This window comes from Pseudorasbora parva, chromosome 4 (assembly GCF_024679245.1).
Source record: "Pseudorasbora parva isolate DD20220531a chromosome 4, ASM2467924v1, whole genome shotgun sequence".
In the NCBI taxonomy this organism is placed as follows: domain Eukaryota; kingdom Metazoa; phylum Chordata; class Actinopteri; order Cypriniformes; family Gobionidae; genus Pseudorasbora; species Pseudorasbora parva.
In genome coordinates this window covers 8,941,705-9,013,208 of record NC_090175.1, presented here as the reverse complement: position 1 = coordinate 9,013,208, position 71,504 = coordinate 8,941,705, and the positions used below count along the sequence as shown (strand labels likewise).

At 38.6% G+C, this 71,504-nt stretch overlaps 2 protein-coding genes across 3 annotated transcripts in view; one reads left to right on the top strand and one right to left on the bottom strand.

Moving 5' to 3' along the window:
- Positions 1-28,680, bottom strand: part of pkd1a (polycystic kidney disease 1a) — a 139,218-nt gene extending 110,538 nt beyond the window's left edge. Inside the window, exons 1-2 of the mRNA XM_067440787.1 lie at positions 27,958-28,680; positions 801-872 (exon numbers count right to left, since the gene is read on the bottom strand). Of these exons, the coding sequence (XP_067296888.1) occupies positions 801-872; positions 27,958-28,226 (341 nt within the window). The 5' untranslated portion in view covers positions 28,227-28,680. The remainder of the gene's footprint in view (positions 1-800; positions 873-27,957) is intronic.
- Positions 28,681-44,605: 15,925 nt separating this feature from the next.
- LOC137073881 (somatostatin receptor type 5) lies at positions 44,606-60,124 on the top strand. Of its 2 annotated transcripts, none has more exons than XM_067442589.1 (3): positions 44,606-44,789; positions 48,583-49,711; positions 59,781-60,124. In XM_067442589.1, the coding sequence occupies exons 2-3, from the start codon at positions 48,590-48,592 to the stop codon at positions 59,901-59,903; spliced, it is 1,245 nt and encodes a 414-aa protein (XP_067298690.1). In that variant the 5' UTR covers positions 44,606-44,789; positions 48,583-48,589; the 3' UTR covers positions 59,904-60,124. The 2 variants fall into 2 exon arrangements, with proteins under 2 accessions (XP_067298690.1, XP_067298691.1); XM_067442590.1 differs by having other exon boundaries at positions 59,575-59,919.
- The last annotated feature ends 11,380 nt before the right edge of the window (positions 60,125-71,504 follow it).

Genomic DNA, 71,504 nt, shown 5'->3' with positions numbered 1-71,504 from the left:
GACTAAGAAAACGATTAAAAACTAAATATTAGGAGATCATTTCAGGTGCGAAACCTTTCATATAAACTAACTTTATAAATATCCGTCATTTTAAAGCTGTTGAGATCATTGGAACACTTTTGTCCAGCAATTTTCTCAAATGTCAGGGTGGCACAACTGCAGACATGGCAGGCTCGTTTATTATGAATGAACAAAATAATAACAGTAAATATGATCTCTCTCAAATACTGGTAAAAAGTGCTGATGTCAAGTGTGGGTAGGTTCGGACACTTTCAATGTCAGGTGGTACAACTATTTGGTTGTACCACCTGACATAAAAACATGAAAAAATGTTATTTAACAACTGAAACTTGTTTGAACACATTGATTGACTCATTGAAAAATTTAAAATTTGAGCTTTATTTATTAATGACCCAAATATACATGAAGGTAGCATTTGAATGCATTACAGTAATGACAATCTGGAGAGAAAATGGCCTGAAAATGATTTCAAGAAATCATAACGGCCCATTTTTATTGTTGAAAATATAATTAATCTAAACCTGATACCTGAGGGGTAAAAGAAAACAGGAAGTTGCTGCAGGATAGCTCAGGTTTACACCAGACCACCTTTTATACACACGGTCGCTCCAGACCACCCGCTACAGACGTTTGTGAATGACTGCGTCTCAAACACACACACACACACACACACACACACACACACACACACACACACACACACACACACACACACACACACACACACACACACACACACACACACACACACACACACACACAAAAGACGTGGCACTTACAGCTCCTTGAGGGCGGTGAGGTGATCAAAGAGGCTCCAATCCACAGAGGGAATGTGGTTTCTGGACAGATCTCTGCAACAGAAGCCAGAAAGAGACGCTTAGAGACTTACACACACACACTCAAAACTCCAGCTGAATGCGGCAGAAACCTGCTCATGAGGGAAGACTGAGCCAATTCAAACACTCACAAAGCGTGTGTGTGTGTTCTTCCGTGGGACACAAAAGGAGACGTTCAGACGAATGTTCATGCTGCTCTTTTAAAGTGTCACAAACTCCACAATGGACCACAAAAGCGTGTAATGTGACATTACAAGTCTCTTGAAGTCATGCAGATGGATTTGTGAGAGGAACAGACTGAAATTGAATATTTTTCCAATTGCCATAGCTCTGAAATCTCTCATTTGTGGTACTTTAATGGCCCTGTGGGACCATGCCAATGCAAATCACTGCTCTTTTGTGCAGAACATGAAGAACAGAAGAACATGACGACAGTAAATGACGACAGAAACTACTTTTTTGGGTAAACCAAGAACACTATAAAAAAAAAAAATGTTGGTTTAACTTAAAAAAGTAAGTAACCTGATTGACTTAAAATTTTGAGTTTATTGAAATTATAAATTTGAGTTGATACAATGAAGGAAATTGGTTTAATAAATAGAAACTCAAGTTATTATTGTATCTGAATAACATAAAAAAAATGTGATAAATCATAAAAATAGCACAACTTGGCATGTTTCACTGCGTCATCATAAATAAAACACACACAATTACCCAATATGCTTATACATTTTTTCATAATATTTCAATAAAGGTTGTCGATTCTCAATTTTTTCGATTTCTTTTTATTTCAATAACCTCAAAATGCTAAGGCAACTAACTTTTTTATTTTATTTGTATTTTTTATTAACAGTGCAAGTCTCTTCTGCTCATCAAGAAGGCCTTTACTCCAAAATGCAGTAAAACCGTAATATTGTGAAATAATATTACAGTTCAAAAGAACTGTTTACCATCTGAATATATTTAAAAATGCAGTTTATTCCTCACATTCACATTTCATCACCCATGATGCAAAGAGCAAACAATCAGTGCAATGGACCTATTATAATCAGTCTGCCTGATTACCACACTAATCAACAAAACCAATAATGTAACCTGTGTCAGTAGACACGAGTGTGTGTGTGTGTGTGTGTGTGTGTGTGTGTGTGTGTGTGTGTGTGTGTGTGTGTGTATGAACTCTGTTCCCAGGAGGAAACATCTGTCCATTCCAGACAGACTGTGTAAGAGAGGAGGAGTTTTCCTCAACTGTTGAGAAGCCTCTGCTAAAGTCATTATTGTGTCAGATCCTCACTAACAGGAGGAGCTCTTACTCATCCTCACGTTACATAACACGACGTGTGAGCGAGCGCAACTATGGCAACAAATCTGAACGTTACCAGCGCATAAAGTTTGAAAAGTGTTGCATTGTGCTCTCCTGTCACTGAGTGTTGTGTAAGGGTCTCAGAAAGTTTATTTAAGCAACTGGAACGATAACTTCAGTCGCGAGACGACGGCCAGGTAACAGTTGAGACATCAGAGGAAAACTTCTGCCTTAAAGGGATAGTTCACCCAAAAATGAAAATGAAACCATCATGTATTCACCCTCAAGCCATCCTATAGGTGTATATGACTTTCTTCATTCAGACAAACGCAATCAGAGTTATATTTTTAAAAAAATAAAAATCCTGGCTCTTCCAAGATTTATAATGGCAGTGAATGGGGGTTGAGATTTTCAAGCCCAAAAAAGCGCATCCCATCATCACAGAAGTACTCATAAAAGACTATAAATATAGAAATACGTTGCACTCCTATTACTTATGGATGGGCGAAACTGCAACGCACAATATGGGGGAATATACATCCTGCTTTTAAGAAAAACGACCGAAACGCTGGATGGTAAAGTAATTGGTCCATTGCAGCTGCCGTTAGAAGCTCCGGTTCCCATGGAAACATGAGACTCGCGCTTAGGATTGTATATACGCCTTGGCTGGTTGATCCTTAAAAAAATAAGCTTTTTAAATGCTATTTGAGCATAAGAAACAACATTTATGGGAGAGGTCATGTCATATTTTGATGCAGATTTACAATTTAATTGTGAGTTCGGCAAGCAGTTGAGATTTTACAGGATTCCCCTATTTTAAATAGATAGGTCTTGGTGTTGGATCCCCGAAATAGCTGCCCTGAATTGCAAATAAGGCCGCCGAGTGAACAGACTGTGCTTGAAAGGGACTTTGGCTCGACTCTCTGGTGAATGCGTGTATGGCCTTTCGAGGAACAGTGATTCTAGTTTATAAAGTTTTAGATGTGGATACTTCAGAAGGCATTTATTAACCCACTGGAGTCGTTAGTTTAATTTTGTGCTGTTGTGATACTGTTTTCAACAGGAAAAAGACAGAGCAAGACATTGATGAATAGTTTTACATTATCGCACTTTAGGCCCCGCCCACTGGGGCTCAGTCGCTTAAAGGGTTAGTTCACCCAAAAATGAAACTGATGTCATTAACTCCTCACCCTAATGTCGCTCCACACCCGTAAGACCGCCGTTCATCTTCAGACACAGTTTAAGATATTTTATATTTAGTCCGACAGCATATCTAAGTGTATGCACACTATACTGTCCATGTCCAGAAAGGGAATAAAAACATCACAGTGATTCGATCCGATCTTCGAGATTTAGATAAGTGTTTTTGAAGATGTTTTTCCAGCTGTTACCTGAATTACAGGACTGTAGTTATGCAACATATTGATCCTATTATAGACATTCAACTGCAAATGAATGGAGTATTGATGGTTGTAAAGAACAATCCCCCTTCCAGAGTGCTCTAGTCAGCGAACGCGCTGTGGAGAGGGCGTGTGCTGTCATGACAAGGCAGCCATTACAACTTCCTTGGCAGTAAGCGCGCGCTGCAGTGAGAACGGCTGTGACGTAAGCCGCGTTCTCGACATATTCAGTCCCATCTACGCTAGTATTCTCTCCCTGCGTCCCAATTCGCATACTATCCATCCTAAATAGTATTCGAAAATAGAATTAGTATGTCCCAAATCGTAGTATGTTGAAAAGAGTATTCCAAAGATTCCCGGATGGTTTACTATTTCCGGTCCGAATTCACAGTATGGATCGATGGGCACTCTAACGGCTGATATTGCCCACAACCCACTGCGAGTTGGACGAGGATTCGATTAGAACTACAAACGCGGATAAAAAGCGTTAAAAAACTACAAACATGGCTGATGTGCGAGTTCGACGGTTAAGTAGAGAAGTTTAGATAAAGGGGTTTGAGTGACCAACTATCAATATTTAACCTGACAAAAATATATTTATTCAGTGTTGTCACATTATATTTCACCCGCAGCAGCATTGAGAACTTTTGAAATGACACGTTTGGCCATTAACTTTTAAATGCATCATTATATTTAAACTGTAAATACATGAGGAGAGTCTCTGCATTAAAGACCCACACGTGGCAGATCAACGAGCGGCTACATTTCTCTCCGATACGGTAGGAGATTAATCTGAATGTGAAGGATTTGAACTGTGACGAATCTGACGATGATTGACAGGGCAGATAAACGGTGACGGGATGCACGTAACTAAGCGACAGAGTCCGTTAAAGATGGCGAAGTAGTATGTCCCGAAGCTTGCATACTTTTCTGCTACACACTCAAAAGTATATACTTTTTCTTCACAAAAAGAGTACATACTTTTAGGACGTAGTATAAGTAGGCGAATTGGGACGCAGCATCTGTCTGCCGCGTTTCTGGAGTTTTCAAAGCTGCCATGTTCTTTGTTTTAATGTCCTTCCACCTCGCGCGCATGCGTGAATTCAATGACGCGGCAAAGTAAAATTCACGGGGAAAATGTAGGCCTATTAATAAATCGATCCTCTGAGTTACGGATCGATCTTTAGAAATTAATATGAAAATCGATTCAGAATTGGTGATTTTTTCAACACAGCCCCATATGTGACATCAGTTAGTTCATCAGAATCTCTTGAAGCATCAAAAATACATTTTGGTCCAAAAATAACAAAAACTACGACTTTATTCAGCATTGGCTTCTCTTCCGCGTTTGTGTTCAAACCTCAAATAAAGATTAGAACGGTTATGAATTAGCGGATTGCGGTTGTCACGTGATTTCAGCAGTTTGGCACACAATCTGAATCATGAATCAATCCGCTGATTCATAACCGTTCTAATCTTTATTTGAGGATTGAAAACAAACCCAGAAGAGAAGCCAATGCTGAATAAAGTCGTAGTTTTTGTTATTTTTGGACCCAAATGTATTTCTGTTGCTTCAAGAGACTCTGATTAACCCACTGATGTCTCATATGGACTACTCTGATGATGTTTTTATTCCCTTTCTGGGCATGGACAGTATAGTGTGCATACACTTGCATACGCTCTCGGACAGGCCTGTCGCGATAGTCAATAAATCAATTAATCAATTAATCGCACGTTAAAAAAAAAAGAGCTCAATAATGTTTCCGGCCGCGATAATTTCCATTTGCATGCTTGTTTGTTTTTCTCATCTCTCTCGCTGACTGTGCGCGCGCCTCGTCCGTTTGGGGAGGTTTAACCAATGGTTTATGGTTTCGCATGAACTCACGCTTCTTTGGTTGCGGAGCCACACGCAAAGTGTTACAAAATTTGACGTGTAAACCGCCAAGCCAAATGGGGTCTCGCGCACTCCGTAATTTTTGCCTCGCGCTCGTGCGGAGAGCTGCACTGAAGTTGGCAGTTTGATAAATGCAAGGTAATTCTTCAGTTACATCTTTATGTGTGAAAAAGGCACATCATTTCTGTAGAGATAGCAATACACAATATCCTTTTTTGCTATCAATGTCTTTTCTCTTTCTGTATCAAAATCTCATCTAGCTTTCCTCAGAGATGGTCAAGTTCAGTTTGTGCATGATTACATGATATATATATATATATTTTTTTTTTTTTATATATATATAATTTAATATATAAACATATATATATATTATATATAATATATTTTTACTCCCTTTTTTTTTTTCAAATGTTTTTTTTTTTTTTACTGTATCCTAAAGTGTGGATAATTAAGCTATATATCATATGCAGAAGTAATTTTTTTTGGAGTGTTAACCATTAAAAAAAAACACAACAACAACAAGAACCTTCCAGAACTGAAAACCATGACCCTAAAACCGTGATACGAACCGAACCGTGGCTTTTGTGAACCATGCCGCCCCTAATATGCTCCTGAAACACAATCATCCGTTGCAGTTTTCATCCATTTTATTTATTGGATATGGTATTATTGTGGATTTTAAAAATGTCTTTTGTTATCAGTGTAAAATAGTCTTTAGAAATAAGTTAATTGATCTTTGAAAAGGTATAACTGCATTATTATGCCAGGATCAGTATTTTAGATGAAAATGGTCTGAAGAACGACAATATTATCGTTGCTCGCAATAATTTCATGGCCGATTTATCATACAACAAAATTTGTTATCGTGACAGGCCTACTCTCAGACTAAATATAAAACATCTTAAACTGTGTGTGAAGATGAACGGAGGTCTTACGGGTGAGGAACGACATCATTAATGACATACATTTCATTTTTGGGTGAACTAACCCTTTAACGGCTGACATATGGCTACACTGGAAGCGAGCGCCGCGTCAAAAGCAAATCAAAGCCATTATAACGGCTGCTGGATTGAAAGGTCACGTATTAAACTATGGAAATGAGAACGCTAAACAGTTACAGTTGAGCAGGACGCCACTTTGGAGATTTCTCTCTTGAGTTGTATGTTGTTCCTTCACTTATTTATACGGGTTATTGACTGCAGTTGTGAAGCGGATGATTTGCACACAAGCTTCAGTGTTTCTGATTGAACGGTGGGACGGCTGCGCTCCAATATGAAGTAGCTCTCACGCGTGCGTCACATTTTCCATGCAGCATTTGAAAGACTTGATTTAACGTCCAGATTCACTTCAACAGACAAGAACGGATTGTGGTTGTGCTGTTTTTCTGCTGGACGGAGAGGCGGGAACGCTGACTGCACACTTACTTCATAACTACAGCTGGAAGAAACGCCAGAAAGCAAAAGACAAACCCAAACGTATCATGCTACTCCCATGTTTGTTAGGAAATATACCCGGGTATCCTTTCACTATATGAATGCTCTGGTAATCCCTCCATCACGGATCAAAGCGCATGTACAGGGCAAGCAATGAAGGAAATAACACTGACATATAACGTATAACAATGATTTATTCATTAGGGTTCAAATTAATACTAAAACAAGAAAATTATAATAAATAAATAGTTAAACTATTAAATTGAATTTATATTCTTGTTTATATATGCATATGTATATATATACATATATACATACATACATACATACATACATATATATATATATATATATAGTACAGGCCAAAAGTTTGGACACATTACTATTTGTAATGTTTTTGAAAGAAGTTTCTTCGGCTCATCAAACCTGCATTTATTTGATCAAAAATACAGAAACATTTTTTAATATTGTGATATATTATTACAATTTTAAATATTTGGTTTTCAATGTATTATACTTTAAATGATCATTTATTTCTGTTATTAAAGCTGAATTTTCCAGATCATTCCTCCAGTCTTCAGTGATCACGATCCTTCAGAAATCATTCTCAGATGAGGAGTCATTATGAGTGTTGGAAACTGTTCTGCTGACGTATATATATGAAGAATAAAAGGTTCAAAGGAACTGCACTTATTCAAAATAAAAACATTTTAAAATAATATAAACCTCCTTTACTATCAATTTAACACATCCTTGCTGAATAAAAATAATTGATTTATTTCAAAAAAAGAAAAAAAAAATGACTGACCCCAAATGACTGACCAGTAGTGTATATTGCTGTTACAAAAGATTTCTATTTTTAAAACATTTTTTTACTTTTTATTCATCAAAGTATTATAAAAATAGTATCTCAGGTTATGAATATATACGGCAGCAGAACTGCTTCCAACACTCATAATGACTCCTCATATGAGAATGATTTCTGAAGGATCGTGATCACTGAAGACTGGAGGAATGATCCGGAAAATTCAGCTTTAATCACAGAAATAAATGATCATTTAAAGTATAATACATTGAAAACCAAATATTTTAAATTGTAATAATATATCACAATATTACAATATTTTTTCTGTATTTTTGATCAAATAAATGCAGGCTTGATGAAACTTCTTTCAAAAACATTACAAATAGTAATGTGTCCAAACTTTTGGCCTGTACTATATATATATATAATAAAACAATAATAATTTATTGTTGTTTATTGCTAATGTTTGTTTTACTTGTAAAATTGTAATATACTTGGTAAATACCAACAACAACAAAAACATTAAAGGTGCACTATGCAACTTTCCGTCCAGTGGAGGGCGCCTATTCTAAACAAAGGCGTAGTTTGATGACCCCAGGTGTGAGCGCAGCATCTTGGGACATGTGGTCTTCACCTCAGAGCCGGTGGACAATAGGACTCGGGCAGAAATCATGTTGATGGATGCGGTTATTAACGTTACTGCAGTGAAGCAGAGCAGGACCGAGTGTTGAGGAGCTGAGCACGGCCGCTGGAGCGATTGTTACACACACACACGGCTCGCGAGTACCGGGACTTTTATTATGACGGGACCGGACATATTCGCCGGCGGGCGCACTATTTTCGCGTTTCTGGTTATGAGGTAAACCAGCTCTGTTTATCATATTAGATACATTTAAGTGTGTTTAAAATGATGTTTGACGTTACTCCGTGCGTTCACTTGTTCACACTGCTAAGAGTAAAGCGCTCCTGCAGAATAAAACCGAGGGTAACGCAGATATGACTCGATTGACAGGCGACTCCCTCAAACGCTGTGCTGAAACGTCCCGGTCCTTAGATAAAATATCAATTTTCTAACAATTTACAAATAGTTGGAAACATTTGGGATATTGTAAGAACTCAACTGAACAAAATATATAACACTGGCCTAGTGGTGTTTGGATATTTTACTGCAAAAATACTACATAGTCCACCTTTAATTAAAAATAGTTATGTAAAATGTGGAAAATTATTTGTCTTGCCAATAAATGTCAAAGACCAAAAAATCTTAATAGAATTGATTTGTCCAAGATTTACAAAATAAATCATAAACTCAAACCCTGAATGTAATCTTCAGTTCAAACATTCCGTCTCATTCCGAAGAGTTCCTGTGACTGATCACATCAGCCACTGGAAGATCCAACTATGACATCACGCTTCTAAAAATAGAATTCTAATGATGTCACAGAGAAGACACTCATGCATTATGACTCAGGGCCAGCATGAGGGTGGAAATGGGGTATTATGACCAATCCATATTCACAATAACATGAGCTATTCATTACAGAGCCAAAATAAAGTTAGCAGAACTGCAGCGTGCGAACAGATGCAAGGACTCGCGCAGCTCCAGTTACCTCCTCCTCCGTAACATAAAGCGCCAGTGTGCGGCCTGAACATATCCATATAAATCTGACCTCTTTGGTTTATATTAGCAGAATTATATTATATTGGGCTCCTGTGTGCAGCTCCGCGCCAGAGCTCGGGCCCCTCGGCGGAGCTGCGCGAGGGAGTCTGTGTGCCACATATGGTTCTGTTTTACTCTACCAGGCACACTGACTTCACCTTATAAGGGCAGAAGGGCCGTCTGGTGCCACTTCTACTAGTAGAGAGAGAGAGAGGGAGTGAAACAGACAGAAAGAAAGATGGCAAAACAGCCCAGAGAGTCTGTTTCACTCCACAGCTGGCCAGATTCATGTCAGACTGGAATATGACACTAAAGTTCTTCCTGTAACACAGTTTGTTGACTAGACATATACACAAGTTAGGTTCAAGAGAGAAGACATGTAGAGCGCAGTATATACATACGGTACACAAATTAGACAAAATGATCAAGTTTTCAAATGCATTGGGTTCACATTACCTACCAAGTGACAAGTTTATGTGCAAAACAAAGAAATCTGTCAATTCATGGCAAACTTCTGGTTTGCGTGCCAAAACTGCACATTGTGCACAGTATACAGAAATATGAGCAATATGGTAATATTTAATATTGAGCGGTAATATTTAATATTAATATTGAGCAGTATGGTAATATTTAATATATATTAAGCGGTTTTGAAAATATATATACATATACACAGTATATACATGCAAATATTTCTTACATTTTGCATGTGTGTGTATTCAAATACACACACATTATGTAAAACACAAACTTTTATTTTGGTTGTGATTAATCGTTTGACAGCCCTAAGTATCTAAAAATAGTGAAAAGGATATGCAACAATAAACATTTAAAACCAAAGTATGCTTCAATGAATCCATTTTTGTTTACAATGTCTTAACCTTTGCAAATCCAACCGAATAGCGAGTGTTGTCAAATCGATTAATCGCATCCTAAATAAAAGTTTGTGTTTATATACATGTGTTCAATATATATAATATATATATATATTTAAATATATACATGCATGTGTGTATTTATCAAGCGTCACCTCCCGCGATCTCTTGAAGCCAATACGGAAGTGATTTTAACTGTAATTCCTCAACTGGCCACTAGAGCGGCTCCAGAAGGAGCAGAATCTCGTTGAGCCCCATGTTAAAATTCTCAACTTTACAGCTGAAAAAAACATGTTTACAGCCTGAGGCAAATTGTGTTTTTGGTCTATATGACTAATATTGATGAACTGTGAAGGGGGTGCATTTTTTTATAGCTCATTCGTTTACGTTATATAAAGCCTTAAAGTTCTGTATAATTAAGGGCGTGGTTACAGGTGGATAGCCATTTATCCGCTGTCTATAGTCATTGCGTCACCTAAGCTCCGCCCATGTCCCGCCTTTTTGCCCATTTTCTGTTATCCGGGAGTGACATGTGATGACTCGCTCACAAGATGGCGACGGCCATCTCGACTCTATTTTACGCTTCAGAACGGCTTATCCGAATCCTATGGGTGACGTCACGGACACTACATCCATATTTTTTTTACAGTCTATGGTATTTATGGATGTGAATAATCATGATTCATTTATTGGCAAAACTATAATAATTAAAAACTATGCTAACATACTACATCATTAAAGGGATAGTTCACCCTAAAATGAAAATGTGATGTTTATCTGCTGACCCCCAGGGCATCCAACATGTAGGCGTGTTTGTTTCTTCAGTAGAACACAAATGAAGATTTTTAACTCAACCGTTGCTGTGTGTCGGTCATATAATGCATGTGAATGGGTAACAACTTTATGAGAGCAAAACAAACAAACAAAAAAACATGCTTAGGCAACGCGCACAAAAACCCTGCTGCTCCTGACGACACACTGATGTCTTAAGACACCAACCGATCGGTTTCTGTGAGAAACACAACTTTTTTACCTCATATCCCGACAAGTCTCATCTAGTGTTCCCGTCCGTTCCGTCTGATGAGGTCAAACTGGCGCAATCATAGACATATATTATGTAGATGCCTCATTCGGCCGATCCGCGCAGGCATTAAGGAGGAATCTATATATATATATTTCTATGATAGCGCCAGCTTGACCTCACCAGACGGAAGTAATGACAGACTTCATTTGTGTTCTGCTGAAGAAACAAACACACCTACATGTTGGATGCCCTGGGGTGAGCAGATAAACATCACATTTTCACTTTTGAGTGAATTATCCCTTTAAAAAACGTTCTGATTCATGCATCACACTGGAAATAATAGAAGATCAAGTTTTGCACAATGCATTTGTGGGATATATTGCACATCGTTGGCGATGAAACTGTGCATATAAATGACATAATCATACACTGTGTGTTCGTCGGCCAGAGGAGAACTGAGCCTGGTTTCTCCAAAGCTTTTTTTTCTCCATTCTGGCCTGAATGAGTTTTGTTTCCTTGCCACCGTTGCCTCTGGCTTTTGGCTTGCTCAGTTGGGGACACCTAAACTTCAACTATATTACCCGATCTGCCCGCATTGACACCTTATGATAATTAAAATGAGCTGATAACATCACCGTTTTCACAGCCGAATCAAATTCTGTTGCATTATCCTCCTGTTCGACACCGTGAAGCTGCTTTGAAAATATCGGCATTGTAAAAGCGCTGTATAAACTTGGCTTGTGCACACTATAACTTAGATAAAAGGACTGGAACCGTCGACTGAGGCGATGAGGATGACAACACTGACCATCATCACCATCAACATTGAGCAGAGGAGAGCCGTAATCGCCACACTAACACAGCCAAGCCACAATTGGCTGTAACCACAGTTACACACTAACCCGCTAAACAGCAGGCTGTCTGTTGTGGCTGTGTCGGGGAAAAAGGGAAGGGTGGGAGGAGGGGGAAGAAAAAGGAAAGAATTTTATGGCGCGCTCCGTTTTGTTTATGTTCGAAATTTCAGGAGGAGGGGCTGAACAATTCTCGCCAGCACTCGTGTGTGTGTCTTATTTATTTGAGGGAGTGTGTGTATAAATAAGAGCCAAAATGTACATGTGTTTGTGTAAATATTGAGTCTAAGTGAGTGTGCTTATGCGCACACGTGTGTGTTTGGTCCTGATAAGTACCAGATTGGTACGGTAACATCTCCAGGGCTTTTGGTGAACAATCGCCTACTGTGAGCAGCTCGGATCTGGCTGTGTTCCTCGGCTGGGCTCTCTGGATCCGTCTGACCCGCGCAGAGCTGCCTCATTCTGGGCTCACATGTGGCAGAGCGGGCCCCTATCCTCCTGGAAGCCCGTCCCAGGAGGCTGATTAACGGGGTACTTTCCAATTGCCGGGAAAAGAGGAGGGGAGGAGGAGAGAGAAGCTCCGGTCCAACACTAAGTGAACTGCAGTGCTCTCTAGTACCATAGGCAGCTGCCTTCTGAGGGGGCGTTCACACAGCACACATTTCAAATAATGGATCAGAATGCCGTTGAGACATTTTTTTCACTGTTTTAGTGTGTTACATATGGGGCCCTATCTTGCACCCAGCCCAATTGACTTTGTACACCGACGCATGTGTCATTCCTATTTTGCACCCGCGCAAAGCACGCTTTTCCCTCCACAGAAGCACGCCGCTAAACTAGTGAATGAACTTGCGCTCCCTGGGCGGTTCAGCGCAAAAAAGGAGGCGTGTTCCCGCGCAAACAATCCCTGGTGCTGTTTTGCTGTTCCATTAAACACTTGCGCCACTGACCAGAAAAAACCCAGTCTAAAGTCAGAGGTGCGCTGCGCGTTGTTCATTCTGCTATTTTAAGGGCGCATGCTTGACCATAATGTATAGAGTGCACAACGCGCATACACTTTGCTCATGTAATCTACACAGATGCAACAGTTATTTTTGCAAATCATAAATTGTTACACTAAAAAAATATTAACACGAGATGACGGAAATCATTGTGGTGTGCCACGAAGATGTGAAAAAATAGGCATAAATCTAGCTTACAAATTATTCAGGGTAATTGTAGTAATTAAGGATCAGACCTGTTTGCCCAATAGTGGCAAGACATATATGAATATAAGGACATCTGACAAATGGGTTTGTCCGTCAAGAACCAGGAGAAAAAATCTGTTTGAGCCTGTTTAACCGACGCCTGTTTAACCGACGCTATTTTGGGTGGGTTTCCCCCATCCCCATACAACACAACTTCTCTGTCTTTCTGCTCTTACAAGAACATCAGTCTCCTCGGCTGTGAACCGCTCCTGGCGTGCGCCTGGTAAATCCGCCATAATAATAGCGACCCATAATGGACCTTGCGCACCTGCTTTTAAAGGGAATGTTGGATGACGCTCTGATTGGTTTATTCACGTTACGCCCAAACCACACCTATGAATAATGAAGCTACTTCAGACTAGTGTTGTCAAAAATATCGATATTTCGATATATATCGATACTGGAATATCTGAAACGATACGATTCTCAGTTTTTACAGTATCGATATTAGCTGCGCTCTCCTCTCCGACCGTCAGCGAGCTGACACACACACCGGCATATTCTCACTCAGCCCGGTTAACCTCTGAGCACGGCGAACGCGCGTTCTGCTGAACTTTTTCCTCATGACAGTGTGTTAGTGTTAGTGTGTGATCGGTCTGAATTTCGCGCGGGATTGCACATAAATTAATTCTAGCCTACTAATGCCCGCAGATTTCGTGCTCCACATCTGAAGCGCACACACACATAGCCTACCCTAATAAAGCCGCCTCTGACATGATACAAGTGCAAACATTTGCTTCCTTTTCCAGCATATTATTGGTCAAATACACTCAAAGAATTATCAGTGCACATCTGGAAGAGTATTAACGTAAACACAGTCGCAAACAGTTCAGGAAGAACGAGTAACAGGAACAGTGTGGATCCATGCGTCTGTTAGTCTTAAAGGGACCGCAGTCATTTGTTATTCAACCTACAAAAAGACAAACGATCAACTGCTCTTGACTGATCAACTTGTGGAACTTTAATAGTTTCATCTGTATGCTATTGAATTTTTTACAAAGAACATTATCCAATGTTGTTTTAAATGTAATTACTATGCATTTTTTAAATTCAGTTTCTTATCTGAATGTTAGACCTACCTGAAAAAATAAAGCAGTCTTTTTAATTTTTATCTTCTATTCTATTGCATTTATTTGTGCTATTGTTTGTAATCTGTTTATTTGTTCTTATTTTATTACTGTTTACTCATCTTTTTAAATTCAATTTACCATTCGAAATCAAGCTTTCTTGTGCTGTGTGTAAGCTACTGCAACACAATTACCCTATTGTAAAAAATACATTGAGATGGCAAAATTTTTTGAGATAATTTTAATAGTAATTGATCAATTGATCAATAATTGTTCAAATCAAAATGATGCCCAACCCTAAGGAACATGCTGGCCACATGAATTTTTAGTAAAAAATAACAATGAATAATAAGTTCTGTTGTCATATTAAGCATCTTATCTTATTTATTTATTAATTTTTTTACTGTGGTATCGATTTAGTATCGATATATCGATATTTTAGTCTGATATCGTATCGAAGTCATAATTTTGGTATCGTGACAACACTACTTCAGACCAACCCATTTTAGATTTGCGCCGGGCGCAAGAGCCATTTATCCCGCCGGGAAGATAGCAACAGCGCCGAGACCCGCCCACAAAGTTACTTGTGTTTCGTGCTTTGACACTTGTGTTTCAGATCGTTAAAATAGGGCCCATGGTGTCATTCACGAGTTCACACTTACATAGAGTGAAGATTATGCGTATTAATTTGGCGTGCTGCCTGGGGAGGGCTCCGGGCTCGGAAATTTTGCTCGGACGTATATGCGAGTGAAACAGCTTCTCGAACAAGAAATAACATTTCAGAGCTCAGTTACATTAAAAAAAAATCTCATTGTTTTTACGGTAATGTGCAGTGTTGGGGGAACGCATTACTAAAGTAAAGTAACGCATTACTTTTAAAATTTACAACAAAATTTACTTTTTCAAAAAAGTAATTCAAGTTACTTTCCCCCATTTATTTGACTGACAGCATACTACATACATGAATTGGCATTTTTACTTCGGCCTGAGGTTTATTATTTCAATTTTGGTGTGAAAAGGTCTTTACACTTACACAAAAATATAATTTTTTTGTTGTAAAAAACAAAGGTGAGAAAAAGTGACGCAAAAGAAATGTAACGCATTACTTTTCTTAAAAAGTAACTAAGTAACTCAATTAGTTACTTTTAAAGGGAGTAACGCAATATTGTAATGCATTACTTTTCAAAGTCACTTTCCCACGTGAGATTAGGCATATATTATTTAAAAATGGTAAAACATATTTACGCAGAACAATAATAATGCTGCACAGTTTTTAATTTAAACAAAATTCAGCATAAACGGATATTACGATTGCCTTTTCTGAGGCGGGACTGGATTTTGTTCATAGGGAATCGATTTGATTGGCACAATTAAAACTAAATTAAAACTGGTGCAGACAAAACACAAGACAGAGTGACAGAAATATTGACATTGTGACATTTTCATGACAACTAAGCACATTTAATACAATTATATTTTTACTTTTAAAAAAATCTCATTACTGTAATACGTGAAAAATATATTACTTAAATGGTCAAATATTTATACAAAATGTCCATGTGACATTAGCATGTTGCACACATTAGCAAAAAATACATAGAAATATTGGGTCAAATAGTGAATGTTAAATAGACAAGTATCTCACGTTGATATTTTATGGTGATGAATAAATTAGAAGTATATTAATGTGGCATTTCTCTCATCTCACCATCTCAGATAGTTTTTCCTCTCTCACTCAGCTCATTGCAGTCAGATTGCATTACTCTCAGAGGAGCACATGTATGAAGCTGTCTTATATTTTTTGTCTTATATGACAAAAATAAAGGTATCTTGGGAGACGGAGTAAGTTATTACATTTTGATGGATGATTATAAAGACATTTTTGGGAATATCTGCCCGGCCTTCACAGCAAAAAATGTCTTCTGTCCTTCCTGGGACATTCTGTCCATTTGTACGTGATATTCTGCTGCTAAATAAGCCGTCTGGATCGCAGCTGACTCTCGCGCAAACACACACACACACACACTAAACTACATCAGACGTGATCTGAGCTCAAGATGTTAAAAGAGACTAAACATGTCTGATTGATTTCACACACATGAACACACACGTACATAGGGTGACGAATGCTATCATCTAACTACAGCTTCATCTATATTCTGTCTTTGCTAACATAGTTTACAAAACTAGTCCTTTAAGAAAAGAGTAACACAAGCGAGCACTAAGGAGTGTGTGAGAGATCGTATCGAGAATATCACACCTATCAAAACAACACACACACACACACACCGACCACAGACCAGCTGCACACTGACTCACTGAATCATTTGTGGAGTGATATATTGACTCACTGAGCCAGAGAATCATTTGCTGCTGACTCACTGTTTGTACAGTCAAATGACTCCGAATCAATGAAGCCCAACCACCACAAAAAGTCTGTTTATGTCCAAAAGTGACAGCATACATCAGCTAACCTCCCTCCACACCGGACGAACCTCACTAAGCCTGTCAGGAGCACGTCCAGGTCATTTTTAAGCCCAAACATCAAAGGAAAAAAATAAGAAATTTTATTTTGAATTTACAAATTAAAAATGATAATTTACCATGAAAGAAAAAAACACAACTGTAATGTGTGAAAAATATATTATTTAAATGGTAAAATATTTATACAAAATAAATTGTGCTGTACCATATTTAATTGAAATAGCAAATAACAGTAATTTTAGTAATATAATACAGTAAATTCCATAAATAATATCAAACTATATAAATATATTATACTAATAGCCTATCAAACTATATAAATATATTATACTAATATAAAAACTATATAAAGATATTATACTAATATAAAAACTATATAAAGATATTATACTAATATAAAAACTATATAAATATATTATACTAATATAAAAACTATATAAATATATTATACTAATATAAAAACTATATAAAGATATTATACTAATATAAAAACTATATAAATATATTATACTAATATAAAAACTATATAAATATATTATACTAATATAAAAACTATATAAACATATTATGATATCATTAAAATATAAGTACAAACATCACTTGAATATAAATATATTTAATTATATAAATATTTACTAATAATTAAGTGGAATCTATATAAGATATATTAAATAAATATAAATATATTATGTAAATATAATAATCATGTCAAATTGTAAAAAATATTCTTGAAGTAACATTTTTCATATTCTTATTTTATTGTTAGTTTTAAATAACTTTATTCATAGTAATATAATATAGTAAATTACATAAATATAATATCAAACTATATAAATATAGTATACTAATACAGATATAATATTATGATATCATTAACATATAAGCATAACTTTAAACAAATATAAATATATTTAATAATATAAATATTTGGTTGTTTTGTTCATTTATTGTGTTTTTTTTTTCCGTTTTCAGTGTTAAATAGTCTTTAAAAATTAAAGTTTATTGATCTTTGAAAAAAAATGTACCTGCATTATTATGCCAGTCTCATTATTTTAGATGAAAATGGTCTCAGAACGACAATATTATCGTTTATCGCAATAATTTATTGGCCAAATTCTCGTCCAGCAAAATTTATCGTGACAGGCCTATCAGCCATCCCACTATTCAGGTTAGCCAATCAACAGGCAGAGGTCATTTACATACAGAAGTCTTAAAGACACGGTAACAAACAAAAAAAACACCCTGTTTGGTCGAAGATAAAGAGAGGTCATGAACTTACGGGACAAATGTGAAACGTTACCAAACTGTCCTCACAGCAGACCATCTCGACACAGTAGGAAAAAATATTTCAGCTCCGACTTTATTTACATGGTTCTATTACATAACGTGTTATCTGCTCTTATACTACGACCCCTTTAAATACTCACAGTAGGAGAAGCCCAGCTGTCTGGAGGAGAGAGAGAGAAAAACATCCACAGAGAAGAGAGAGAAGAGCTCCAGACACAGGAAATAGAGGCTCAAGGATCTGGAGCAGAGAGGAAGTCATCGATTGGAGACAGAGCGAGATGCGTTTGTGTTTATACGTGTGAAGCGTTCATATAAGGATGTTTATATCTGCTGTGAGCTGTCAGTGAATGCTCTTAAGCTCAATGAAGTCCACAATCATTGTTCTTCGACAGTATGTTATTGTTACAGGGTTAGTTCACTCAAAATGAAATGTATGTCATTACTGAATCACCCTAATGTCGTTCCACACCCGTAAGACCTCCGTTCATCTTCACACACAGTTAAAGATATTTTATATTTAGTCCGAGAGCGTATGCAAGTGTATGCACACTATACTGTCCATGTCCAGAAAGGGAATAAAAACATCATCAGAGTAGTCCATATGAGACATCAGTGGGTTAATCAGAGTCTCTTGAAGCATCGAAAATACATTTGGTCCAAAAATAATGGTTGTGAATCAGTGAATTGATTCATGATTCGGATCGCGTATCAAACTGCCAAACTGTTGAAATCACGTGACACAACTGAATAGATCGATTCACTGATTTATAACCGTTTTAAGCTTTTTTTGAGGTTTGAACACAAACGCAAAAGAGAAGCCAATGCTGAATAAAGTCGTAGTTTTTGTTATTTTTGGACCAAAATGTATTTTCGATGCTTCAAGAGACTCTGATTAACCCACTGATGTCTCATATGGACTACTCTGATGATGTTTTTATTCCCTTTCTGGACATGGACAGTATAGTGTGCATACACTTGCATACGCTCTCGGACTAAATCTAAAATATCTTAAACTGTGTGTGAAGATGAACGGAGGTCTTACGGGTGTGGAACGACATTAGGGTGAGGAGTTAATGACATACATTTCATTATTGGGTGAACTAACCCTTTAATTAACCAATAAATGACATGAATCCACATTATTAAAGGGGAATAATTTAGCACTTACTACTTTGTGTCTAAGAAAGAAAAAAATCATTACAAAACCTCAACAAAACAGCTGAGATGGGATTAACAGACATAGACTACCAGCCACAAAAGTCTAGTTTACATTTATTTTCAGCAAAGACACTAAAAGCCAGTCCGAACCAGTGGAAAAAGACAGACATGCGATGCAAGTCAGGGACAAATTCATCAAGGACATAAATAATACATGTGCAGAAAACACACACGCTCAGGGTTATCGAAGCCTTCACAGTGTGTGTTGTTATTCTTCCATTTGGCCATTGTCTCAAGCAAAATGGCTTGCTGTGTTTTGCCCCAGGGTTTGACACTTTACCGCCTCTGGCTCTCATGCACTGCCGGCGGAAAAAGAGATGTGAGAGTAAAGGGAAATACATGAGCGCGGTTATTTTTACTTGCATAGGAATGAAGCGATTGATAAATACAGGAGTGAAGGAGGAAGAGAAGAAAAGAGCACACTAAGATGATCAAAAACATTCCCAAATATAGCGACTACACTAGCGAGTTAATGATGAATCTGTGTTCTACTAAAAAAACCACAGCCACGCTACAAATGACTTCCATAGCTAACTGAGTCTGGCACAAACCAAACCTCGCTGGAAACTAGAGCGCTTGAACCTGCTGAATCTGTGTGTGCAGTCGAACTCTAGATCAGGTCTAGATGTAGAAAGCTGCCACCAGACCTGATTGTAGTATGACGAATGTGGAATAAAAGGTCTACTTCATGATTATGTGTTTGTTGACCATCACTATTGCTCATACTTCACTCAGTTTAAAGGAACAGTTCACCCATGAAAATTACCCCATGATTTACTCACCCTCAAGTCATCCTAGGTGTAATGACATTCTTCTTTCAGACGGATAAAATCAGCGTTATATTATAAAAGTCTTGGCTAATCCAAGCTTTATAATGGCAGGGATTGTTGCTCTGTTTTTGAAGTCCATAAAAATGCATCTGTCCGTCATATAACTGCTCCACACGGCTCTGGGAGGTTAATAAACGCCTTCTGAAGTGAACTGAAATATTTGTATAAGAAAATTATCCATATTTAACTTTATAAAGTAACGTTTTGGCCAATCGCCTTTCGTATTCAGTTTATGTGAAAAGTGTTGAAAGTGCCAGAAAGAGCCTGAACTCAGAGAAGCACTTTCAACACTTTTCCACGGAAGGCGATCGACCATAACTTTAATTAAAAAGTTTTATATATGGATATTTTTCTTACACAAACGCAATGGTTTGCTTCAGAAGGTGTTTATAAACCTCCCAGAGCTGTGTGGAGCAGTTATATGACGGACAGATGCATTTTATGGACTTCAAAAACAGAGCAACAATCTCTGCCATTATAAAGCTTGGATTAACCAGGACTTTAATATAACTTCACTTCTATTCGTCTGAAAGAAGAATGTCATATACACCTAGGATGACTTGAGGGTAAGTAAATCATGGGCTAATTTGTTTTATTTTTGGCTGAACTTTCCCTTTAACACTTGGGTGAATGTGGATCTTTAACTTTCTGAGCATTTTTTCAGATTTAGACCATTTTCAAATGCTGTTTGGGTAAAACATTGCCTTCCTGCCTGTCTTTATTACTGTGGGTGTCTGTGCTTCTGTGTACGGGTGATGTCATGATGTGAGACTGTCATGGCAACAAAATAAACCTCCACCACATACGGTCAGAGAGTTTTACCCCAGCCTGTAAAACACGTACACAGATGTGCTCAGAAAGAAACTCATGATTTCTTGGCTTGATTGAACCGTTTCTGAGAGCAGGAATCCAGTCCATTTTCTCAGTTCTCATCTCAGTAATATCTCCAGTTCAGACAGAAGACCAAACGTCAAACCTGGGTAAAAAGAAGACACTTTTTGATCAGTGACGAACCACTACAGACCACCACAGATCACCACAGACCAAAGCAAAGCACCACCGATCACTAGAGACCACCACAGACCACCACAGACAACCCAGACCACCCCAGACCACCACAGATCACTACAGACCAAAGCAAAGCACCACCGATCACCACCACAAATAACTAGACCACCCCAGACCACCACAGATCACTACAGACCTAAGCAAAGCACCCCAGACCACCACAGATCACTATAGACCAAAACAAAGCAACACAGACCACCACAGACCACTACAGACCAAAGCAAAGCACCACCGATCACCACCACAGACCACCACAAACAACTAGACCACCCCAGACCATCACAGATCACTACAGACCCAAGCAAAGCACCACAGACCACCACAGATCACTACAGACCAAAGCAAAGCACCACAGACCACCACAGAACACTACAGACCAAAGCAAAGCACCACAGACCACCACCACAGACCACCACAAACAACTAGACCACCCCAGACCACCACAGAACCCTACAGACCAAAGCAAAGCACCACAGACCACCACAGATCACTACAGACCTAAGCAAAGCACCCCAGACCACCACAGATCACTACAGACCAAAGCAAAGCACCACAGAACACTACAGACCAAAGCAAAGAACCATAGACACCACAGAACACTATAGACCAAGGCAAGCACCACAGAACACTATAGACCAAGGCAAGCACCACAGAACACTATAGACCAAGGCAAGCACCACAGAACACTATAGACCAAGGCAAGCACCACAGAACACTATAGACCAAGGCAAGCACCACAGAACACTATAGACCAAGGCAAGCACCACAGAACACTATAGACCAAGGCAAGCACCACAGAACACTATAGACCAAGGAAAAGCACCACAGTCCACCACAGATCACTATAGACCAAAGCAAACCACCACAGACCACCAAAGACAACCGCAAACCACCATAAACCACAGACCAAAGCAAACAACCACAGACCACCACAGATCACTGCAGAACACAAAAGACCACCACAGAATATAACAGACATCCACAGACCACCACAAACCAAAGTCAACCACCACAGACTACAAGACAACTGCAGACCACCACAGAACACTACAGACTAAAGCAAAGCACCACAGACCACCACATTAACAAAAAACAGTAAATACCACTACAAACCAGTGAAGATCTCTGTAGACCAGACTAGTAAAACCAAAGTCAACCAACACAAATCAGTGAAGACAAAATGCACCTCCTTGTTTATTTCTTTATACTACTATTATGAAAAATTTCTCCAATTTAATTATTTGACTATTAAACAGTAATTATTTAGGGGGAGGGGGGGGGGGGGTTCAACTTAGATCAACCAAATTCTTTTAACTTTAAATAACTCTAATTGTGCAACATCTTTCAATATGTAAAAGATTATAAAATATAAAAGAAAACTTTGAAAGACAAACCACTGCAGACCAGCAAAACCCAGTAAAGACCACTGCAAAGTGCAAACTATAGAAAGGCCACAGACCAGTACAAACCAGCAAAGACCAGCATAGCCTAATGCAGCAGAGGAGGACACATTACCTCACTGCGGATCATCTGTGATCACGATTCTGTTAAACACGAGCAAATCAGTGGAGAATGAAAGTTTAGCAACCCCAAAGCCTCTGCCTGGCAGTGTGTGTGTGTGTGTGTGTGTGTGTGTGTGTGTGTGTGTGTGTGTGTGTGTGTGTGTGTGTGTGTGTGTGTGTGTGTGTGTGTGTGTGTGTGTGTGTGTGTGTGTGTGTGTGTGTGTGTGTGTGTGCTCGCTGCACCTCCAACGGATTGAAATGGATTTCCAATATGCAATCACAGGACTTCTTATGGAAAGTAAAGAAGATGACAGAGGCGGGTTCGATTCGCACACACTCCCGTCCTGTGAACTTGAGAGACGAGGCTCGCGGCCAGATAGGGGTCCGTCTAAACATTCTGCGCTAAAGCACCTCATGACGAGTGTGTGTGAGCGGCCGCGTTTTCACAACAAACTTTGAAGCAGAAAAGTATTCAAAAATCAGACAAAAATACAAAGCTGGTGTGTGCTTAATGGCTTAAGTGAGGAAAAAACGACAGCCCCATGAGGCATTGTGAACAGCATAATCGAATTAAAAGATTTCGGTCTGATTTAAAGACTCAAGAGTGTCTTTATCCATCTTTCTGCATCCATCGCTTCCTCTAGACAGAGAAGATCCAGCATGTTTGGTTAAAACTTCAGCTGCTTTATGTTAGCAGACATTTAATAGAAATGTAAAAAATAAAAACGAATGCAAAAATGTTCCAGTTGTCCCTCAAACGTGTGTTCCTTCAATATCATTATATTCGGCCCTTTTATTAGTTGTGTTCAATTAAATGGATCTTTTTTCATGGGCAACTGCAGTGGAAATCCAATCGTGTTTTCTGTATCAAAGACTTTGTGCTTTGTGTTTATACAAAAAGAAATATTGACCACCTGAGAAGTATTCACTGGAGAAACACGTGACAACAAGCCTCCTATAGAAGAGCCCAGTAATGTAGCCTATTATCATTATTGCCAATTTTACAACAGTTGCCTGATGAAAGATTTCCGCTCTTAAACTTTATGCCCCCCCGAAAAACGAGAGATCAGAGTATGAGATCTGTCTGCGCATACATCTGTAGCCTATGTGAATGGATAACACATGCTGGAGCTCGAGCGCCACAGAACCAGGAGTGAAGAACACAGTGTTCTCCCCGAAATATACACGACACGTGCCTGCGGGAACTCTCCATGCATCTGCTAATACACAAGCAGTGTGTGTGAGTTAAAGCCAGAGGTGGACCGTAACTAAGTACATTTGAGTACTGTACTTAAGTACACTTTTTGAGTATCTGTACTATACTTGAGTATTATTTTTTCTGGAAACTTATGACTTTTACTTCACTCCATTTGAAAGACAAATATCATACTTTTTACTCCACTACATTTCTATCAAGGTCGAAAGTCGTTTCTGTAGCAGCTCTGAAAGTCGGTGGATGATTTTTTCCTTTCTTAGGCACAAGCGTGTGCACCCAGAGCCATACTTTGAAAGTGTTTCAGTCAAAAAGCAAATCAAGATTAGTTTAGTTGGCATACACTTGGTGCATGTCTTATAAAACATAAAAAATATAAACGTCTGGGAGAAAGAGAAGAGTAAAGTTGGGAGAATATCAGATGTGTATCAGTGTATTGGATCCGTGCATTCGGCCTTAAAGTGACAGCAGCTTTGTAAGGAGTTTTGTAACTTATATACAAGTATTGAAACGAGTTTAAGGTAGTATGTCGGATGGAGCGTCACTGACTGGATCAAACCATGATGGCATAATGTGCATTTATACAACAATAATTAAATAATGCGTTGACATAAAAAAGGAAATTTACTTTTGTACTTAAGTACTTTTGATAACAAATACTTCTGTACTTTTACTCTAGTAAAAATCTGTTTTTACAACTTTCACTTGTAAAGGAGTAATATTTGACTTTTTTAATTTTACTTTAGCTGAAGTAATAGAGTTGCGTACTTTGTCCACCTCTGGTTAAAGCCACAAATACACTTGAGTAGCCATCTCAACCATTCCCTTGGGTTGAGACGCCTTTTTGACCACTTAGAGAAAGACTAAGAATCGCTTTTTGGCAGTTTTTACTTACTGAGAAAAATTACCAACAATCCCATATGAGTTTAGTTGGGTAATGAGTAATAAGTACATTTTAAAGCACATCTAACATGAAGGTTTGTGTGTATATATATATATATATATATATATATATATATATATATATATATATATATATATATATATATATATATATATATATATATATTAGGGCCGGGACTCGATTAAAAAAATTATCTAATTAATTAGAGGCTTTGTAATTAATTAATCGCATTTTAATTGCATATAAATATTTGATCTGAGAACAATAAGAAGTATTTTTTTACATGTATTTTTAGTATACCATTGAATAATGACTGAATACATAAGCTTAATCAACAAAATATTGTTTATTTATTTCAGTCCAGCAGACCAGTGCAGTGTTTGCCATTGTGTAGCAAAAGCATATTTGTGATATTTGAGGCTCGATGTGCTGCGGTGATACGCAAATTTCTTGTTGTATAGCTTGCACACAATGCTCTTGTCGACGCTTTCATCCTTTCGTTTTTTAAAATAAAATTTCCCATCCACGGGGCCAAGCAAAGCGGTCTCATCAGCTTCTTCATGTTCATGTTCACTATGGTTTGTTGTTGTCGTGACTCGTGAGCGCTAGTTGGTGTTCCAGTATAATTGGTCCGTCGAAACGCATTAATTGAAAAACGTTCCGCGGTGCAAAAATAAGTGTGGTTAAAATTAAGTGGTTTTTTTTTTTGCGTAATTAATTAACACATAAAAGTCCCGTAATTAATTCATCTTAATTAACGCGTTAAAGTCCCGGCCCTAATATATATATATACACACACATACATACACACACACACACATAGTGTGTGCCTGCGTGCGTGCGTATACACACACAAACCTTTTATGTACATATATACTAGGGGTGTCCATGGTTAACCGATTGACCGATTAACCGTTAAAAATTGCGTAACCGAGTGAAACATTTTGCTCGGTTAAGTGGCGTCAATGACGTGCCTTGAATTTAGTTGTAATATATGTTTGCACCCCTAGAGACCGCCAGAGCGCTCCCAGACATTTGTAGTATCCATAGGGTTAGGGTAGTATCCACAAGAAGAAGTCATGACCAGCTTTCTAAGCGGGCAAAGAAAGCGTGGGAGCACTTTAAAAATTAGAGTGACGGGGCGAAATGCAAGTATTGCAATGCAGTGCTTACCGCATTTTTCAGGCTATAAGTTGCTCCGGAGTATGAGTCGCATCAGTCAAAATATGCGTCATGAAGAGGAAAATAACACGTCGCACTGGACTATAAGTCGCATTAGGGCAGAAGCAGAGCGGGAGCTGCGCGCGCTGTGCATAACGGATCAGAAGAAAGAAAGTTTGAAGTGAGAAACTTGTGAATGACTAGAGAAAAGCAGACGTTACTTTAACTGTAATGAAGAAAACAAAAAAGCTGATCGCGAACTGAAAGCAAGATGGCCAGAGCTGAAGGGACGAGTCCACAGATGCTTGAACTCTCTGCCGGGAGAGGCTCATCAGCCGCGCGAGTCAAACGCTGAGTCTGTGTGAATCATTCTCGGCTGCATATTTTACTAACGTTACATGCTCTAATCGTGCAGGCGCCCTCGCGGCCACTCGCATTGCTCGTGAACTGGAGCGCATCTCATCCTAATTTAACGAAACTCAGCGTACGCTTCGCAGACATGAAATAGATCTTAAGAAACTTGAAATGTCTTTTAACAATTTAAAACGAAAAGAAATAGGCTACTCTCTGATTGTGTAATCCATGATGTGCATTTCTCTCTATAGGCGCGTTCACTACGGAGATGGTGGTCGTCAAATTAATAAGCTAAAAATAACCCTGACGCACACTATGGTTAACCGAGTATTAACCGCTAAGGGCCTCGGTTAACGGTTAATGAAAAACTTGAAAACGTGCAGCCCTAATATATACACACACAAATATAATAAATTTACAATCTTTTATGTTAGATGTGATTAATCGCAATTAATCAGTTTGACAGCACTAGTAATTTATTGTTTTAATGTTTTTTGCTGGGCTTAAACTGAAAATAGAAAATAGTTTTTTAGTGGAATATTCTTTGTATGTGACCTTGCCGCGATTGCTGACATGTTTACTGGCACGAGGGCGGGACAACCTGTCACTCACATGAAATCGACCAATAACAAACCATAATCGTCCAATCAATTCGCCATGGACAACATCAAGCAACATTTGTTCTTGTTTGAGAAGCAACTTCAATCGGATGTCATAATAGGAAAGAAAAGACTCGCAACTTCCGTTTCATGCCGACTTTAAAGTCAAAAATGTTGTAAAAAGAAGAGAGAAAGTAAAAGAAAAAAGTCCAATTAAAAGGCTGATAGTATTTTCTTTTGAAAAAAACAAAAACAAATACACATTTAATACAAAATATTAACAATTTAAAATATTAACATTTAAAAAAAATGTTGGCCTCCAAAACAAATTCAGAGTAGCATTATTAGTTCTATGCAGGAACTAAGCCATTTTGTTGTCATGTGACAAAAACACTGTAGGTGATTTTCATATCACATAAACCTCATCATATTAAAAATAAGGGTTCCATTTATGGCTTCACAAAGAACCTTAAGAGAACAGATCTTAAAATAAATATATTTATCTTAGTGTGAAAGAACATTGTAATGATCTAAAGAACCTTCTGTGATGTTAATGGTTCTTCATTGAAATTCCTTTAGTTTTAAGAGCTCAAGTCGAATATGTACTAGATTGTCAGACCACTTGAAATTTATAACGTCGAATTTCAAAATCTGTTTTCAAAAGCGTGAAAACAACGTACACAAACACTACATTTATATAAGCTTGGCACGTGTTTTAAACCAGACTTTCAAAATATTCCAGATTCCTCCTCTTCCCATCCCTGACATCCTGAGTTATGATTGACAGATAAACAGTGGTAGTCTGAAGTATTACACCAGCAGCCATCACCTCAGCCACCCACCCGTCACCTCGGTCAGATCACAACAAACACCCGCATCACCCATCAACCCACCCGGGGCTTTCAGCGAGCCACGGTCACTTACAGTGTGTGCGTGTCGCTCGGTAGGTCGGACGCAGCTGGGGCCTGTTCCAGTCCGATGTTGGAACAATTAACCACGCAGGAGTTTTGCGGTCCCACCGCCGTGCAGGAGCAGTTCCCCGGACAGGGGCTGCACGCTCCCCCGTCTGCCGTAACGCCCGAGCGCGCCTCGAGGCAACAGAGTGCAAAGAGCAGGCTGGAAAATAATCCAAACTTTGGGAGACAGACGCCATGTTTTCGCTTAAACACAATCTGTCCATTTCTACAAGGCATAGCTCACTCGCATCTCATCGCCCCTTCGGTTGGTGAAGTTTTCCTCGGGACGCGTGGAGGAAAGTTCACTCTTTTCCCAGTTTTTCCATAAGAGAATCGGCGTAGAAAGCAAGAAAGCGTCGGGAATCGCGTTTTCCCCCAAGTTCGATGACGTCCCCCCTCTATTCCTCCGTTAACGGAACTAGATTCACTTCTTCTCCGGAGGAGGGGGAAAACTCGGGATACTGCTCTGCCAGAAGTTCCTGAAGAACTTCCTCCCGTTCTCCCATCCTGCAGTGCCGGCGCTCTCCACTGGACGAGGCTTCATCTGACAAAACAACAGCCTACTGCACATTACAACCCAATATACTGACATGACTTAATAACTCTTAAAGCACATAACACAATGTTATTGCATTGGATGATACAATATGAAAGAACCATGCTCTAAGCCTAAATTCCATTATTCCTTTGACACAGCCTACTTTTTTTTTTTTTTTTTTTTGCATAATAAACTGTATATTTTGTGTTTGATCATGATTAGTGGATCATGTTGGACACTTGATTTGATTTTGCACAATGGCATCCAGACATTAATTGTGACTTTTAAGCGTCCAAACATGTTTTGTGGACATTTTAAATACAAAAAATAAAATAAAAGATGGAAATGTGAAAGTGATGGTGTGAATTTGACATTATTCCAGTGCTTTTGTTTGAGATGATGTCTCATTTTACTCATATTCCAAGGTGCTGCACTGTAACATGAAAAGCTGGTCATTTAATAATAATAATATATTTATAATTTGTTTATTTTTTCCTTTCTAGTGTTGACATATTTCACAATCACATTAAAAATGTAAGCATTACTGCCTTACTGCCTGGCACCAACATGCTAGCAGCAGATCCTTTAAGTCCTGTAAGTTGTGAGGTGGGGCCTCCATGGATCAGACTTCTCTGTTCAGCTCATCCCACAGATGCTCGATTGGATTGAGATCTGGGGGATTTAGAGGCCAAGTTGTCAAACTCGTTGTGCTCCTCAAACCATCCCTGAAGCATCTGTGCTTTGTGTCAGGAGCATTATCTGCTGGAAGAGCCACAGCCACCAGAATCCCGTTTCCATGAAAGGCTGAACATGGTCTCAGCAATGCTTCGGTAGGTGGAGCGTGTCAAAGTAACATCCACATGGATGGAGGACCCAAGGTTTCCCAGCAGAACATTGCCCAAAGCATCACACTGCCTCCGCCGGCTCGCCTTCTTCCCATAGTGCATCCTGGGGCCATGTGTTCATCAGGTAAGCCACACACACACCCGGCCATCCACGTGATGTAAAAGAAAACGTGATTCCTCACACCAGGCCTCCTTCTTCCATTGCTCCGTGGTCCAGTTCTGATGCTCACGTGCCACTGTTGGTGCTTTCGGTGGGGTCAGGGTTCAGCATGGGCACCCCGACTGGTCTTGCGAGTTCCTCACAAATGGATGCCTTTATTTTTATCAACGGTGTCCCTCACAAGGGAATCATCATATTTGGGGGTCTTTACCATGAAAAAGTTTGAAAACATTCTGTCTGATTGCATTACAGAAATCAGTGTAATAACATCAACATTTCAAAAGATGACGTCCTCATTGAGCCAACGCTAACTTTAACTCTATATTCCCATTCTGTTCCTTTCCTTGCCATTGTATAAATAATCAAATCATTATTGAAGAAGTTTCAGATTTTGAGCTTGACCAGAGCGTATTTATCCGAGTCTCATATTCCCTTTTATAGGAATATTCTCTTAAATATTTGTTTTTAAAAGACGTTTCAGAAGCAGGAATGATCCTCAAATAACTATTGCAGACTCTTATCTTTTCCTTAAAGACATCCACTAAATATCGTCATTCATGTACATTATTTTGCACTAGAACAAATCTGATGTGTGGCAGGATGTGGACGAATTATTCATGGCAGGGTGTGTTGTGTTTTTAAACTCTAGGGGGAGCCCTGCAGAAGAACTTCAGATCTCCAGAACAGCCTGTGCTGCTGCTGCACATGTTGAATGCCACACTAACTATCTGAGACTCGACTGAAAAACACACAGTGACATGTCCATCTCAGTGTGTGATCACGACAGCTCTGTTTAGAGAGGAAGGCATCTGAGGACATGACAGTGAGGAAATCTCAACTAACCAGAGTCTTCCCACCCTCCTTGTCTGTCCTTTCAGAAATGTTGTCCCGGCATGTGCCTCTCTTCAGGAGCTGATGGCGGTGAGCAGCAGCTGCGAGTCAGGCGCAGTCCCAGTGGATGTCATTAAACACCGCAGACGTCTGTGATCCACCCTCAAGATGAAGGAACGAGAGACCGCTCCGAGAGGAGAGAGGCGAGATAAAAGCAGAGGAGGAGAGAGATGATCAAGTGGAGAACACACACTTACAGACAGAAAGAGCTTTCATTTCAGACAGCCACACAATGCTCAGCTTAAGAGGATCTAGGCTTATCCATACTGTTAGTTTCAGAGATTGTTCCACTTTCTTACAAATTGTTCACTAAGTCTAAGAATAAAATTCACAGCCACAATGCCATGCGGTTCTGTGCGTACTGAGTGATTTGTAGGGCTTTGCTATGTGGTTGCTGTGATGCTTTGGGTAGTTGCTAGGGCGTTGCTATGTGGTTGCTGGGATGCTTTGGATAGTTGCTAGGGCGTTGCTATGTGGTTTCTGGGATGTTCTTGGTAGTTGCTAGGGCATTACTAATAGGGCATTGGTATGTGGTTACTAGGATATTCCAGGTAGCTGCTTAGATGTTGCTATGTGGTTGTTAGGATGTTCTGGGTAGCTGCTAGGGCGTTGCTAGGGCATTGGTATGTGTTTAGTTACTAGGGTGTTCTTTGCAGTTCCTAGAATGTTACAGGTAGTTACTAGGCGCGTTGGTAATAGGGAGTTGCTATGGCACTCTTGTTAGTTCCTAGGAGGTTGCTATGATGTTTTGTGTAGTTGCTAGGGCATTCCTAGTAGGGCGTTGGTATGTGGTTACTAGGGTGTTCTTGGTAGTTGCTAGGGTGTTGCTATGTGGTTGTTAGGGTGTTGCCAGGTTGCTTCTATGAGGTTATTAGGGTCTTCTGGTTATAGTAGTTAGGACATTGCTATGTGGTTGCTGGGGTGTTCTGGGTAGTTTCTAGGATGTTGCTATGTGGTTGCAATGGCACTTTAGGTAGTTACTAAGATGTCGTTATGATATTCTGATTGTTGTTAGCATAGATATGAATACGTAGATACCACATAGCAACGTCCAAGACTCTACCAGAACATATATATCTATACATATCTATGGTTGTTATGACATTGCTATGTGGTTGCTGATATGTTCTAAGTAGTTGCTAGGGTGTTGCTATGTGGTAGCTATGGTGTTTAAGGTTGTTGCTAAGGCATTGCTAGGGTGTTGTGGTAGTTGCTAGGGCGTTGCGATGAGGTTGCTGGGATGTTCTGGTAGAGGTTTGGACGTTGCTATGTGGTTGCAATGATGTTTTAAGTAGCTGATAGGGCATTGCTAAGGTGTTCTAGGTAGTTGCTAGGGCATTGCTATGAGGTTATTATTGTCTTCTGGGTAGTTGTTAGGACATTGCTATGTGGCTGCTTTGATATTTCAGGTAGTTGCTAGGCAGTTGCTAGGGCATTGCTAATAGGGTGTGGCATGGGGTTACTAGGGTGTTATGGGTAGTGCTAATATGTTGCTAAGTGGTTGCTAGTATATTCTGGGTAGTTGCTTGTACGTTGCTAGGGTGTTCTGAGTGGTTTTTAGCACTTTGCTATGGGGTTGATAAAGTATTTTGGTTAGGTGCTAGATGTTTTGAGTGGTTGTTATGTCGAAAGTCTCTGCTATTCTGGTGTCTATGAGGAAGTGTAAATGTAAATTATTGTCCCTCCTTGGATGTTTTTTGACCACTCCATTGCTTGCTGGATGAAATCTGACCACTTATAAATGCAAACACACACACACACACACACACACACACACACACACACACACACACACACACACACACACACACACACACACACACACACACACACACACACACACACACACACACACACACACACACACACACACACACACACACACACACACACACACACACACACACACACACACACACACACCTCCTCAACTGTCTACATGACTGAAAAGCAGTCTGAGGAACAAATATAGCGCTGCTTGACTTCCTCCCATTCAAACATGCGTCTTACAGCGAACAGGTGCCTCACTGATCTGCAGATTAGTTTGTCTCATCATCCGTCGCTGTGACAAGACAAAAATAAAAAGATTTCAAGCCCATTCTGCAGAGTTGATTAATGGGATGCAGAATGTTTCCATCCATTCTTCCTTGTCTTCTCCCACCTGCTTTGTTTATTAAGTTAACCTTTCTTTATTACATTGATCCATTTATTTTGAGCCTGTGCTCTGCCAGTCTCCATGTCAGCGGCAGGTGAAAGTTGATGTCGTTTATTTGTTCATATGGATAATTTTGTTGTGTACAGACTACGTGTCTTTAAAGAGTCAAACAGCCCAAAAGTTGTCATATTTGCAGGTCGCCGCGCAAATCATTGCTAAAAAATATTCTATTTCATATATTCACAAAACACTGAAAAACTGTATCATGGTTTTCACAAAAAATGTTTCCAACATTGATAATAATCATTAATGTTTCTTGAGCCTATCATCTTATCAGAATGATTTCTGAAGGATCATGTGACACTGAAGACTGGAGTAATGAAGCTGAAAATTTGATAATAATAATGTATAATATTTGAATATATTCACATAGAAAACTGCTATTTTAAACTAATATTTCACAGTATTACTGTACAGTGAGCATATGACTTCTTTCAAAAGATTTAAAAAATCTTAAAGGCCTCATACTTTTGAACATTATAGTGTATGTGCTTTGTATGGAAAAAATAAAACATGCACATTAAATAAGAGTACAGAAAATGTTTTACAATACTAGAATTACTGAATAACTTTCACCTTTAATTATTTTAGTTGAATAATACCAAAGTCCATGTGGGACATCCACACAAAAACTACATCACTAATAAGAGATAAGAGATTTAATCTTTCAGTTTATTTCAGTTTTCAGGGTGAGTTTTTAGTTGAGGTTTTTAGTAATTTTCAGTTTTATTTCATAATAGTGCACTGGACTTCATGGGCATGATCAAATGTCAAATCTCGAATGTTTCTCAGGCTAAGACTGCTAACGCTAGCTTGACTGTGATTTAATAAATTGCCCACCGGTCTCTGATTGCCGCATGATTCATATACCGTGGCATTTGCAAGGTTCTCCAAGGTATATGGTGTAATCATGAAAGCATTCAAGCATTATGCATGCAATTTTTCTACCAATGGTGAAGCGGCGTAAATGAACCGTGGTTTTACTACAAAAAAACTTGTAGTTAAACCATTGTAACCACAAATGAGCCATGATTTTGCTACTCTAACCTTAGTTTAACCATGGCAATTGTGGTAAAACGGTGGAAAGGTAATCAATTAGCCAAAAAAAACAAACATGTAAAACCATGGTTATTTTCCGTAAGGATGACCATCCATAGCGTATAATCTGTTGTGAGGCTGAGCTATCAGACCCTAAAATGCTATCTTAATGTTGTTTTGGAGGTCTCCTAAAACAGGTTTACATGTATCAAGGGTCAAAAGCTCTTTAATTTTCTCATAATATACATTGCACATCATCACATTGTTCAGTGATTCTCAAACTACTCAAGGGATTATTCACTCTCTCTAAATCCCGCCTTTCCACAAGCTACTGTGCTCTGATTGGCCAGATGGCCCAGTCTGTTGTGATTGGTCTACCACTTACAAACAGCGATTACCATAACTTAACTTCAGCTCCGGAGGCTTCCTCGGCCCGCAGTAGGCTACAGTAAAGTAAAGATGATGTAGATTTGACCACATCACCCTGAGCGTGAGTCCGAATCGATGATGAAACATGGGAAGAACTAGTTATTCAACCCGAACATCCATCGTAAAGACGACTTGAGCAGGACGTGTCTCAATCATACGCTACTCATACTGAGATGCAGCTGTAATTCCTCGCCGTCAGCATTAACAAGTGAATCAATACGTTTGCCAAGCACTCCATCACAAAGATGAATGGTTTAAATGGGTCACTAAAATGGCCCGGTTGAACAAACGGAACAGCATAAGGGTGAGGAAATAATGACAAAATTCTTGGGTGTTTTTCTTGTCTTTTTGGGTGAACTAACCCTTTAACCTATTTTCAGGACTATTGAAAGTCATTTTTTTGCCATGTACTGTATCCCTCTGCAATCTCAGGACAATGGTTTCAAGTTCATTTATTTATTTGACAAGTAATCTTGTATTGTATTGTGATAATGAGCAACACACTTTTAATATCTAGGCACTTCTCTGCATCTGCTAACTTGGCGCTATATTACACAAAATAAATTGAAAACAAAAATGTTTTAAAAAATCTGCTGCATAATCTCACAGATGGGTCTGACACAATTAAAATTAATGCATCTGTAATATGAGCCTGCATGCTCAATTTATAAAAGCAAAACTAAACCATTTATTTGACATGTTATTTTAAAGCCTACATCTGTTCTCTGTCTCTGTGTGTATAGCTACAGTCAGGATTGTTTCATTTATTGTTTAAAAACAAACATTTAATATAATCAACACTGGATCATTGGATAGAATAATATTATTTACCTACACTCACCTAAAGGATTATTAGGAACATCTGTTCAGTTTCTCATTAATGTAATTATCTAATCATCCAATCACATGGCAGTTGTGGTCCTGGTCAAGACAATCTCCTGAACTCCAAACTGAATGCTAGAATGGGAAAGAAAGGAGATTTAAGCAATTTTGAGCGTGGCATGGTTGTTGGTGCCAGACGGGCCGGTCTGAGTATTTCACAATCTGCTCAGTTACTGGGATTATCACACACAACCATTTCTAGTGTTTACAAAGAATGGCGTGAAAAGGGAAAAACATCCAGTGTGCGGCAGTCCTGTGGGAGAAATGCCTCATTGATGCTCGAGGTCAGAGGAGAATGGGCCGACTGATTCAAGCTGATAGAAGAGCAACTTTGACTGAAATAACAAAAGCTCAATCCTCTGATGGCTACTTCCAGCAGGATAATGCACCATGTCACAAAGTATGAATAATTTCAAATTGAACGTTTGAAATGAATTGGTTTCTTGACCATGACAATGAGTTCACTGTACTAAAATGGCCCCACAGTCACCAGATCTCAACCCAATAGAGCATCTTTGGGATGTGGTGGAACGGGAGCTTCGTGACCTGGATGTGCATCCCACAAATCTCCATCAACTGCAAGATGCTCTCCAATCAATATGGGCCAACATTTCTAAAGAATGCTTTCAGCTCCTTGTTGAGTCAATGCCACGTAGAATTAAGGCAGTTCTGAAGGCGAAAGCGGGTCAAACAGTATTAGTATGGTGTTCCTGATCATCCTTTAGGGGAGTCTATACATGAACATGACTGAAATTAAATTAGATTCATGATCTGTATGAGTCTAATCTTTTCCCCTGCTTGAATGTGTTTAAAATCAGAATTTCAGAAGGTCTAAACTGTGGCAAGAAAATATTGTTTGTGAATATTATTTATTCATATTTTTAGTCAGTGATGAGTTTAGTCAAACATTTTTCTTCATGATCATTTTTGCTCAGGGCTTCTTTTGATTTGAACAGATTATGTGTTTTGTTAACACAAACTCAAGAGTCAAACTGCCCCACTAAAGGAAACGCTGATCTCCATAATGGTGACCAAACATTTTCAATAAAACATCAACATCTAAACCTGTTGATTCTCAATAAGAGCTTATATGTCTTTCAGGGTTGGAGCCAAACTCTGCAGGACAGCGGCTCACGATGACCAAACTTACCTGTTGCAATGGGTTATAATTATACCCTAAGGACCAATTGTGTACCTTTAAAGGTACAGTCATACGTTTGTACCTCCACGGTACCTTTTTTTTCTGAGAGTGTAAAGTTAAACACAACACAACCTGTATAAAGAGAGATTATTTCATCTACAATCAAGTGCATAAATATTATTATAGCCGCATTTTACAACTATTTGAGCAAACGTAGACAGTTACGAATCATTCATGAACGGCCATCTTACGCACCACAGCAGAGCATTGCATTGGTTATTGGTTATGACACAATAACTGATTCTTTTCATCACATAAATTTGCACATTGCAACCAGTTTCAGTTTAAATACTTAACATCAGCCAACCTATTCCTTTCTGCCAACATTGCTTTGCTAATGTTGAGTGAGAAGATCATCTGCATCAGTTGACTGATTCGGGATCAGCGGATCACTGCAGTCATATACATGCACAATCTCGTCACCGAGCTCGGGTCCGCCGGGCAGGTGAGCTCGACAACATGACACAAGAGTGGTTGACAGCTAAAGAGTGGTTGAGTAAGTATAGGTTGTCATGATTGGTCAAGCCAGAGGAGAGAAAACTGATCTGCAATGCAGTAAAAGCTGCAGCAATCACGTATTCAGACGAGGAGAAATTCCACATAACTGGCACCACTCGGGTCTGAAAGGAAAACAATGGCATTCACTCGAAATCTTGTATTAGATGTGACAGAACGCCTGGAAATGGAAATTTCACACTTCTTTACTTTTGCACTCAGGCTCCTATAAATTGCTGCTCCCCGAGCTATTTAAATGTGATTAAAATGGCGCTGGTGAGTGAATAAGCTCACTATTAGGCTGGAACATTATGTGCAACACAATGCATTGATTAAATCTGCTGGTTTTATCTGGTTTGAGTGAATCAACTTTTACCCTCACTGAAAAACGTAGTTTCAGCAAAAAGTATTTGAAAAGTTAAAAACAAAATAGCAAAGCAATCAAGTGGCATCTACAAATGAACAATTCAGAGGAATTCAGCCTCCAGCTGGATCAAAGTTATATTAAATACATTTAAACACGGACATGACTGGAATTTTCTGACTCCAAAATATTTCATTTGTGTAAATATCAGACGGAGAACAGCTCAAGCTGTCCATATCAATTTAATTTTTCATTCATGTTCTTGTCTGATCTTATATCTTTGCATCCTCTAATTGCATATATGTGCACTCAAGAACATTACAGAAGCGGATAAAACCTCAGAGCGGCGATATAAAAGCAGTCCTAATGTCCTTTCACGGCTTAGATTGAGGTGAACCCAAACTATATTGGTAGGAACATTGGTATTACAATACAATATATTATATCTGTTGTGTAAGATCAGTCATCCTTTTATTGTCGGTAGAAAGAGAAATTGGCATTAAAATGCAGACTACAAATCATAACAAGGGCTATTTAATCTCTAATGCTGCTTATTAACCCACAACAACAATAAACAAATCACCACAGTGACAGTAACCAAGCAAAATGCCCATGAAACCCAATGACACTGGGCATATTATAAAATATCAAACTCTCAAGCTTGAATCATTTACTCCCCAGAAATGACCAATGCATGTGTCAGCGAGCATTATTAATAGTACTTTAATGTTGTGGAAATGTTGCAGAAGTGTTATTCTGATGTTCTGAAAGTGTCTTTGTATTGAATTGTATTGGGCCGGTGATATAACCTCAATTCGGGCTGTTCTTATGCCAGCAGTTAAGATCATTTTCCATGCTAACTGCAATATAACTGAATTACACTGGCGGGGAAGCAGAGAGAGAGAGAGATCAACAATAATTTTGTGGAAGATGCCACCTGTCTAAACATACACTCACAAACTCAATATATGTCTGCAGATAGTATTATGTTCTCCACAAAGGTCACTGCTAAAAATGATTTACAGCACCTGTCAGTAACCCGTAACCTGCTGTCTTCTGCCACAACCTTCTGTGTTTCACAGAGTACCTTAATCAGTTACAACTTTATTCTGTAAAATATTGATATGGAATAGAAAAGCCTTAAAAACAAGAAGAAAAGAACCTGGTCCAAATAAGACTAGAGTCAGTTTGAGTTTTGGCCAGTAGGGGAGGCTATCAGCAGATGAAAAGGGGCTGAAGGGCATTTGTAATTTGTGACGTCTCTCTCCCTGTATTGTGTATACACACTGTCAGAAAAAAGGTACAGTTCTGTCACTGGGGCGGGACCCTAAGGTACAAAAGTGAAAAGGTACATCTTTGTACCTTACTCACCCTTAAAAGGTACATAGCAGTACTTTAAGAGTGTATATTAGTACCTTAAAGGTACATCGTAGTACCTTTTCGGTTTTGTACCTTAGGGTACCGCCCCAGTGACAGCAATGTAGCCTACCTTTTTTCTGACAGTGTAGTGTGTGTTTTTATATCTCTGAGGTTTATATATATGTGTGTGTGTACTGATCAGGCATTACATTATGACCACTGATGTCTAACACTGATGATCTCTTCATCACGGCTCCTGTTAGTGGGTGGGATATATTAGGCAGCAAGTGAACATTTTGTCCTCAAAGTTGATGTGTTAGAAGCAGGAAAAATGGGCAAGCGTAAGGATTTGAGCGAGTTTGACAAGGCCCAAATTGTGATGGATGGACGACTGGGTCCGAGCATCTCCTAAACTGCAGCTCTTGTGGGATGTTCCTGGACTGCTCGGCTCCCCTAAATAAGACATGGGCTCCCCTGAAAACGTCTCAAAATATATTGTCACTGTGCTGTTTTGAGGTGCAATTTCAGTTTTGTGTAATGTGCCATCATGGATTATTATGTGTAAAATTGCTCTAAAAATATAATTAATTCATGGATGATGGCGATTTAAATCTAATTCACTTCAAAAAAGATAACTATATGCTATTCTAGTCATGACCATCAAGGTGTGGTGGCGCTGCGGTGCAAATTCCACTCGTTAAGTACAGAAAAGGAAGCGTACCCCAGGGCTTTGAGGTTGGTTAGTGTTAAGTTAAGGCATGTTATTCCCATTTATGTGTTGTGGCTGGGTTGATATAGGTCTGTGTGACTATCGATGTCCTAAGGCTAGTTGAATGGAGGAATTATGGTATTCTTCTGTAGCCTGACGAGTAACTTAAACCGTTGTTCATGTGAACTCAAAGACAGCCGGATGCTTGGTTTATAGGCTATTTGAGTGTGGCTTTTTGACTTATCAATTCGTGGGTTTTTTTTCTTTCTTCTTCATTAAAATAAAAGATGTTCATCAATGATTGTATATTAAGAGCAGGGACACGTTTGTGTGCATTTTGTCGTGCTCGTCTGTGTGTGACGACTGTGTGCACATCTGCACAAGCCAAAAGAGAACGCACGCAAACCCCGCCTACTTTGATATGATTGGCCATCTCAATAATTTTTACACTGTTGAGCGCCGTTATATCTGAGGCAAACCAGACTAAAATGTAACTTTTAAACCTTTGTGGCATCCTAACATACAGAGCTCTGTGTACTGAAGTGAAGCAGAGCAGTGCAAGAATATCAAAAATATAGATCAATGACTATGGTGGTTACCGAAGGCTGGCCCGTGTGGTCCAATCAGAGGAGCTGCTGGAGCTCAAATTGCTCACCTTTCTATCATGCTGACCCCTGACCCCACCGAAAGCACCAACAGTGGCACGTGAGCATCAGAACTGGACCACGGAGCATTGGAAGAAGGTGGCCTGGTCTGAGGAGTCACGTTTTCTTTTACATCACGTGGATGGCCGGGTGTGTGTGTGTGTCTTACCTGAGGAACACATGGCCCCAGGATGCACTATGGGAAGAAGGCGAGCCGGCGGAGGCAGTGTGATGCTTTGGGCAATGTTCTGCTGGCAAACCTTGGGTCCTCCATCCATGTGGATGTTACTTTGACACGCTCCACCTACCGAAGCATTGCTGAGACCATGTTCAGCCTTTCATGGAAACGGTATTCTGGTGGCTGTGGCTCTTCCAGCAGATAATGCTCCTGACACAAAGCAATGGTTCAGGAATGGTTTGAGGAGCACAACAACGAAGTTGCCAGATTTCAATCCAATCGAGCATCTGTGGGATATATATATATATGTACACACACACAAAGGTAAATGGGAAAATGGGTCATTGAAAGTCACAAGTCAACTGCTTATCTAAATACTGAGAGGATGGATTATTTAAATGATTGTATTGTATTATGCATTATTCAGTGTGAAATTAGTTAAAAACTAAAAATACTTTGTGAAATGTGATTATTGGAGCAGAATGCTGCTTGTCAGAGCCGTCTAGGAAACACGGTGATGAGAATCTGAAGTTCTGCAGGAGCACATGTGGATTCTAGTTAATCAATATCTGTAATTATCCCACTGTGTACTGGTCAAGTTCAAAGCTGCCGCACGCATGACTAGATTTGACTTCAATTGATCCCTGGTGTGTGTGTGTGTGTGTGTGTGTGTGTGTGTGCTTTCTGGATCTTCAGGATTCTCTCAGTAGCCAGAACTCCTACTGTCTTTACATGGAGTGTGTGTTGACAGAAATTGAATTAGTGTTTTTTTTATGCTCTCCACTAACACTTGAAAGTGTTTTCATTTTTATGAGTTATATGAAAAATAAGATTTTTGTATATTCATAGTGAAATTTCAAATTAAATCCATTTGAAATGAGTAACTGCAAATAGCACACATAATACAAGATCTACAGCCGACTTCCAGCCAGCTGAGATGAAATCAGCAGAACATACATTAAATCTCTCGAATTACTAACCAGACTGATTTCATTCATTTATCTATTAAATAAAAAAAGGGGTAAAGTTTTATTGAAAATGTTTGGGCACAATTGTTTGTTATGGCAAATAAAAGCTTTCTTAGTATTTTTGTCCACTGCAAACAAGCAAACAAACAAACAAAACAATAAAAAAATATAATAATACAAAATATTTATGAATTAATAAATGCCTTGGTATTTTTGTCTTGTTTCCAGTCCAAATGTCTGAAAAGAAAAGCTCTTTTTTGCAGTGTTGTTGATGCTGTAGCCAATTTCAGCTGTTTTGCAACATTCAGGCACACACACGCTGTGGCCATAATTATGTATTTATTTAACGTAAGGACAAATTTTCTTCTCTGCGGTTACTGAAGTATATAAATACATACTGCATCCGCCATCATGTCATTGTCCTTTAATGCACTATAACAACAAAAGAGAAATGATTATACTTAACCGACGTTGCACAATGATAGCATTTTATTGTACAGTCCTGTTCCCCATGTACATAATCACAATAACTGGGTAATAACCAGATACTAACCCTGAACCTAACCTTAACCCATGTTTGCCTTACAGTATATTAACCAGTACTTTCTTAGGTTTACTGTAAAGACACATACTGTAAAATAAAATACACAAATCTTACAGCATTGTCAGTGTTTAATGAAAACTGTATATAGTCTGAGGTTTGACTGATTCGTTTGACTTGCCTTTTGAATGTGTAGAAGGGAAGTATGGCTATTCTTTGCAAAACCTGGCCTCCAAAAATGTCAGCAAACCCCAGTGCTCAAAATGACTGACAGACCTAAAGTGTTTCTGACACAGTCCATGGCTGTCCCAGAGACATTTCATACAAAAAAAATCAACTTTCCTCAGTGATGTTGTGATGAAAGACTCCATCTGTTTCTGTGCGATTAACACCTGGAACAACGTGTTTAGTGTTCCCCGACTCTTCACACACCTCAAAGCTCTTGTTGTCTCTGTTTGCTGCATAATTATGGTCAAATCAACCAGCTGTAGATGAGATATGGGCACAGGGACTCCCTAGCTCATGAATCATATAGTGTACATTCATTTGGGCACTGGTAAGGACTCTGGCTACACATGACGGGACAGCATCCTCATGGTACAACATCACTACGATATCTTTCTGTGATAAATACTTGGCTTGTTTCATATAAGTGCAACAACATTTCAACTGTAAATCAATTATAAATGTTAGCTAGATTAGGTTACAGCTATTACCTGTCTAGTGCGCAAGTTTATGTTGAAATATAACTAATGGTTTTCATTTGAATCATGTGCAATTATGTGTGGGGATTCATGGCTCATGCTTCACACCTCCATTAATTACACTAAATTAAAACTGATGGGGGTTGAGGTTAATAAAGGCCTTCTGAAGCGAATGTGTAAAAAAAAAAAAATCCATATGAAAAAAAATCATAAAATTCTTCCGCCAGACCGCTTTCCGTATTAAGCTAACATAAAACTGAAATAACAGGATATTCTTATATCACTTTTATATATCAAACGCTCAAGTTAAAGTTGATTTCTCAATTCATCACCCCTTTAATAATGTCCTGGCTCTTCCAAGCGTTATAATGGCAGTGAATGGGGGTTGAGTTTTTGAAACTTCAAAAAGTTCATCTATCCATCATAAAAGTGCTCCACACGACTGCATTGGGATAATAAAGGCCTTCTGATGTGAAGCCATGGGTTTTGTCAGAAAAATATTCATATTTAAAACTTCATAAACGATAACCTATAACGGTTCTGCGGTGAAATAAAGCAAACAAACGCTCACTATACACTCTAAAAACTTATATTTACTCAATTTCTTTGGTGAAACATTTTTACACTAAAAAAATTGAGTAAATTTTAAAGCAGTGAAATCAATTATAGACACCTTATGAACTGAGTAAATGTAAGGAAAAAAATTAAGTAGATCTGAGTAAGTGCATTTGTTACATTAACAAATTCAATTGAGTAGAAAAAATTGGGTAAAAAGCATTTAAAAACCAATATTTATGACTAATATGAACTGTTTTTATTTATGAGTATTACTAACTTGTATAGTATAACTTTAATTTCCTCTAAACCTCTGTAAAATACTCCACAGTCCACACAAACACACTTATACATGACATGGCCTTTATTGTCGACGAGTACAGCAATAACGTTACAGCATATATTACTGTTTTGACATGTAAAGAATAACAGTTATTTTACAACATTTAAACTCATGTAACAAACATTTTAGAAGTAAAAGTTAAACATTTAAAAGTAATTCAAGTGTAATCAACCGGTCTGTTATCCCATTTCCACCGTATCAGCGCTGTTTCTCGAGCCTGAGATGGACTAACGTTAGCGGTCTGCGGGTGGACTTTGAACTTGAGACCGCTGTTCTGCGTTTCATTCGTAGCTGAAAGATGCTGCGACGCGCCAGACTCCATAACCTGACAATAAACAAACAGTGCCCAGTTTTAATAAGATTTTATCATCCAAATTCATTATATTCATTATCTTTACGAATAAAGTTGTTTGTTTTGAGCAACACAGCAGGCGTTTCAAAGACCAACGCCACACGTTAACTGTGTTAACCGTGTTAAATATGGATATTTTTCATACACAGACGCATGGGTTCACTTCAGAAGGCCTTTATTAACCCAATGGAGTCGAGTGGAGCACTTTTATGATGAATGGATGCACTTTCAAAATCTCAATCCCCCATTCACTGCCATTAAACCTTAGAAGAGCCCAGATATATATATATATTTTTTTTATATAACTCTGATTGCGTTTGGCTGAAAGAAGAAAGTCATACACACCGATTGACTGAGGGTGAGTAAATCATGGGATAATTTTACATTTTCGGTGAACTATCACTTTAAAATGTCTGACTCCCTGATCAGTGGCCTGAAATATGGAGCTGATTGAGACACAGCCTCTGTTTCCCACTGTGAAGTGTGAATTATGTAATGAGATGCTATCGTCAAACCGCATCAGTAAATGTCAGGCTTGGAGAGGACACCTGTGAGCCGTACACCTTAACTTGTCTCGCACCTCTTTCTTTCGAGCCACTGTCAGCTTGTTAAAGGCACATCTACCTCCAGATCATGTCAGGAATCAAAGCTTTCTCAGCTCTCAATGTGGGTTATGCCATCTATTTTAATAGATAAAGATAGTTCATACGGGATTGAGATGATTAACGGCGGGAATCTCACAAAACCTGTCAAGAAATGGTCAAAAAATAAGATTATTATTATTATTTTTTAAAGATTTCCAGCATTTTGACACTATTCTTTGTAATGAACCCACAAGCAAAACTTCGAACACATTATAGTAATGGAAATTTGGAAAGACAATGAACTGCCATGAAAATGTCACAAATATGCCAAAAACTTCAGTGTTTGAACGCAAGAACTGTACAGTTTCATATTTTCTCACAAAAATATGAAACTTGTTTTTCCATTAATGATCATGTGACCTAATGTTATGTATGTTATCATCATGTTGTGTTTAAAAACATTTCTGTGTGGAATAATCAGCGCGCAGGATTGGCTGCAATAAACTGCGGTCGCGCGCATTCTCTCTCTCTCTCTCTCTCTCTCTCTCTCTCTCTCTCTCTCTCTCTCTCTCTCTCTCTCTCTCTCGGTTTAGTTCGCTCTCAGAGTGTGTCGGGCACAGATGCCATCACCTGTCGCGAGGCTCTGGTGGTGTGTGTAGAGCTTGTCCTGTCGTTAATTCAACAGATCCTGCGCTGACAGAATATAACACACAATGTGTTTGAGTGTTTGTTATTTTGACTCACTCTTCTCGTCTCCTTCGTGGGGTGTTTCACGCGTCCCTGCGTTTTACTGATACACACTCAGGTAAGCCCAGAGGAACATTTTTGTGCATAGTGATGTTTTGATTTAAGTTAACAAACCATATAAGTTAAGGTATCCTGCAGTAAGCATTGTAAGGAGGATTAATGTTTGATGACTTAATGACTGTTTTCCTTTAGCTGTACACTCTGATGTCTCGCAATGCTTCTTTACTCCAGCATAAAATCAGAAAATCGTGTTCTTTAGAATTGACCAAATAATGTTCAGTTTTAACCTCACCACAGCCGAGTACCAGCCTAACATTTTCCACGAGTTTCCACGCGGTTTGCATAGTATTATTTCTAAACAATAATCATAAATAATGTCTCTGAAGAATGCAAACATGCGAGAAAAACCGGCATGCAGACGTTCTTGAGTTTATCAAGGTGAATAGTTTGAAAGAAAATGAGTATAGATGCAGTCGAGACGCAAATGTTGTAAGTGGACGTCGTTTATACATTTAACATAATAAAATATATACTAGGCTATAACTCCTACTACTAGCCTATATCCTCATGGGACCCCCCCCCCCCCCAAAAAAAAAAAAAAAAAAAAAAAAATATATATATATATATATATATATATATATATATATATATATATATATATATATATATATATATATATATATATATATATATATTATACACTGTCCTATGTAGTTGACACCAGGACCAGGACATGAAATTGCATGTACAGGCAAACACAATGAGATTTATTTTTCATTCACCACTCACTTTTAAGGTTTCAGGATGTTTTTTTAAAATCAAACTTTGTTTAAAGATGATTCTCAACTATGTTATGAAATATATAACGGGATGAATTGACTTGTGCGTAAAATGGCCTTACATGGGTTTTCCCATTCAATGCAATGACTCTATACACTCTCTAATTTGCATATTAATGTGTTCCTGGAACAAGGTAATGAAAATAGAAGAGAAATAATGGGAGGAATAATTGGCATAGGAACAGGAATATTGATATGCAATTTATTTCCCTGTTCACTTCCCAAATGCCTGATAAACATGATTTAAGTCCTGGCGTCCTACAGTGGACATTTATGAAATCATAACTTTTGATTATAAACCCCATAACATTTTCCTGAGATGTTGATTTATAACAAACTATTTTAAATTAATCTTATTTAAATTCCATAATATTATCATATTTCCAAAAGAGTGCTAAACATTAATGTCAGCCGTTTTTAAAGACCAAGGAGAAGAGTTGTCCTGGTGAAACCTCCAAACATTTGGTATCTCTGCGGAGCCCTGAATGTGCTCTATAAAGGACATCCTGACTTAAAGGGTCTCAGAGAAATTCACGACAATATAATGTCCTCTACAGTGGCAAAAGTCTATTCCTGAGAGGGTAGTACCTTGCAAGATATTGTCACAAATAAAGAGGGATTATATCAACCCAAGTGTTAACTCTAAAACAGCTGAAGATCACTATTGAATAAGTATATTGCTTTAAATAAACTAACTTATGACTCAAGTCACCTTTTAAAATCAACCCATTTATTTCATCCCTTCCTTTGAGAGCAAGTAAGTGTGATTTCTTGTTGTATCACTGCATCAGTAATTAAGTAAGCGCCAAACCAAAGGGAACACTTATCACCATAATGGTTCACACAAAAACATTTGAGGAAAATCAACATCAATTATGTGATAATCTCTCAAATGCAAATAGAGAAAGATGTGAAGTGCATCAGGGAAAAGTCTATTAAGAATTGCCCCGCCACTTTTTTTTTTTTTTGCTTGACAATTGGCACTCAAACTTGTTTTTGAGTGAACAAGGCATAGTATGTGAATACAGATTACTAGATCTTTTACAATTGAGACATTAAGTAAAGTTAACCAAAATGTGTTAATTAGAATCACTGTTTCATTTTACAGTACGGCTGCAGAGTTGTGATACATATAAGGGATATGAAATTTAGTTTAAAGTTGACTTAAATCAAAATGTTGGATTTACATGTTTTAATTGTGGACACTCTAAAAAATGCTGGGTTAAAAACAACCCAAGTTGGGTTGAAAATGCACCAACCCAACAATTGAGTTGTTTTAACCCAATGGTTGAGTTGTTTTAACCCAATGGTTGAGTTGTTTTAACCCAATGGTTGAGTTGTTTTAACCCAATGGTTGAGTTGTTTTAACCCAATGTTTGAGTTGTTTTAACCCAATGGTTGAGTTGTTTTAACCCAATGGTTGAATTGTTTTAACCCAATGGTTGAGTTGTTTTAACCCAATGGTTGAGTTGTTTTAACCCAATGGTTGAGTTGTTTTTACCCAATGGTTGAGTTGTTCTTACCCAGCAATTGGGTTGTCTTAAGCAACATTTAACCCAACCACTGGGTTAAAACAACTCAACCATTGGGTTAAAACAACTCAATTGTTGGGTTGGTGCATTTTCAACCCAACTTGGGTTGTTTTTAACCCAGCATTTTTTAGAGTGTAGTACATCGGCCACATATTAATTAATTAATTAAATTAAACAAACATAATTTGTTTATGTAACTTCAACATCATGGAATTAATACATTTTAAGTAACCCGATTAATTTGATTCATAGTGAATTTTATGATCTGATTCAGGCATTTCATTTCATATATTCATTCATCCACTTCAATTCCACATACTTTAATGTTACACAACTGAATTATAATACTGCACTAGCTAGTTGAAAAAATTGAAGTATTGCTAAACATTAAAAGCTCCTTCATCAATGCCGTTATGACAGTAGTTGTTTTAGTCCACATCCTAAGGCGAAACAAATGCTCCTTTTCTCCACAATGGTAACCCACAATAATTCAAATTGTTCTAATAATTCATAATTAAATATAAACACTATTGAACACAATCAGGTCTCCACCTTTCTCAAAAATACATAAAATAAGACTTTTACATATAAAATAACAACATTTACTCTATCTTGATTTAGCCATATGCAAAGCATGCTGGGAACTAACAGGCCCCGCCCAGTTTCAGTAAATGCAACACAAATCACTAATGTAATCTCAACACAAACAGATTAAGTAAACTTCAATTTGACTTATATTTAAGTGGATTGAACACAATCAGATTAAGTTTGGACACAATGTGTTGCTTTAGCTCATTTTTGAACTAGCATTGAACTTTTTGTTTTACCACTGCAGACCGTTTTGACTCATCTGTGCTCAAATTCTGAGAAAACGGACTGGGAAAATTGATCTCTGGACTAATAGAAATACCAGAGTCAATTATTTTTTATCTATGGCATTTTTTATTGAAATTGTGGCAAAAAACAAGAGTTAACTGTTTTGCCTTTGTTCAACAGCTTTTTGGTGCACTAGATAATATCAAGTGTAGTGAACCCTGTCCTCAAGCATAATTACATCCGTTTCAGGAGTTTCCGTTAATGAGCTGTTGAGTTGACTCAGATGTGTTGTAATAGGGAGACATCTAAAAGGTTCAGGGAAGGGCTTTTTATATAGTTTAAAAAAATAATCTCAGTGGTGGTTTGGCTGAAACGTGCTCTGCCTCTATGCAGCACCGATGAGAGAAAGAAAACAGGAGAGCGAGAGAGAGAGAGGTGTGATCATCTGCACTGATTCAGTCTCTCTGATCTCTCACTGTAATACAAGCACATTAAAATTTACACAAGCCATATTCTGTCCCTCTGACAAACACATACAAACATAAAAGAAAACTATGCACCCTTCCTCCACTGAGCTTCATTATACTCTCGCTCATTTCCATCCAGTCACTCTTCCCTTTTCCCACTTGTTTCTGACCGTTTTATATCTCTCTGTCCATTCCAGATCCAGAATGGGGACATTTAACCAATCCGGTTGGGCAGGGTTCGTCCCAGGGGATTATAACTCATCCGCCACTGGACTGGGATATTCAGGAGCTCCAGGTGGGAATTACACCGGAAATATGTCGGATCAAAGCATGCCGTTCCACGGGAGCAGCACGATGGTCACCGCGGTCATATCACTGACCGTGTTCATCGTTGGACTCACCGGCAACACTCTGGCGATCTACGTGGTTTTGCGCTACGCTAAGATGAAAACGGTTACAAACATCTACATTTTGAACCTCGCCGTGGCTGATGAACTGTATATTTTGGGCCTGCCGTTCCTCACGACTCAAAACGTGCTCTCCTACTGGCCCTTCGGCTCATTCCTATGCCGCGTCGTAATGACGGCGGACTCGCTGAATCAATTCACGAGCATCTTCTGTTTGACTGTGATGAGCATTGACCGCTATTTAGCGGTTGTGCATCCAATCCGCTCCACTAGGTGGCGCCGGCCACGGGTAGCTAAGGCAGTTAGCGCAGCGGTGTGGGCATTTTCGTTCGTCGTCGTTCTTCCCGTGGTGATATTCTCTGACGTTCAGGACATGTTTAACTCGTGTAACATGAGTTGGCCGGAGCCGCGAGATGTTTGGTCGACGGCGTTTATACTCTACACGGCAACGCTGGGGTTTTTCGGCCCCCTGCTGGTCATCTGCATGTGTTACCTTTTAATCGTGGTCAAGGTGAAGTCATCCGGTGCACGGGCGGGATTTACGAAACGCAGGCGCTCCGAGCGGAAGGTGACCCGCATGGTGGTGGTGATCGTGGTGGTGTTCGTCCTCTGCTGGCTCCCCTTCTACATCATTAACATCGTAAACCTGGTGTTCATACTCCCGGAGAACAGTGTAATGGTAGGGGTGTATTTTTTCGCCGTCATCCTGTCGTACGCCAACAGCTGTGCCAATCCGCTGCTCTATGGGTTCCTGTCTGACAACTTCAAGCAGAGCTTCCGGAAGGTCCTCTGCGTGCGCAAGGCCAATGGCGTGGAGGATGGCGATCCCAGCGTGCCGCGGACGGAGAAAACGACGACCCATGACTCCTTCCTGACACCGCGGAACAATGACTTTAACGGACACGTACAGGGCAGCCAGGTACAGTCACTCTGAAAGCACGTCACACGTCGTTTAGTGAATTTGCTGAACGTTTATATTCAGGGCTTGACATTAACGCACACATTTATGTAATGCAGTCACTCCTACTGCACTGTAAAAAAATATTGTTGGTTTAACTTAAAAAAGTAAGTAAGTAACCTGGTTGCCTTAAAATTTTGAGTTAATTGAAATTAAAAAATTGAGTTGAGACAATGAAAAGGATATTGGATTAATAAGTAAGTAACCTGGTTGCCTTAAAGCTACACTGTGTAACTTTTTTTTTGTTTATTCTTAGCTAAAAACACTTAGTTCTTTCAAAAAATATATGTCCTCATTAATGTATATTTACTTCTCTCAAGTAAATTGCCATTGAAAACACATACGGGTGTGGGGTTCGAGTGCCGGTCGCCATGTTGCCCCTCCATCTTGAAAGTACAGTAGCCAAAGAGGGACATTCCCGGAAAATTAAGCTTCGCCTTTCGCGTTTACCTCTAGCTCTCCCTCGCACCTCCGTCACATCAACTGATCTCTGCTCACGGAGAAAAGGATATAGCCTACAATGTAAACTTTGCCTTACGCTAGTGATGTCGTACAATATACAGAATAATGATAGCACTGATAAAAGATTGGCTTGCATTCATCTGGGAACCTGATAGCTGATGTTAACAATGAAAGGGTAAAAAAATAACGAAAAGACGTAAAACTATTATTCATTTAACATGGATGTCATAACCTATATGTTAACTGACAAATTAAATAACTGCAAATTATAATAGTTTTCTGAAGGAACCTCATCACTTGAAGGAACACTCATGAACGAGGTCGAACTGGAAGCCATGTTAATCTTGGACTAAATTGGCCACCGTAGGAGTTAAAACGAAATCAGAATTGAGAGGAACAGAAACTATTATTCACCGGATTATCATATACCTTTACACCGCTAGATGGGGGAAAATATCACACAGTGTAGCTTTAAAATTTTGAGTTTATTGAAATTAAAAATTTGAGTTGAGACAATGAAAATGATATTGGATTAATGAACAGAAACTCTAAATATTATTGTATCTGAACCACATAAAGAATTTGATAAATCATGAAAATAGCACAATTTGGCATGTTTCACTGCGTCATCAGAAATAAAACACACACAATTATCCAAATATGCTTACAAAATCTTTTAATAATATTTGAATAAAATACATTTTCAAAAATGTTCATTGTATTAACTTAACTATTTCAATTAATTCAAAATTTTAAGGCAACCAGGTAACTTATTTTTGAACAAATTTTTACAGTGTGCCCACTTTGGTGGGTTTAATTTTATATATGCTATACATTTTTTTAATTGTAGTGTTATAAAAAGGCATCAGGAATAATAAACTAAGTGTAATGTGTTGTAAAAATATAGTTTTTTTTAAACATATCAATACTGAAATATCTGAAACTCTTACACACTGTAAAAAAAGTTACCTGGTTGCCTTTAAATGTTGAGTTAATTGAGGTAATACAATGAACATTTTTGTGAATCAATTTTTTTTGTGATGATGCAGTGAAACTCGTGTTATTTTCATGATTTATCACATTTTTTGTGTGGTTCAGATAAATACTATTTTGAGTTTCTATTTATTAAACCAATTTCCTTCATTGTAACTACAATTTTTAATTTCAATAAACTCCAAATTTTAAGGCAACCAGGTTACTTACGTTTTTAAGTTAAACCAACATTTTTTTTTACAGTGCAATACTCATTTGCCACAGTATAGACACACGATACCAGCTGCGCTTTCAATGAGTTGACACACAACCCCACCTCCACTCACTCACTCGTTTTATTTGCTCCAGATGAATATTGTTGCTGTTACAGGGCTTGAATTTCGGCGTGGGATTGGCCATATTACCATAATTGGCCTCATTATTACCAAATGGCCATAATTGGACTCATTCCCACAGATTTTGTTCTCACACTTAAAGTGAGCGGACATAAAGCCGCCTCTCATGGCTAAATTAAGCTCTTTTTCACTGCTTATTGCGTTTAAATGGTAAAATACACACAAAATAATGTAAAAATGCCGGTCTCGGCAGTCAATTATGTTTTAAGTGAATGTAAACAGTTGAGAAAGAAAACGCACGTGTAACAGTATAATTGATCCGTGCGTCCGGTCTTAAAGTGACAGCAGCCTAATAAACCTGCTGCCAAATTATGAGAATATTAAAAATATCTATATGGCAGTTTTTTCCCCATGGTATCGATGTCAAATTGTGGCCAGTGGAAATGCTGAGTGGCTAGTAACTTTGAAAAACCACTAGCCACATTGGCTGGTGAGCAAAAAGTTTGTCAAGCCCTGTTTATATTGCTAGAACATTGATATTTTCTGTGTTAGACACTCTCTTGTTTGCATTTGTCTCATGTGTTTGTTATTTTAGATCTTGAAAATTTGGAAACACTTCACAATAAGATTCCAATTTTTAACGTTAGTTAAATTCGCCATGAAACAGAAGCTGCGATAGTCTTTTCTTCTCTATCGTGACGTATATCTGAGTGAAATGGCTTCACAAACAAGAACAAATGTAGGCGGGGCTTCATTTTGTCCATGGTGAATTGATTGGATGGTTGTGGTTTGCTATTGGTCGATCTCATGTGAGTGACAGGTTATTGCCCCGCCCTCACGCCAAAAAAGAAGTCGCTGCAAGAGGGAGGGGAAGCTACTTTGATCAAAGATTAAGATGGCACATAATAATAATTATAAAAAAAGATGTAAACAGATAAATAATTTATAATAAATCTCTGTAAGCAATTTTGCTTTTAAAAGATGTCTAATCTGTCCGAACACAGCCCTGACGTCTAGGCTAAAACAAGGCTCTATTTGGGCTGTCCGTGAAAATTTAATAGACGTCTAACCATAGCCCAATAATAGACTAGTCATCTAGAACATGAACATGTGAAAGAAATAAAACCAAACACCTTGTAATCACTGTTGACTTTGCTTACACAATGGAATATAATACTTCTCGCAAGTTATTTTGGCAAAAAACAAATTCAAGGTTATTTTGGCTAGAAGTGGGTTACTCATATAGGCAGGACTATATCAGGTCTGTTGTTAACCAAGACAGATAAATTATGGCTATTCCTTGCTGGGATACTTCAATATTCAATAAAAAAATTATAATCCATTTTGATTTCATCGTGACTTTAACCACTAAAAAGGTAGCATTTATTAATCTTAGTTCATGCATAACTATAATCAAAAGTTAATATTCTCCTAATATTATTTAATAGCTAACATGAGCTCACAGTGAAGTTGTTTTTATAAATGAACATGAACAAAAGATGAATAAGTACTTTAACAAATGCACTGCTCATTGTTAGTAAACGCATTAACCAATGGGACCTTATTGTAAAGTGTTACCGAAGGTTAGTTGGTTGTTTAAGGCATAGTTCCCCAAAAATGAAAATCCTGTCATTTATTCTCTACACCTGTCTGTCATTTCAAACCTGTGTGACGGTCTCTCTTCTGTGAAACGAGAGATTTTAGCAGAATCTTCACATAATGCTACTGTGACCAAAAAAGACAGAATCACCCAAAAACCATACAGAAGACACATAATTAAGATTTCTCTAGATCGGATAGCTTGGCATGAGGGTGAGTAAATGATGACTTTTTTGCTTGTTGTTGAACCAGTTCTTTAAGCTATGTTTCTCAAAGAGGAATAACAATCAGTACTGTTGGCCGGTTGGTTTTTGGCCTTATCCGCTGTGTTTGTGAATTCTCTGTAGATTACAAACATGTTGAGAATTTCACATTCGATACAGCTGCCAACATGTTGCTCCTGCCTCACTCCCCAAAGAGACAATCTCAGTGAAATTGATTTACTGAGCAGTAAATGGAGTGAGAGAGAGAGAGAGAGAGAGAGAGAGAGAGAGAGAGAGAGAGAGAGAGAGAGAGAGAGAGAGAGAGAGAGAGAGAGAGAGATTGTGAGTGTATGTTTGTGTCTTCCTGTCCGTCAGTCATAAGCCCCTTAGTGCCCTCAGGGAGAACGCTACTCATATGTTCCCAATAAACATTCCCAATGTCCGTGTATATTAGCATCTGTGTGTGAAAGAAGAAAGGGCTGACCAAAATCTTACATCAGTGTTTGGTATTACAGTAATGGAATAAATAACAGCACCATCCATCAAAACTCATTGTTATTTAATAGTTTCGATTATGGCAAACACTAAACATTTTCTTGACCGACCACCAAGCCTCATTAGCCGGTTGAGACCAGGGCTGGACTGGGGCTAAAATTCGGCTCTGGCATACCCAGCACATCCGGCCCATGAGTTCCCCGTGAATGTTTTTGCTGGGGTTGGGGCCTTAAATTGGAGTATATAAATAAAACTAGGACAAGGACAAATAATGATAGCTATTATTAAATTGGCTGCAAATGCAGATAAACTTAAGATTTATTTTTTTTGTCACACAGAAATGCCTTTGGAAAGCACTGATGATTTTGAGCTAGGATGCAGTAGCCTAAAGTAAATTTACTGCTTTTAAATACCGTCATCATCATTTACTCACTCTCGTGTCATTCCAAACCTGCATGACTTCTGTGAAACACAAAAGAAGATGTTTTGAAGAATGTTGGCAACACAGCCATTTTGGTTAGGCTACCATTTGAATATTGTATGAACAAAAAAAACAGACTCAAATTATTTTATTTTATGCTACACAGAAATAAATTCATTTAGGTTTGGAATGACATTAGAGTGAGTAAATGATCACATTTTTGGGCTGAACAATCATATTTTTCAAGAGTTAACACATCATTTAAGTAAGACACTGATATCCATCTTTCATGAGGCTATTCAATTTCATTAAATCTATTAAAAAAAGTTAATAAAACTTTTAAAGAGGAAAAAAAGCTGTCCTTAATTCATGGGATCCAGACTTAAAGCTGTTTTATAGACTGTAGTTTAACTGTTGGCCAGTTTCATTTAAATGTAAGATCATGGTAGTCACAGGGTAAAAAACATAGACTCGAACACCCTTGCTCCTCATTATATGGCTATATGGTTTCTAAAACTATATAAAACATATAATAAACGATTATATTTGTAAGTAAAAAAAGGTACACACCTGTAGAAAATACGAAAACAGCCTCTATAAAAGGGATTTATATTCTGCAATATTAATTTAAGTAATAAAGCAATATTTTTAATAAATGTTTCTTCCAAAACACCATATTTCTGCGCTGTTAGCTGCAATGTAAATTGTGGTTCTGTTAAAGTGAAACGTTTGTGTGTTGCCGTTTTCCACTTTACCTCGTCATAAATAGGTTACATGCTCGCGGCTGTTTTTTGATTCAACACAGAACCAACTTTGATCGGTTAACGTTGATACGGTCAACCATCGGTCAAACGGTAATCGGTTAACATCCCTAGTTTCGCGGCCTTTAGAACACTAAAAAATGCTGGACTAAAAACAACCCAAGTTGGGTTGAAAATTGACTAACCCAGCAATTGGGTTGTTTTAACCCAGTGATTGGGTTGTCTTAAGCAACATTTAACCCAACCGCTGGGTTAAAACAACCCAATTGCGGGGTTAAAACAACTCAACCGTTGGGTTAAAGCAACCCAGTTGCTGGGTAAGTCCATTTTCAACCCAACTTGGGTTGTTTTTAACCCAGCATTTTTTAGAGTGAACTATTCTAAATAGTATAAAATAAGCAGGTCAAACTTTTGACCAGTAATGTAGTCAATGTAGTAATTCAATTAAAATCAATAAATGTCATTATTGTATTTATCACACTCTAAAAAATGCCGGGTTAAAAACAACCCAAGTTAGGTTGAAAATGGACTAACCCAGCAACTGGGTTGTTTGAACCCAGTGAATGGAACCATTGAAACAACCCAATTTCTGGGTTTGTCCATTTTCAACCCAACTTGGGTTGTTTTTAACCCAGCCTTTTTTAGAGTGCAATAAAAAGTCATTTATATAAACAAGAGATAATTCTTCAAATATTTTACAATATACAATAATTGGATGAATCGCACCGGACGTTTTTAAAATAGCCAATATACACACACAGTTTTCCCCAGCTATATTTGATCGGTGAAAAGGAAGCATCTCGCTGGGCTATAGTTCAGCTTGACCATGAGGGAGCATAAGTGTGTGTGTGTGTGTGTGTGTGTGTGTGTGTGTATTATGAGACTGAGATCAGACAATCCCATGGTTCATTCATTGGGGAAATCAAAGCAGTTTGGCTCGAGACACTGAATCAGATCTGAATGGCCGAAGCGTTCCTCGCCTTTGATGGACATCATGGCATCTGATCTAGGATGGATGAGAAAAGGCCAGTCCCTTTAACTCATTACTGCAGCCGCAGAGATGATAACAGATCTGATGTCTCTCTGAGGCAGACTGGCTCTCCCTGCTTTGATGGAAACTCAATGTGATTGGTGGAGACACCAGACACACATCCTCTCTCTCTCTCTCTCTCTCTCTCTCTGTTAGCCCTTTTCCACCGCTGCTGGATCCGGAGACCAATTTGGCTCCATTCTGCATGTTTACAAAGCAGAAAAATTGGCTCGACAAAGAACCCTTAAACCTGCTGGTCTCGAACCAGGAATCAATCATCGCCACTTGAAGGTTTCGGAACAACAAATCGCTCTGGCACAAAACAAAAAGTGCATCGCTCCCATTATAAAAAACTACGCCGTAAACACCGGAACTATTACATATATTACGGATAAATTGTGCCATTTTTGTCAAGCTACATCATGGCTCTGATACATTATTTTCCTCGTCTGTGTGAATTAAAATGATTTTATTTCAATATATATATATATATATATGAATTGCATTTGTTATATAGTCAACATTTCATCTCTCAAGACACTGGTAAAGCCGGCCAGCTCTAAGTGCAGTTGACCGACCCCACGTCCGAGCATCTCTGGCATCATTCTGGTGGAAAAGGGTTATTCTCTCTCACAGTTTTATGGAGTACCAGCAGGGAATCTCAGAGGCCAAACTGAATTGGAACCACATTGTGAGGCAGTAAGAACATGTTATTCTACAGAATGAGAAACAGGAAGAAAGAAAAAAAACGACAAAAATGTAAATGGGTGAATATGTTGAGGGAAACGAAGAGCTGAACGTTGTGCAATTTAAAGGGAGAGTTTGGCTAAAATGTAATTCGGTCATTATTTACTCAGCCTCCTGCTGTTGTGCTCTTCTGTGGAGTGGAGCACACATGGACAAACGCTGAAGCATGGTTATAAATAAATAAATGGCAGTATTTTCATGATCGGGTTCTGAATTTCTAACCCAGCTAACAGGGAATGTTCTCAGAACGGTCTCTCAAAGTTATAAACAAACATCCTTTCAGTAACATTTAAAGGATGTTTATTCATATTCATCTGTTCTCAAAACGTTATTTTTATACATCATTCATGGACTTTTTTTTCCTGAAATGGATTTCATGAAGCCGTTCATTTAGCGTTTTTTAGTTTTTAATTGTTACTTCTTATTTCAGATTTTTTCAGAGAACTTTCTAAAGTAACTGCTGGAATGGAAATGGATCCCTTAACGTTCGCATAACCTAGATTTCTTCTTTTTTTTTTTTTTTTAAACATTAAAACTGGATGTTTTGAAAGCGTTCAACAGTCTTATTTCTGTTAGCTGGGAAACTGCAAATTAAAGGGATAGTTCTCCCAAAAATCAATGATCTACTCCCTTATATTAACACTTTCATTCATCTTCGGAAATTTTTTAATGGAATCTGAGCCATTTCTATCTCTCCATTGACAGCTACGCAACTTACACTGTGACACGTCAGAAACTTCATAAAGAGATCGGAAAACGAATGCATATGTATTGAGCGGGTTAGTCAAAAATTTCTGAATAGATTTAATCGGTTTAAGTAAGGGATAATGTCCACCCAGCCGGTTGTTATCGCAGAATAAACCCCGACAGAGTGATCAGGACCCCGACACGAAGCGGAGCATCACTCTGAAGGGGTTTATTCTGCGATAACAACCGGCTGGGTGGACATTATCCCGCTTATTACACGGCTGCTAGTCTCAAATAAATTATACACAAAATATTGTCTTGAGATTAAATATTTTATTAGCTCTTACGCAAAGCTTCCGCGAAGAAAAACAGTTCCAACCTGCTTTAAGCCTTTCTCTTTTGCTGCTAAATGTTGAAAATGAATGCTGAAAGGGTTAGTTCACCCAAAAATGAAACCAAGCCTATGATTTACTCACCCTCAAGTCATCATAGGTGTAGATGACATTCTTCTGTCAGACAAATACAATCGGAGTTATATTTATAAAGTCCAGGCTAACGTTAATCCCAGCAGTTGTTGTAGCTGTTTTTGAAGTCCATAAAAATGCAGCTGTCCGTCAAATAACGTGCTCCACACGACTCCGATGGGTTAATAGAGCCTTCTGATTCCAATCGATGCGTTTGTGTAAGAAAAATATCCATATTTAAAACTTTATAAAGGAAACTTGCCTTGAAGTCTTCCATTGTAGCCACGGCTGTTTAAGCCACAAGATGGCGCCAGCGTTAAGCACAGAAGTAGTACCGGTCAAGATAACTCGTAGTACCCGGATGAGCGGGTGTTATCTGGAAATAACATACCGCTGGAATGTGTGATTGACCAATCAGAATCAAGTATTTCACAGAGCCGTGTAATAAATGATGATAACAGCCTGGTCTCATTGGAAAAACATACCTGTGGCAACGTTTTTGCAAACCACAAAATACGTACCAATATGTACATATCGCGACAGTTTCAAAGTGAAATGTCCACTGGGTGGCGCTAAAAGCTTAGTGTTTCCTGGAACAGATGTGCGTGAATCTGGCATGTTTTGTTACGTTGGTTTCCTTTCAGTCGGTGAGGTCTGACATACGTCTCCTTCAGGAAACGAGGATTACCTTACGTAACCGAGACCTTTTTTAACATACACCCACACTAAACCCTTAACCTACCCGACAGTGTTAACAAAAGCAAACGTGACCAAAATGAAATTGTATCCATGTCATTTTATCTTGTGTTTTGAACTCGTCTTTGAGCTCTTTTATCATGACTCGTTTCTCGTGGGATTCGTACCCGAGCTTTTAGCAATCTGTTCCAGCTGAGCTATCGAGCAAGCTTGGCATTTCAGAGAAGCCGAACATATGGAGCTGGTGAAGTGATGCAAACTCCAAAATGTATTGGTATTACAATTCATGGACATGGTAAAAACATTTTTTTTTTTATAGATATATATAAATAAATGCTTGCTGTTTAATGCATCTAGTGTTAATTTATGTTGAAATCTGCATTGAAACGTATGTATTTTGTGTTTTGCAAAACCGTTGCAACAGGTACTGCCAATGACACCAGCATAACGGATTGAATTTAGGCTTTAATTCACATATTAACATTGATCAGTGAACATAAACAGAAGCTCAACCGAAACTCTTGATGAACGAGAACAAACCTCGAGAAGATCAAACGTGCAGCGTAACACGAGAATGATCCTTGCTGGACTAAAATGCTCAATTCATATGGATTAGTTTTATAATCCCTTTATGAACTTTTTGAAGTGTCAGTTTTGTCAGTGGAGAAACAGAAAGCTCTCAGCTGAGTTAATGATAGCATTTTCATCTTTGGGTGAACTATCCCTTGAACATCATCAACTCACACTAACACTCACACACGTTTGTTTTTGTGACATGTGGGGACATTCCATAGGCGTAATGGTTTTTATACTGTACAAACCGTATTTTCTATCCCCTTACACTGCCCCTACCCCTAAACCTACCCATCACACACACACACACACAGCAGTGCAGAGGTGCCACTGTCTGTCCTGTTCTGTGTTTCTGCAGGATCTGCAGTTAGAGTCTTGCATGAGCGCGTCTGAGAGCCCTCAGCCTGCAAGACCCCAGATCATTGGCCAGTCCACTCTCTAAATGCTGTTTCTCTCTCTGTCTGCCGTCTCTTTCTCTGTGCTCTATTGTCCTGTCGTCTCTCTGTCCATGCCTTCAATATGTGTGTCTGTCGGCCTGTCTCTTCCTCCGCCTTCTTGTGGAAGGTGTGGCCTCAGCCTCAAGCCACGCCCCCGAATGTGCCAGCGAGTCCGCATTCCCGCGCAGCAGAGCTCAGCCTCCACCCGATGCCCGCCGCCTCCACTCCCAGCTCCAGCCGTGACCTGTGACCTCGGCAGGTCATCAGACCCCATTCGGACAATGCCAGGATACTTTTGTTTTGGGTGGAGGGAGAAGTGTGTGCTGGAAACACCTGGCTCCTCACGGCTATGGAAGCGGCCTAGAAAATGTCTGTTTTGAATTGATCAGCTTTAAAGCATTTTAACAGCTATTAAAGGGTTAGTTCACCAAAACATGTAAATTCTGTCATTAATTCCTCACCCTAATGACACCCGTCAGACCTCCGTTCATCTTCAGACACAGATGAAGATATTAGTGTTGAAATCCGACGGCTCAGAAAGGCCTTCATTGACACCAATGTCATTTCCTCTCTCAAGACCCATAAAGGCACTAAAGACGTCGTTACAAAGCCCATCTCACTACAGCGGCTCTACAATCATTTATGAAGAGAGAGAATAGTTTTTGTGACTAAAAACCCCCAACTAAATAACGACTTATATAGTGATGGCCGATTTCATAACAAAGATTCGAACCGTTATGAATCAGTGAATCAATTCATGATTCCGACTGCGTGTCAAACTCAGACTGTAAAAAAATATGGACGTATAAGTGTCCGTGACGTCACCCATAGGATTCGGATAAGCCGTTTTGAAGCGTAAAGTTGAGACGAGATGGCCGTCGCCATGTTGTGAGCGAGTCATCGAGTGTCACTCCCGGATAACAGAGAATGGGCAAAAAGGCGGGATGTGGGCGGAGCTTATGTGACACGATGACTATAGACAGCGGATAAATGGCTATCCACCTGTCACTCAAAGTAACCACGCCCTTAATTATGCAGAATTTAAGGCTTTATATACCGTAAACGAATGATTTATAAAAAAAATCACCCACTCACAGTCGTCATGAAGGTCAAAATTAGCCTTATAGACCAAAACCACAATTTGTAGCAGGCTGTAAACATGTTTTTTTCAGCTGTAAAGTTGGGAATTTTAACATGAGGCTCAACGAGATTCTGCTCCTTCTGGAGCCGCTCTAGTGGCCAGTTGAGGAATCACAGTTTACATTACTTCCGTATTGGCTTCAAGAGAGATCGCAGGAGGTGACACTTGGTCAAACTGCTGAAATCATGTGACTTTGGAGATCTGAATCCTGAATCGATTCACTGATTCATAACGGTTCGAATCTTTGTTTTGAAATCGGCCCATCACTATATAAGTCGTTATTTAGTTTTTTTTGCGCAAAAAAACTATTCTCTCTTTTCATAAATGATTGTAGAGCCGCTGTAGTGAGATGGGCTTTGTAACGACGTCTTTAGTGCCTTTATGGGTCTTGAGAGAGGAAATGACATTGGTGTCAATGAAGGCCTTTCTGAGCCATCGGATTTCAACACTAATATCTTCATCTGTGTCTGAAGAGGAACGGAGGTCTGACGGGTGTCCAACGACATGAGGGAGAGGAATTATTGACAGAATTATCATTTTTGGGTGAACTAACCTTGGGTGACTATTTGTGAGTGCAATCTCGGTAAAAAGACAAACCAAAAATTGCGCCTGAGACCACACGTGAAAATCTATTTCACAGTTTTAGAGTTCAATGCAAGTCCTTTAAACACAAAATATAATATTAGCATAGCAGTGGATGATTTAAGCCGTTCCAGAGGAAGCAGTTCAGAGGAAACGGCACATGATCAGTCACAATATTTGCTTATTTGATTAGTGTCCTAGAAATGAATGACGCAGTCTGAAATATTTCCTTATTTTACATCATAGCATTTCTTTGTTTAATTTGTTTTAAAACCCAAGCACGTTTTGTTTATTTTCTGGTTTAATTTACTTTGGGAATCACAGATTTTGAGGATGGTCGCAGACTTTTTTGGTCCAGCTTTTAAACAATTTTAAAAAAGGACGAGAAAACAAAAGGGATTTTTATTCTCTGAAGACTTCAGAGAAGGGGATTTAGAAATGAATGTTGATATGTACACACACACACACACACACACACACACACACACACACACACACACACACACACACACACACACACACACACACACACACACACACACACTTAAATGTCTAGCTTAAAGCACACAATCACCTCTTACTCATTCTCCTTTACGGTCTAATTAATGATTAATGTGAGGAGGAAAATAAAACCGTACACACACAGAAAACGTATTATATGTACCTGGCAGAGCTGATTGCGTGTCCCAGCGTCCTTCACAGCGAGAGACTGATGAACTGCATCCCATTCAACTTGGAAAAGGGCAATCGATCTCCAAGAAGTTTGACTTAATCCTTGGAAACTTGTGCTGATACCTAAAACTCTATGATTTTGCGAAATGTGAGATGTCACACATAGCCCCCAGTTAATAATATACATTCCCTTTGAAACAGATCAAAACCAATCTGATTCCAAGGCCTTGTTTACAGCTGCTATTAAGATGCGTTTTGGTCGACCAAATCATTAGTGGACGACGCTACACAAGTGTAAACGGGGTCTAAAACGCTTTGAGCTCATCCACTTTCAACCACTTCTAGATGTAGTTGAAAACACATTTGACCGATGTGCTCGAATGTGTTCAAACAGACACAAAAGACCGTCTTCTCTTCTTCTACTGACCTAATGTGTAGACATTATGGGCTTTAGCACTAGCCAGACGGGATTTAAACTTTGTTGACTGAAGACCCAAGTTCAGTTTGAAGACTAAAAACGTCCCACTGTTCTCTCACTATTCCTGATTTCTGACACACACTCACAGCGTTCGGCTGGTCTCGCGTCTGTCAGAGCAGAAACTAAAGCTGATGCTCTCTGTGTGTTCTTCCGTCAGTGCGTTCATGTGTGTGAGCTTATTTTGTCCATTAGATTGAAAGAGCTGAAAAATAAGTGCTGCCAAAGTTAGCATGTTAACGTGTCCAATTAATTTGTTCCGTTTACCACGTTAAATATTTAAATAAATAAAAAAAGGTCATGATAATATGAGATTATCCTGTAAATTTCAGAGCTGAAAACTTTCTTGTTAGTCAAAGACGAGCTTTTATAGACACCAGACCCAGAGAACGATCGTGAGCGCATCTTGACGTCATCGACTGACGCCACACCAGTGATACTGACCTTCATTCACAAAAATATGCCATTACAACAAATATTTAAAATATACTGTCTTTAAGTTGTTTCTACATTAATTTGGAGAGTAACTGTGAAATACATCGTCTTTATTCACGATTAATTACAGAAAAAATGTGTGCTTAATTCGTTTTTTTAAAGCTACACTGTGTAACTTTTTTTTAAATATGCCATTGAAAATACATACGGGTGAGGGGTTCGAATGCCGGTCGCCATGTTGGACCTCCATCTTGAAAGTACATTAGCCAAAGAGGGACATACCCGTAAATTCAAGCTTCGGTTTTCACGTTTTAACACTCGATGGCACTCATGAACGAGGTCGAACTGGAAGCCATGTTAATCTTGGACTAAATTGGCCACCGTAGGAGTTAAAACGAAATCGTAATTGAGAGGAACAGAAACTAATATTCACTGGATTGTCATTTAGCTTTACCCGCTAGATGAGGGAAAATATCACACAGTGTAGCTTTAATCATATATAAATAATGTCAATATAAAGTTGACGGCAGTAGAAAAAGCCCAAACATTTACCCCGGCCATAGACCCTCCTCTTGAAGAAATCAGGACAGAAGTGTTTGAAAGTGGACAAAAGAGACGGATTAAAACACCAGGTGTGAACGGGAACGTCTCCCTCGTCTACTTGTGATTAGATCGACTGAAACGCATCTTAATACCAGCTGTAAACTGGGCCTAAGTACATCATATCAATGATAGTAAAAGAACAGGAGAGAGGTGTGTGTAAAACACAGTAAACAATCCTCTCTGTTGATAATCGTACACCTGCCAAACAAATGCTAGCTTTGAAGAGAATATCTTTTTAATGCAATTTGGACATGTAGGTCGAGTTCTTTGCTGACAATTTTGTAAAAAAAAAAAAAAAAATTGCGTTGCCATGTTATTTTTTATGTCTTCTTCAGAGGCGGACAGAACTCAAGTATTTTTACTTTTACTTGAGTACAAGTAAGAAAGTACTACATTGTTATAGTGGAATTAAGTATTAAAGGGAAGAAAACAATGACTTATTTTTGAAATGTTGTGCAGTAAAAATATGACATTATATATTATGCTTTGGAATGCAGTGAAGTAAAAGTTTACTGAAGAAAAACACTGATAAAGTATATACTTAAAAATGTACTTGAGTAGAAAGTTAAAATCCTCCACTAATGTCCGCCTCTGGTCTTCCCCCGGGGGTCAGCGACTCTATATGTTTGGGTATATTCAAGAGAATGGATGTAAGTCAGCTGTTGACCCATGACACACTGGAGCGCCTCGTCTCTGGGCAGAAACTTCCCTTTCCTCATCGGGGGACTTGCAATGACAGGTAGAATGAGACGTGAAAGATTGCTTCTGGACGTGTCCGAGGGGTTTGGGAATCTGGGATTTTTAAGTACTTTAGGGTGTGGTGTTCAACCGCTGTCAAGTTTAAGGGTCAAGATAGCGTTTCCCGATCCCTATTGACATGTTTAAACTGTCCCTTACTCTCTGCCAAATGTAGCAAAGTGCCTTTTCTTGTCCTGGATCAAACTATCAAGACACACACTGGAAAATGTGAACCGTCGGGAGCCCGTAGAGACACTATCTGTTGTTTGCTTTCTCTGTTGTTCAGCTTCTTCCCCCGGTGGGGATTATTTCTGTTCATTTGCTTTGTTAAATGCTTGTAATTATTCATATGACTGAATTTCACTATGTAATGATATTGTAAATTGCCAGTTTCACGCCAAAAAATATTATCATTGCCTTTCTTAAGCAGCCATTTCTATTGACGTTTGATGTACAGATGGTCTTTTTTGCATCCATCCAGTGTTTTCTGCCACGCTGTAAAAAAATATTTAGAAAATAAGTTACCTGGTTGCCTTAAAACTTTGAGTTCATTGAAATTAAAAATTTAAGTTAATGCAATTAACGTTTTTAAGAATCGACAACCTTTATTAAAATATTAAAAGATTTTGTATTGGGTAATTGTGTGTTTTATTTGTGATGACGCAGTGAAACATGCCTATTTTTCATAATGTGGTTCAGTTACAACAAAAGCTTGAGTTTCTATTTATTAAACCAATTTCCTTCATTGTGCCAACTCAAATTTTTTAATTTCAATAAACTCTACATTTTAAGGCAACCAGGTTACTTACTTTTTTGAGTTAAACCAACAATATTTTTTACAGTCATTGGTGTAAGCTTCTAGAAACGGCTTCAACGGATCTTCCTTGTGTGACGGCGGCCGTGTTTGTCATTTGTTTTCCGTGTGTGTGTTTAGCTGTTCATAAAAAGCTATAAAGAATGTGCATTGCTTTGTTAATGCTAAATGTGCCTCTGATATAACCTTTGATGACGCTCATAATTCAGCAGGCACATTTTAAGCCTGTTCGTGTCAGCCAGCAAGCTTTACGATCAATACCCGCTTCTTTTATTAAACCCAAAGACTTGTTTTGATTGTAGACTTGTGTAAGGCACGTGTCAGAGCCGTCAAACTGTGAATGACGCATTAACAAATCACTCTGTGCTGAAGAGATGCTGAGCAAATGCCATGTATTGCAATGTGTTGTTATTATTACTTTTTATGGATTACTCTTTTATTATTCATTTGTTTCGGGATCCTTATCAGAGATATGTGCGATTTGTGCTGCAAAGTTTAGAATGCAAAAAAACCAAAACAATTTGACTTAAATTTGTATAATTATCCAATCTAATGATGAATTGGAGCATGCGTATTATTTTAATGACAGATCTAATAAATCATTGTTCAGTATTCAGTTAAGTCATGGGGACAAACACAGCACACAAATGGCACCGTTCCCTAAAAAACAGCCTTTTAATCATATATTGCACTCTTAAATGTTAAAACTCACTATTGGAAATCTATACTGATGGCATATTGCTGAGATTAGGAGTCCGCTTGAACAGCAAACAGCCGCTCATCGTACACGTGAAATCAATCATCAGACCTCATACATATTTCAGTTGTACATATGCTGTTTTTTGTCTAAATAAAAATGATTGGTATCCATTAGCCATCTACTCTGAGCGTATCTTTCAGTCTTGATTTCAGATTTTAAAGAAAGCTGACACAAAGTTATATATTCTGCTGTTGCACAATGCACATGTTTTGAGTTTGTCAATGGACATGTATTTCCAATGAACATTGGATAGTGTTATACCCCAGAAATATGGTGGTACACGCAAGGAGGTCTTTAATATCTGGAAGGAGTTAGCCTGTTAGATTTTCCATTCATCTCAATGGCAGTTTCTTGGCTCAAGAAGGACCTCCTTGAAGTATGCAATTTAAAAATCGACCATGTTTGCTCTTAAGATAAAACCTTTCTGAACCTCTGACTAATCAATCTTGATACAGTCCAAACGCTAATGGTGTAACTGGGATTGTATGGGGCGCAATGCAAAAACCATTAACGCAGGCCCCCGTCTGCTACAGTTTAGCTTGCCTACATGAAAATGTTAAATTTTTTGTTTACAGTCAAGTTTCACAAACTAAAAGAAGTTTAATATCTCTGTTGGCCCTCCTCCATTGACACCATCTCTTGAAATATTTCACAAAACAGTATATGTTTATTTTATTTCTTTTAAAGGGTTGTATTACACTTAATAAAGCTACATTTCTGACCCTATTTTATCATTGAAGGCTTGGAAATTCATATAATGTTAATGTATCTATGTAACTATATATGTATTTACTGTATAATGTAAAAGTTTTCAGTATTTAAATAAGGACAGCAACTATTTACACTAATAAAAAGTTACACTGTGTAAATAGTGGTAGCCTACATTTTTTATAAATAGCAAACAATAAACGCACGGTTTTAAATGCACTAAATGTAAAATATTTGAGCAACGGCTATACCGCTAATTGTAAATAGACACTTTGTATAAACACAAAGCAGCAGATGAGATGAGGGGAAAATAAAAATGAGTATTTTCATCATTAGTCTTAATCTAAAAGTAATTTTGTGTTTGAACTACTGTTTTTGCGGTAGCTCTGTATATTCACTTGGCATGTCGAGCAGTCATTAGCTGGTGAAGTGGATTTACTGTGTGTAGAGTTAACGAAAGTTATCATGAGCATAATAATGTTTGAAGCGGATGTCATAACAAATATCAGTTAGACCAGATATTAAAACCAGCGGTTCATTCATAAATCCGTAAGATCTTACCTTCATGCTGTGGAAATACAAACCGGAAGAGTGCTGGAAAAGGGCGGGGCTACAAACCGGAAGAGTGCTGGAAAAGGGCGGGGCTACATGTGGTCTATAGAAGAGTGTTATTTGATAAACAGGTCACATTTTAAAGGTCCCGTTCTTCGCGATTCCATCTTTCAAACTTTAGTTAGTGTGTAATGTTGCTGTTAGAGCATAAATAATACCTGTAAAATTATAAAGCTCAAAGTTCAATGCCAAGCGAGATATTTTATTTAACAGAAGTTCCCTTTCAAAGCCGACAGCGAACGGCCGGTTTGGACTACACCGCTGCACTTCCTGCTGTAATGACGTCTCTAGAACCGTTTGTTGACGAACCCTCCGCCCACAAGAACACGCAAAATAGGGGGCGTGGTCTCGTTGCTCTCCCACGTGGAGAAGAGCGCGCATTGAGCGCTTGCATCTCCCCGTTATGGTAAGAGGCGGGACCTTTCCGGGCAAAGTGTGCTAAGCTGCTGTCCAATCACAACGTGGGAAGCGCTGGCCCAATCAGAACTCGTTACGTGTTTCTGAAGGAGGGACTTCATAGAACAAGGAAATCATCAGGCCGTTTTTAGGACAGAGGAAACAGCGGTGTACAGATAAGGCAATTGTGTGAAAAATACTGTGTTTTTTTACACGCGAAACATGAACTCATGTTATATTGCACACTGTAAACATAATCAAAGCTTCGAAAACACGTGAAGAGCGGGACTTTTAAGTGATTACTTGCAGAAAATATTTACATTTGCCCTGGCCTTTTAAACTACAGACACTTTGCTACTGTTCATTTGAACGCTATATTAGAAAAAAAAAAAACCCAAAGGAAAAAAAAGCAAACACTACGCTTTAATGGCCCTCAAGTGTGTTGTCATTGTACCAAATTTGAAAATGGAGAAACTAAGGGTACTAAATGCACTAAAAACCAAACAAACTTTTTCCTTTGCTTTTTTGCCAATACTACGGAGCCCCGCACATGACATGCAGTAAAAAACTAGTAGGCTAAATTAACTATTTTGTTCCCTTGATTTATAAATCGTGCACACATTTTACTAATTCGTTCCCTCGATTTGCTAAATCGTGCACACTATTTACCTTTTTTTTCTTGCATGTCATGTGCGGGGCTCCGAACAATACAGACAACAGTGCTGTGATCCCCGTTCACAAATAAAGACTTTTCAGTTTTTTCCCCCGGACGGGATGCATAGGGTTACATACAGATATGCTATAAACACATACTTGCGTAAATAATGACGTGCTTGATCCAGTCCGATTCACTATGTTTGTATGCAAAAGCAGTTACCTGATGTGTGTGTATATATATATATTTTTTTTTTTTGGCCTCAAGCCAAATTTAGTCCAATTGCCAAGAGGCAGCATCACATCACATAGGGCTAAATAAAATCAAATCATTGTTTGAACTAACCGGTCTTCTGGTCTTGTTTGAGTCACTGTGTACGAACTGCTCTTGCTTCAGATCAGGTCTCATCCTCAGACTTCAGCTTCACATCTTTTCTCTCTCTGCCTCCTTCCATCTCAATCAAGTTTTCAACCTGCGATTCCATTACACTTCCTCCCTCCCTCCCTCCATCTCTCCCTAAATCAATCCCCGCTTTACATTCCCTCATTCCACAGTCAGCCGCCTGGGGAGGAAAAAAAGCCTCTGTGCGTCTTCGTTTTCACTCCACATTGTCATCACAGGCTTTCACTGTTGCTATATCTCAAGTGTCTCCTGAAGAACTCACTCGGCAACAGTATACTCTTATCTGAACATTCATTTTGTGCCAAACAGAAGAGGCTGCAGGATTGCCATAGCCCTCAAATCATGAATATAGAAAAAACTGTTGCAAAGTAATAAAGCTTTGTTCTTACCAGACAAGCCGACCATTTTCCTGCCTGATGGCAACACATCTCAGGTTTAGATCTGACAGGCAATAACACAGGAAAGCAAGCTCCGGAAAACTAATAAAGCAGAGACGACTCAGGGCATGGAGTTAGAAAAGGACAAATGGTATAGCAAACAGGATTACGATTTAAGTCTATCTAACAGTAAACAACACTAGTGAAAAATACATTTATTTTATGCTAAGTATACAACAAATAAAATTACATATTCACGAATCCTACAATTGTACTTTGGTATACTAAATGGGTATACTTAAAGTCTGCTAAATTGGAACAATTCATTTTGTACATAATGCACTTTAGTTATCCAAAAATAGTGCTGAGGTCTAACTAAAGATATATTGAGGCATATTTGATTGTGCTAAAGTGGAACTCTTGCAGGTATACTTTAGGTACACTTTAAATATCTTGTATTTAAAGAGATCATACTATGCTTACGAAGAGTGAAATTAAAACATATTTTAGGCTTAAGAAATGTGCACTGTGCAATAAAGTAGTACTCCAAATAAAGTTTAATTATAATATTTATATCAGTAAGCCTCAAGCAATATGCCAATTATTATGTTTAGATAGATAAAGATAAATAAGATAGACAGAAAGAGACAGAATGACAGGGAGTCAGACAGAAAGAACAACAGACAGAAAGAACGACAGACAGACACAGACAGACAGACAGAGTCAGACAGAAAGAACAACAGACAGACAGAGTCAAACAGAAAGAACAACAGACAGACACACAGACAGAGAGTCAGACAGACAGACAGAGAGTCAGACAGAAAAAACAACAGACAGAGAGACAGAAAGAACAACAGACAGAGAGACAGACAGAAAGAACAACAGACAGAAAGAACGACAGACAGACATACAGACAGACAGAGTCAGACAGAAAAAATAACAGACAGAGAGACAGAAAGAACAACAGACAGAAAGAACGACAGACAGACAGACAGACAGACAGACAGACGGACAGAGAGTCAGACAGAAAGAACAACAGACAGACAGACAGACAGACAGACAGAAAGAACAACAGACAGTAAGAACAACAGACAGACACACACACACACAGATAGACAGAGAGTCAGACAGAAAGAACAACAGACAGAGAGACAGACAGTGACAGACAGACAGAAAAGTCAGATAGAAAGAACAACAGACAGAGAGACAGAAAGAACAACAGACAGACAGACAGACAGACAGACAGAAAGAACAACAGACAGACAGAAAGAACAACAGACAGAGAGACAGAAAGAACAACAGACAGAAAGATCGACAGACAGACAGAGAGTCAGACAGAAAGAACAACAGACAGACACACAGACAGACAGAGAGTTAGACAGAAAGAATAACAGACAGACACACAGTCAGACAGAAAGAACAACAGACAGAAAGAACAACAGACAGACAGACAGACAGACAGAGAGACAGAAAGAACAACAGACAGACAGACAGAGAGACAGAAAGAACAACAGACAGACAGACAGAGAGACAGAAAGAACAACAGACAGACAGACAGACAGAACAACAGACAGATAGACAGACAGACAGACAGACAGACAGACAGAGAGACAGAGAGACAGAAAGAACAACAGACAGACAGACAGACAGACAGACAGAACAACAGACAGATAGACAGACAGACAGATAGATAGATAGACAGACAGACAGAAAGAACAACAGACAGATAGACAGACAGACAGACAGACAGACAGACAGATAGACAGATAGATAGATAGATAGATAGATAGATAGATAGATAGATAGATAGATAGATAGATAGATAGACAGACAGACAGACAGACAGACAGACAGACAGAAAGAACAACAGACAGACAGACAGACAGACAGACAGACAGATAGACAGACAGACATTAAATGAATATATATATATTGCACAATATCTGGACATTTCATTGCTGCAAACAGACTCTGATGAGGAAGATTAAATGCTGTTGGATGAGGTTCTTCACCTTCTGGCACGAGGAAGAGGACTTACCCAAAGAAGCTGAGGCGATGAGAACTGAGGTAATGCTGGAGGGGAAATCTCGCTGGGACGTTCTTTGACCAATGGACACAACTCAGACAACCCCTGTGTTGACATGATTCACAGCCATGAGATCTTTCTGATAGATATTCTGGAGACTCGACTGAAGATACCAGTGAACTTACACAAACACTTTACACACAAATCACAAATAAGGATATATTTGTGTGTATATATATATATATAATATTTGTCTAATGACGGGATTCATATCAGTGAGCTTCCCCGGCTTACCTCAAGCAATGGAAATCCCTGATCTTTGTAAAGATGAGATTTCCATTGCTTGAGGTAAGCCGGGGAAGCTCACTGATACCCGGCATACTTTTGAATCAATAAAGGATGGTCTCACAAATGCTCCCGTCTAATGAATCCCGGCTCTGATAGACTCCTCATTC

What these genes read in the sequence shown, in the direction of transcription:
- LOC137073881 (XM_067442589.1), top strand. Translation starts at nt 48,590, where the DNA reads ATGGGGACATTTAACCAATCCGGTTGGGCAGGGTTCGTCCCAGGGGAT. An exon ending in GACACGTACAGGGCAGCCAG is followed by an intron (nt 49,712 to 59,780) that starts GTACAGTCACTC and finishes TTCTTGTGGAAG; the next exon opens with GTGTGGCCTCAGCCTCAAGC.